This window comes from Chionomys nivalis, chromosome 23, assembly GCF_950005125.1.
Source record: "Chionomys nivalis chromosome 23, mChiNiv1.1, whole genome shotgun sequence".
NCBI lineage: Eukaryota > Metazoa > Chordata > Mammalia > Rodentia > Cricetidae > Chionomys > Chionomys nivalis.
In genome coordinates, this window is record NC_080108.1 from 22,499,984 (window position 1) to 22,560,511 (window position 60,528).

Sequence of the window (60,528 nt, forward strand, 5' to 3'; positions counted from 1 at the left end):
TCCTTCCTGGAGCTGTCTCACAATACCCCTCTCAGAAACAGCTCGGGAGTTGCGGGGAGGTTGGCTCAGTGCGTAAGAATGCCATCTGAGCAAGCAGGAGGTCCTCAGTTCAGATCCCAGGTATGACTTTTGCAGCCTGTAATCCTTGCCCAGGGCTGGGGGTTGAAGGGGCAGAAAGATCGCTGCAGCTTTAGAAGGAGAGTATAGAAGAGAAAACCTGACAACCACTTTCCCTGGCCTCTGGCTGAAGGGTATTCTATCTTTCCCCTTCTCTTCTTCTCCCTCCTTCCCCCTTTCTCCACCATCTCTTTGTTTCTTTCCATCTCCCTCCCTCCTTCCCCCTTTCTGTAAAGTTGCTAACCTTATCCATTCTGGCAGAATGACGTCAGAGAAGGGAAGGCAGCCTCCTAGCCTCCAGTCAGAAGAGCAGTCTTCCCCTGGTAAGTCCGTTAAGTCCACTGTTAGCCAACAACGTGAAGGTGGAGCAAGCAGCGCCGGTCCTAGGAGAAATGGAACCTGGTGAGACCAACACACAAATATTTTCCTGGGAGGTGTAAGAGGCACAGCCCTTGTGTGACCACAAGCCGCAGAGGGTGAAACCCGATGAGGCCTATCACCTGAGCTCCGAAGGGATAATCTGGAGAAGCGGTTGCTTTGTGCAGCTTTTCAAGGGCCGTCATTAATACCCGGCTTTGCAGGAAGGTGTCAGAGAAAGAAGAGAAAGCAAAAGCACTTTGATCTTTGGTGCTGAATTTATTGCCTGGAAAAGGAAGAAAGCTGGAGCATGGAGAAGTAGAAATCTTTTGACATCTGAAAAATCAAATAAATGGTTTCTCTCTCCTCTGTCCACCACCACCCTGCTACCGTGAGGCATGAACGCTCACACAAAGTTGGTGCAAAGCGTTGTTCTAGATGAAGCCCAGCCTTCCTGCTCATGGACAGACAATTCTGATTAGAAGCTCTTCCAGGTTGATATGGGTGACATAGTTCATTCGGTGGCTCCTTTAGGTCCATCACCATGAAGGAGTTGCCGAAAAGTCCTAAGTCCTAATTAGGTTTTTGTAGATGATGTGGTAAAGTCCCAGAATCAGGAGGCTGGCTAAGAGCTTGTGAGAATTAGTTACTCCGGCATTCTGTCCTGGCTCCCTCCACTGATCTCTTTACACCTACCAAAAAGTATGTCTGGAAGCATTGAACTTGGTCATGGTGGAAGGAAAAAGGATGCCTATGATTTGCTACCTAGGTAACCCTGTTCAAGTGCCATCTCTCTATCCCTCTGTACCCGATCCATTAACTAGAGATAGCAGCACCTACCTACCTACCACAGTTGTGCTGAGAGAAACCCAAAGTCCCCTCACAGGAGAAGGTATTTCTATCTATATGTGTATGCATTTACATATTTATCTGTACTGCGCCTTTCTTGAGATTGATTTCTCCTCTCCATCTTCATAGCACACAAGGCGATTTTTGAAAAAGTCCATCAAGAAAGGAAGGAAAGATACATATTTTCCTCTCCAACAAGTAAAAGCAATTAGACGTCAACTATTAACTGTTCCTGGGAGTGAATTTTTTTTAATGGGTTAAAGGCTCGGCCATTATAGACCTCCAATATGTAATTTCTAAGAAAGGACCAGGTAATATATTTTTTTAATTAAGTGGGAGATAAAATGGTAGAGCGATGTTTCCCTTCAGAAAGCACTTTTTTTTTTATCCATTTCCAGTGGTTTCCAATTGCATCATGCCTTTTAAGAGGACCAATTTGTTTAACATCACTTTATTTTTCAACCTTCACATGTGAGAAGCATTGATTTATGATTCTACTGATTAAAGAAATGGCGTCTGACGCAATAATGATTTCAATTAGGGAACTTCCACCAGTGTGCACTATTCTGATTTTCTCTCCATTCCCACCGCAGTTTTAGTCACTAAAGAAGTGGGCCCTGAGTAGATGATGGAATTTTGAAAAGCCACCAGACTAATTTAATATCAGAAAGGAATGTACGGGCAGATGGACTGATGTTCCATTTTGGATTATGGGGATGTATTGTATTTTAATATGCTCTGACAAACTCTCAAACAGCTCCCCGGTGAGCCCCTACCTGATATCATTAGGGTTATTTAGTGCTCGGAGCCTGCTCAATCCCCACTGGAGCCACAGGGAACTCGGAGGAATGAGCTCGCTCCATTCCCTCCACGTCTAGGGTCGTGCTTTCTCTTTGTGCTGGGCTGGAAGAGATGCTTAAGCTCGTGTTTAGATTTTTAGCTTGTCGAGATCAACGGAACACACCCAACACTGTCTTCAAATCCTGAGGGCCCCCATTACTCGGTGTTTCCCTACTCTAAAAACTTAATTTAATTAGTGAATATTTTAAATATTGAAAAATTAACTTTGGAGAAAGACCGGTTTCTTCTGGCTTACGGCAGCAGTGGCTTCTGTCCATCAGGATGGAATCTTGTTGTTCTGGGCTTTGGATGCCAGAGAACATCATGGTGGGAAGATGTGGTAGAGGAAAAACACACAAGGCACCCAAAAACAGAGAGACACGGGGTCCAAGTATCCCCTTCCAGCAATCCTCTCAATGACCTACCTTCCTTCTGGTACATTCCACCTCTTAACTGCCCCACGACGTCACGAAAACTACATCAGGTGAAGAAGAAACCCTCTACAACACGGGCTTTTGGAGGACACTCCAGATTCAAACAGTAGCACAGCATGGTCCCATAGATGAGGCGGGCAAGTAAGACCCTCATCTTGAACAAGGAACTATGCCCCCGAACATCAATGCAACTTGTGACCTAATGGAGGGGCTATGATGAAGACAAGCTAAGCACACCCTTGACATTTCTCTGGCTCTCACTATCTTGAGACAATGCATCACAAATAACTGAAACTTCTTCAGGAATCTCATGCAGGCTAGGAGCATGGCGTCACGCAGACAAGGAGCGTCTCCCCCTAAGAGGTTTTGCGTGTTTTGGATTATTTTGTAGACCACCTTATAGGAGAACCTGGAGCCAAAGTGATGATCACGGGCAGAGCCACATCTTGTCCAGGACCAGTCATGCACACCTTCTGCCTTCTATCTAAGTCTAAACCTCACGGCAGGAAGGACCTTAAAGATGGACTTGGGGAGATCATCTCTTTGTTATTCTCCACACATTTGTTCAATGTGTGACAAGGAGCAAATCTGCTTTTACTGCATTTCGCTACTAAATTGATTGTCTCTCTCATCGGCCTATTGAGGACAAATAGTTGGTCTTGGTTTAGGCTTTCTAGGACCTGGGATCTGACCTTAACCCCTGGAATAAAAATATTCTTTAAAGACAGATTCTTACTGTATAGCCCAGACTAGCCTCAAACTATTAACCCAGGATGTCCTCAACCTCTCAATCCTCCTGCCTCAGGCATCCTCGTGCTTAGGTTACAGGCATGCACCTTTATTCCTAGCTCACCTTTCACTCTTCCAAAGGTGTCAACCAGTGAAGAAACATCACGTCTGCTAAGAGCAGCTACTCTTGTGTCTCAGGCCATTGTTATCATGGGTATCTGTGAATCACAGGGCCACACCCTTACACAGCTCGAACAGAACAAGAAATTCACAGTGTGATGTCAAGTTAAAGGTTCTCCGTATCTCAGCATTAGCCTCACATTGGCCAAATGCATCCTGGCCCTGAAGGGCTTCCTTATTGGTGCACAAGCGGCCAGACCATCCAGTTATTAGAAGGATGTGCATAACAAAACATCACACCCTGTTCTAACTCTATCAAAAACTGACACCTTGAAGCTGGAGCAAGAGCTCAGTAAGGATGAGACTTGCTCCCCAAGCCTGAGGACCTGTAGCCCCAGGGCTGTGGGGGACAAAGAGGAAATGGATGGGGCTTGATGACTGTCAGCCTAGCCCTGTGTTCAGTGAGAGACCCTGTCTCAAAGGATAGAGCATGAGTCCAATGTCCTCCTTTGGCCTTTTCTCCAGCACACGCATGTGCACATATACCACACACACACACACACATATACACACACAGACACACTCTAACAAAGTATACTTAGTCTGCTGTTTCAAAAACAGTTAAGGATCTGTTACACACCAAGAAACAGGTGTTAGACACTGAGCATGTAAAATAAAATATGAAACCCATTTTTCACCTTCAAGGGGCTGGCATTCATATCTATATGAATTATGAACAATTTCAGGATTCAAAAAATTAGAAAGAAATGCCACCTAACATTGAAGCCCACTCTATCACATTTATTTTTAGGTAAGAACCTCCTTTGTTACCCTTCAAGTAAATTAGTTTGTTCCTATGCTCTGATTTGAAACTCCATTTTAATTTGAGAACTGGTCCTGTGACTTCAAAGTCTGTGTAGGACAAGCTCCCATTAATGTCTCCAACAACGACTGGAAAGTAAAATTCCAGTCGCACCATGATAGCTATTCTTCATCAAATCAATGCTACAGATTTCTTAATTAGGTACTGATATTACTAGGTATCCCCATGTTTTAAGCCTAGTTCTTAATCTCAGTGATTCTATGCTGCAATGGTTTTTACGAGAGCTGCCAGCCAATGCTGCACCCATCAATTTTTCTAGAAAATCATTTTTTAAGACAAGGTTTCTCTGTAGCTTTGGTGCCTGTCCTGAAACTAGCTCTTGTAGACCAGACTGGCCTCAAATTCACAGAGATCCACCTGCATCTGCCTCCCGAGTATTGGGATTAAAGGCGTGCGCCACCACTACCTACCTGGAAGATCATTTTAATAATTTTTACCATTGAAGGAAGAGAAGCCCAAAACACAAATACAAGCATTCCGAGTCTAGCCACTGAGTTTGTGGCTTAGCGTTTGAAGTAATGTATCCAAAATTGCTTCTTGAAAGAAAATATATCACAGTTAAGATTCCGTCTCGGTGAACTTGGATTGTTTCTCAAACTCTTCCTTGGAATATTTGAAAGGACTTCCTTTTTGTTTCATATGTGCTCCCTTTTCTCCCTTACAAATCTTTCTTTACCTCCTCTGAGGGTATTACCTAAAGGCAAAGCTCTCAAACATCACCACCATGTACAGAAGTTGGAAAGGGCCACTCTGGGTGGCATGCTCTGCTGGGCACATTTGAGCACAAACTTTCATTCATTGTCTCCCTTAACAACAGTCAATGGCCAAAGGTCTCATTTCCCTCCTCACATAACATTCCAGCCACACCTTGGCATGTATCTCCTTATCCTTCCTCTTCCTGCTACCCATCCCCATAGCAACCTTGATAGCTTCCCCCCAGGGACATTCATTCAGGCATCAGTTATATCCTCTACCTGTTCTGGATGCTGGAAACTGTAGAGCATCTGAATCTCTTAAGTTGATTTATCTGCTGATCACTTTCATGAGATCGCGGGCCTCCTTAGAAGTAAGTTTCTTTGGCAGATCTTCTCCAGGGCCTTCATGTGAATAAAGAAGAAAAAAAAAAGATTGAGAAAGGACTTACTTGCCAAGGTCTACAGCTCTTCCCTGTGATTTGTGGTACCCTGGTCCCTCTTTTGCTCTTGTAGCCATTACTTACAACAGTTCTAATATTGATTTGCTTTCTACTGCTGTGATAAAACACCAAGACCCAAAGCAACTTGGGAATGAAAACTTTTACTTGTTTCTCATGTCCTAGTCACAACCCATTACTGAGAGACAGGAACTTGGGGCAGGAACCTAGAGGTAGGAACTGAAGCCGAGGTCATTGAGGAGTACTGTTTACTGACTTGCTGCTTTACCTGCAGGTATGGACATACACCATGTCTGTGTCTGGTATCTCCGAAGGTCAGTAGAGCACACTGATTGCCCTGAGACTGCAGTTAAAGAGGACTGAGGCACCATATGAGTGACAGAAGTTGAACCTGGGTCTTCTGTAAGAGCAAGAATTCACTAAACAGATAGAGCACCTCTGCAGCCCCTCAGCTTTTATCTTTATACAGCCCGGGACCATTTGCCTAGAGGTGCCACTGCTGACAGTTGAGCTGGGCCCTCTCACATCAATCATTAATCAAGAAAATGCTCCACAGACTTGTCTACAAGCCCATATGATGGAAGCATTTTTCCAATTGAAGTTCATTCTTCACACATTGACCCTAGTTTGTGTCAAGTTAACAAATATGTAATCAGCATGGTTTTTCAATTAGAACTTGACTTCGGCTTTATCTTCAACCCAGGTTTACTTCATGTTAGATCGCTATAACTCAAAATCTAGAGTCTGTACTGCTCCAAAGCTCAAACCTTTCTGAGCAATGACATGATGCCACACGTGGAAAATGCTACGCTTAATTTCATGTGACAAGTCACAAACAAAATGCAGCTGCAGTAAATATTTATTGCAAAGTATACAGAAAACAAAGCTCCCCTTTAGACTTGAGTCCCAACCCCAAAGCAGCTCATTATGTGTGCACAAATGTTCTAAAATAAAAATAAAACATGGAACAGTTTTAGAACCCAGCAGATCACATAAAGACTGCTCAACCACTCAGAAGACTTAATGAAAGCTTGGTTTATGTAGATGCCTAACCATCTCCAGGGACTGAACAGTGAGCAAGTAGCATCTGATATAGATCCCATCGCCTGTCAAAGGTTTTTTCCCATGGACCACTACGCAGAGCAACCATAGTCAGATGTACTCATTTGAGCTCCGTGTGATCAGGAGAGTCAGTCCAGCTAGCTCCCACATTGGGTAGACCTAGAACCCATGGCATTAACTTCAGAGATGATTTATTTAATTCAGAATTCAAGTGATGGGGGGCCCGATCTACTGCTTACAGGACAAATATTTCCTGCGCTCTCCTTCAGACAAATTCATTGTCATTGTGGTCTTCTTTGATGCCCCATTTACATTTGAGGACTAGCCCTGTAAATACCAAAACTCATACAGGGTACCTTCCCATGAAAACTTCTAACAGCAGTGGACACTGGTGTCCTGGGTCCCAGAAATAAGACACATGTACATGTGGTTGAGTGACTTCAAGGAACTGATGTCATGCACTGACGTCACTGCAGCCATTAGGGTTTGCATTTGAGCTCTGTCATGCAACTAGAACATTCAGGTTTACCACAGATATATATTTAGATTATTAACTACAGTCTATCTGTATTTTCAATACCCTTGTAGACCAATGCCGTTCAATAATCTGAGCTGAAGCTATAAGTGGTAACCAAACCTGTCAAAGGAGAGGTTAGGCTTTTTTGGTGGGGGCGGGGAGTATTTTTTTTAAATGTGGTCTTCCAGGAAGCTGCCTCTGGACATAAATACAGAAAATTAACACAATAAGTAAGGCATTATACAACAGCTATTAACTGATTACACTAATAAAAACCAAATGGAGGCCCCCAGTCCACCCCTGTGGGAAAGGAGGACAGATAAAATAAACAAGGTAAAATACATATGTTAAAGGATAATTGATTTTAAACAATCATAATGCGGTTACCTCCTGCCATGTTTTTTAAAATATACAGATTTCAATCTGTGTGGGGAAAGATAGAAGAAAGTTGTGAGTATCCTTTCTCTTTAATATCCAAGTTTCGTACTAATACGGATGTTTTCCTGGGCTAGCAAATTGGCGAGATTAAGGAGTCTTCACAAGTTTCTTAAATGACAGGCACATGGGCACAGTGATTTAATATACAACATTTCCTGAGAAAAGCAGGGTCTCCGCACGCAAAAGGCTTGCCCCAACAGTGCGACAGCAAGTCAGGTCCAAGGAAAACCGATAGGCAGAAGAGGGGAAGGAAAAGTAACAGATCCCCCTGTGCTGGGCAGAAGTTTAAGTCCATCCCCACTACATCTCTTTCTGTTGCCTAAATCCTAAAACTCTTAAGTATATATGTGGGATTGGCTCTAGGGAGAGAAGGGTCTTTATTTTCCATTTGTTTTCTTACATAGTATCCACGTACTGCCTTCCAATCTGATAGTCGCTACAGTAACTACACTAAGGGTGTGCTAGGTGACATGTGTCAAACTAAACGCTTAATGCGAGTTGTCGCTAATTTTTGCATTATCTCACAATTTGTAGGTGAAGACATGCAGGCAGAGGGTGACAATGTGACAGGCTCAAGGCTCCACCATCATTAGCCCTAGCCTTCTCCAGAGGCATCTGCCAGTCTGCCTCAACAAAGGTACCCCAAACTTCATCAGAGATTGTTGGTGTAGGAATCTTTTACTGTTCCCCCTCAGTCTTTTCTCACTTATTGTTTTAACCAGGCTAAACCCATGGAACCAATTCTTTTCGCATGGCATATGCAGAACTCTGCGTTATTTTTACTTCCCACTGGCAAAAAGTCAGCAAATTCAAATGAAATGATAATTTCTATGTGAGAAAATAGTTTAGCATTTCCTTAAAAATGTGAAAAATATAAAAATCTTATGCAAGACACTAACTTTTCAGCTGGCAGAAAATAGCCTGGTTGTTTCACATAAAATAAAACAAGGGCAGCTTAGATCTTTACTGTCTGGGAATTAAAGGGGAGCTCTACTGCCAGGGAACAATGGGTAGTTGGGCATGAAAAGAAGAATCAGTGATATGTGCAAGAGGTGGTGGCATACACAGAGAACGCTCAAGCATAAAAAGGGTCACACTTATTCAATATTTGGAAAAATGGCCCAGGAGGCATCTGATGTGACAGCCAACAAACAGAAGGCTCAGGAAGGGAGATTTACAGTGAAAAGGAGGGCAGGAGGGACCCAAACACAAGAGCTGACCAAAGCATGATGTGTTGGGGTCTGCATTCTTGCTAGCAAAATCTTAGAGACACTTCCCAACGAGTAATACTTCAAATAACATGGAGGTTCTTGCCTTAAAGTAAAACAGAAAAGAAATATAGAAATTACATTTTCAGGCAGTCTGGGGTACAGAAAATTTCTTGTCTATGAGTGATGATCTCATCCGTCTAGATAACTCAAAAAGAACCAAAATTAGCTAATTATTTGCGTAAGAAACCAGTCAAACTGCAAATATGACAGAAAAAATGTATAAACAAATAACTTTTTCCAGAAAACATTAAGAAAATATCTTAGAAAAATTACATGCAGAAAAGCACTGAATGTGAGACTATAGAAGAAGAGGACGAGGAAGGAGAGGGAGAGGAAGAAAGAGAGGAAGCAGAAGTAGGATAAGGAGAGTGAGAGGAAGAAGAAGAGAAAAAGAGGAGGAGAAGGAGGAGGAGGAGGAGGAGGAGGAGGAGGAGGAAGAAGAAGAAGAAGAAGAAGAAGAAGAAGAAGAAGAAGAAGAAGAAGAAGAAGAAGAAGAAGAAGAAGAAGACTCCAAATGTAAAGAAGGTCATATAAAAAGATAAATGAGAATGCACGAGGTAACTCAAAATTAGAAACCTTAGGTTCCCAACATTAATTAATACAAATGTATGCTCTCATGTTTTGAATTTAGGAATGTCTTTTTTGTTTGTTTGTTTGTTTTTGGGTTTTTGGGGGTGGTTTTTTTTTTTGGTTTTTGGGGGTTTTTTTTGAGACAGGCTTTCTCTGTGTAGCCCTGGCTGTCTTGGAACCAGCTCCGTAGACCAGGTTGGCCTCGAACTCAAGAGGTCCACCTGCCTCTGCCTCCTAAGTGCTGGGATTAAAGAAGTGCACCCCCAACACCTGGAAAACTCAGTGAGGTGTAAGAGTAACTGCTCATTGAGGGAAAGCTTACCAGATATGGAAGACACTTAAAATGATGAAAAGGAAGGGATTGGGGCAAAGTGAAGAAGAAAAGATAAAGAAATAAAATATAGAGACACAGAAAGAAGGCCACTATCATAAAGCTCTTAGATCAGAATTGAGAAATAGTTTTATTAAGTGAATTCTCACTGCAAGGACCAAAACAGACTCCAGAGAACTGAGATACTTAAATGATCTCCAAGGTTACAAAAAAGAAGAAAAGGAAAAAAAGAAAAAGATATAGGGGGTCCATTATAAAAGCACTAGAAGAAAAAGCAGGTCCGCACGACCTCACCCTGCGACACACAGAGACTTGTCAGCCCCAACAGCAAAGACGAGAGAAGAGCAGTTGACATCTGCATTCACAAATGCACATAGACTTGTCAACAGCTAAAAAGCTTAAACAGAACAGTGTCCCAAATATTGGATAGTGAAGGGGTTAATAAATTCAAGATTGAGTGGTTGAAATGATCAGTTGGTTAGTTTTTTGAGACCTGGGCTGACTGTCTGCCAGGCTGGCCTTGAACCCTGAGCAACCTTCCTACCTCAGCCTTGGGAGCACTGAGATTACATATTAATGTCAGATATTAATAATAAATGTAATATTGCATTTTTTAAATGTGCAGTTTAAAATCAGCAAATCACTCCATAGAACTGGCAAGCAAAAGTTAAGTAAATAATAATGTTTTAGTGCATAAAAATCACTACGTACATATAAAACAAGTCAGATAACCAAGAAATATAAAAAAAGTTGGGCATGGCAGTCCACAATTGTAACTCCATCAATACAAGGCTGATGTAGGAGGGGTGCTGAAAGTTCAAGGTCAGCCTCAGCTACCTACTGATATCCAGCCAACCTGGGTTACCACCAGAATCTAGAGAATTCTGAATCCCTGTTAACTCTGAAATGATAAAATGGTATACGACTTCAGAGGGCAACTCTGCAAATATTAAGAAAAGAAGGAAGGGAGGAAAGGAGGAAGGAAGGGAGGGAGGGAGAGAGAGAGGGAGGAAGGGAGGGAGGGAGGGAGGGAGGGAGGGAGGGAGGGAGGGAGGGAGGGAGGAAGTTAAACTTTCACCCAAGAGTCTCACTTGCAGCAATGTACCCAAAAAAAACTGGAGACACAAAATTTTACAAAAACCACAACTACAAATGGCATGATAGGGCTGGGATGTAGCCTAGTGACAGAGTGCTTTCCTAACATCCATAAATCCCTGCCCAGATCCAGTCCCAGCATCACAGTCAAATGGCGTACCCAAAGAATTCCAGGACCTACCTGTAAGGATATAATAGCAGCATAAAACATGTTTAAAATAATTTTAACAATGTGGGCAAATATTTATTACAGCTTACAAAAAGAAAAAACATTTATACATCAATGGACTATTTAGTAGAGCCTCAATGATCTTATGTTTTAAAAACATTCAAATTTACTTTTACAAAAAGGAAACTAGATGTTGGTGGTGCACACTGATACTCCTAGAATTTGGGAAGTGGAGGTTGGAGGATCAGGAAGTTCAAGGTCACTCCCAGCTATATAGTGAGTTCAAGGCCATCCTGGCTTACTTGAGACCTGGTCTTAGGAAAAAATAAAAAGAAAGAAAAAAGCAGATGGAAAAGGTCAGGCTGTATATACCAACATGTTAGCAATAACTACACCAAAGAGGCAGAATCAGAGGTGACTTGGGGCTATTTCATCATGGTGTCTATCATTTCTAAACATTCTTCCCTAAATGCATATTCTTCGAGCAACCCAGAGCATAGTACTTTCTCCTCCTGGCTTGTCTGCAGTTATGAATAGTAGGTAACATCCTGGATAGGGTGCTGGAAAGAAAGAAAGAAAGGGGACCATGGACCACAGGGCATTTAAATGCTCTGAGTCTATGCTGCTCCTTACTCTGATTACCTTGTCCTTCCTCATCTCTTATCAGAATGTTTGCAGTCTCCAGTGCTATTTTATTGGCTCCTCCTGTGAGTGACAGGCCAAAGTGTCCCAAGAATCCTTAATGTATTTTGTGTCAGGGGCCTGTGGGTCAGTAAGGTTATTAATAAACAGTGCCTCTTGTTCTAATTTTGGTCCCTCCTCTCCGCCATGCTTCCCCTGCTGTCCCGCTTTTCCTTTCGTTTCTCTTGTCTGATCCCTTTCCCCTCCTCCCTGACATAAAGCATTCGGCCTTTTTCATTTTAGCTCAACCTTTGGCATTTTTCCCCATCATGCTTTTGGGATGCTGCCTGTCCTGCTACGTTTTCAGGGAGAACTTAATTTTTAAGAAAATGCTTGATGTCCTAAATCAATTTGCAGCAGCTAGCACACTCCTGTGATATTACAAGCCAGGGAGAATGAAGGGGCACCAAAAATTGGGGTAAAGCATGAACAAAAAGCAGGAGGGTACCTTGTTTTTCTCGAGGAGTTCTCTTAGGCTAGATGTACAGAAAAATCAGGCAGAATTTGAGAGTCTAAGTAAACATGTATGGATGTGAGGTAAGAAGCGGAGTAAAGATTTCTTCTTTAATATTTTTCTGCTTGGTTGATAAGATATAATTAACGAACTTAGCATCACTTGCGAACTTGGCATTGTTAGCATTGCATGGATAGTCTTAGATGTGGATATACGTTCGTCAACTTTATCTCTCATTTAGAGGTTGATCTCCTGAATTTATGGTCATAGTAAACCTGCTTTTTCTTTTTAAAAAAATATTAAGTACATTTTATTTATTTAGCTTGTGAGTGGGGTTGTGAGGGGCACTCGTGTCAAGCACATGCACGGGAAGGCTAAAGGACAATGTGCAGAAGTCACTTCTCTATTTCCGTTTTGTGGATCCTGGGGATTGGAATCCTGTCAATAGGTTTGGCGGCTTTACTTGCTGAACCATCATGCGTGCCCATGGGTTCTATTCTCTCTCTGTCTCTCTCTCTCACACACATACACACACTTAAAGTGCCTTCTGCAAACATACTAGTTTGAGTGATTACTTTTGTCTTTAAAAGAAATGCATGTCTGCATGGCTGTTAACCAACCAACTAAAGGACAAACGATGCAGCCAATTTTTTTGTCAACAGCTACAGTATCCACCCCCAGTCTTTTCAGACATACCGTTACCTATAGAACCAGCATCCTAAATCAACCATGGGGGGGGGGGGGCTATGAAATAAAATAGCCTATGAATGTGTACATGGATACCGTATATTCGAAGTAGAGAAGCTTAACCTTCCTAATCTCCCAGAGCCCTGTACTTCAAGGATTTCATTGAACTTTATGGGCCCTTCTCGGAACGATATTGTCAACATGCAAAGTAAAATGCATGACTTTTGTTTTAGAGAAACACATAACATCTTTAGCATTTAGAAATGTAAAGTGCCTTTGTCAAAATTTCAGACAACTGTGATAAAGTATATGTGCTTCTTATTTGTATATCTAATAATATAATAGTATATTTGATAACTCTTTTCATTTTGAGATAATGCTTTAAAGATTTGTTTCTATTTTATTTGTATGGGTGGGGGATAAATGCATATGTACTATGTATGTGCAGTGCCCATGGAGGTCAGGAAAGGGCATTGGAACCCCTGGAACTGGAGTAAAAGATGGTTGTGAGCTGCTGCTGGGAACCAAACCTGAGTCCTCTGCAAGAGCAGCTGGTATGCTAACCTCTGAGGCATCTCTGCAGCCTCTTGGAAATAGTTTGAATCACCACTGGAGTGTGGTATACGAGTCCAGATGATTTCTATCAGTGATGGAGTCCGGGGTACTAAAGTACAGCTCTATTGATTCCCTGTGATAACTGAGACAAATGTTTCGCTTTAGCCGTTTTGTGAAAATCAATGTGTGATTGTTTTAAAATCTGATTATTTAAAAAATAAATAAACCTGACCCACAGGGGGAAAAAAAAGGAAAGAAATACATGGTTGCATCTATGAAGAGAGCTCTCCAGGAGTTGCTTGTGCCGGTTTCCCTTAGCAATGATCAAGCAGAACTTTCCTACAGGAAACTATGCAAAATACCTGTGGTTTTATGTTGGATTATTCATTTCATTTTTTTGTTGTTGTTCAAATTAACCCATTGTCCTTTTTAGAGTCAAGAACCCAGCGTTTTTTAAAAATGTGACTGTTTCAGCTGTTTCCCTTCAAGGCCTGGGGTCCACAGGTGGCGGGACAAGGATAAAGAGGGTGGTGAGTATCCAACTACACTTCTTAACAGTCCAGGGAAAAGTTTGCTTATGAAAACTGGCAGCTTTTTTGTTCTCCTTCAGCCTTTTTAACACGCGGCCAGGTCTCTCTCTCTCTTTAGCCGGGCCTGCTGTGGTCGCGACTGAACTGGACTGAATGTATTCTGCCGAAAACTCCCACGGAAGCCCCTCCACGGCGGAGTCGGTGGGAGCTGGGTGTGTCTAAGCTCAGAAGATCTCGGCCTGCCGAGTGTAATAGCATCTCTGCCCTTGGAGATTATGGGTATGATATGGGTGAGTGTAATGGATAGGGCAGTCTGTGTACAAATTTCAAATGACTTGCTACACCCCTTTCAGGTGGCTGCTGTCAAAAGCATTAGCGCGTTCCACACACAACAACTGTGTATCGTGTTCCCTGTGGCCTCTGCTTCCACGGCAAAGCTCCTCCCAGTCCGCGCAGCAGGTGAGAACATGGGGGGGGGAGCTACTAAACACATACAAGGGGGTCTCATTCTTTGAGCTGCGCTGTATTAAGAGAGAAATACCCAACCTGTACCTAAATTAGCAAGGACGGGAGTTCAACGAGATCCGCCTGGGAAGGCTGTCTCCCACAGACCGAAATGTCTAGCCTGAAGAGAACTTGATTTAGCTCGCAGCTGTGACGCAAGGGAGCATTGTACTGCCATGGACTTGCTCAGGAACTCCCAGTGTCGCCGCTTCGCTGGTGGTGTTTATGGAGAGGACGGAGCAGAGCCGCCCAGGTGGTAGATGGCACTTTGAACTGTTTTCTTCCAAGAATTTTTTTTTTAAGTGAGTCTTCCTATGGCCTAGAAATGTACAACGTTTAAGCAAAATGAAGATCTGCAATAGACTAGCGTTCTCGTTCAGGTCTTTTTCATGTTAAAAATACCTAGCATTTTTGCTCAGCCTGCTACAGGCACAGACTGAGCGGAATGCGTTTCTCCCTCTCTGAATTCAGACTGGACTTGCAAGCAGGACTTTTCTGGTTTCGTTAGCCGAACAGAAACACAATAGTTTAGCCTTGATGAAGATGCTCCGTTTGGGGCTGGGAACATAGCTCAATGGTAGAGCACTTGTCTAGCTAGTACAGGCCCTACTGGTGCTATCTCACAGGGAAAAAAAAATTACCATGGAGGTGGCCCAATATTCAATATATACACTGCTCTTTCCATGGCCAAGATTAACTTTGTTATTACTTTTTTTAAAATTTTCTTTCGTGTGTGTGTGTGTGCATGTGTGTGAGTGTGCGTGTGTGTGTCCATGCACATGAGCCATAGTGCATGTGTGGATATCCAAAAATAACCCATGGGAGTCTGTTCTTTCCTTGCACCATGTTGGTCCCAAGCTGAGCTGGCCGTAAACACCATTACTTGCTGAGTTATCTCTCTGGCCCAAGAGTGATTGATTCATTGATTGATTGGTTGGTTGGTTTATTTGTTTGTTTATTAACACACTGAATATCTGTTAGCATTAGAAACTACTGAGCTGAGTAGATTACCTGCTGCTATCATTATGGAAATTATTTGCTCAAAAGCTCAGCGTATTGACGGCAAATACATTTCTTCAGCTTTCAGAAGATAGCTGTAAACAAGATGGTGACCTCACTCTTAGGATCCAGTCTCAGTTCATCTTACCTTTATAATAAATAATGCACATCATGCATGTACGTGCTTCGTATGTGTTAAATTCATTTGATTATTAAAATAACTGTAGACACTACTTCTACCAGTATCTCCATTATACAAACGAAGAAACTGAGTCACACATAAATTAAGATTTTCACACACATGGTGTATTGGCAAGGGCAGGATTTAGATCCAAGCAAATCTCACTTTGGAAAATATTCTGTTAAGCACTACTTAAGAGCAAACAGAATCAATGTGTACTTTTTTTTTTCCATAAAAGCACTGGAAATGCCAGAAATCCTGATAGGCTCCAAATTTAGTTCAGTAATTGAGCAAAACTATGGGGGAAAATCAGTGTTAGTCAGTCTGTAAAGCAGCAGAAGATGAGAGTGATAGATTCTAGAAGCTCTCAAAAGGCCAAAGCAAACCGAAATTTAATGGGGATAAACATGAAACATTCTTAAAAGCATTAAATCCCCTGTACATGCCCAAGTTGATTGGCATCTGACTCCAGGATGCGGGGATTCTTCCCCATGAGAGGTTCTGTTTAAAGCCAGTAATGGCACACTGTCTGTGACAGTCACGGAAGTTCTGAGCATTTTGTCTTTTTCATGAGCCCTCTTAGGGTACTCTGACAATCCAGGTCAACTCAGGGAAGACGGAGGTCTGGGTCTAGGGGAGTTAGGGAGTGGACCCAGTGAAACAAAAATAGTGGGGTGAGGTGTGTGTCTGTTATTCTTAAATATTGGAAATTTTCTCCTAGGGAGAAGCTACTCTGATGGCTCTGAGGATAGAATCCAACCCAGTGTGACTTCAGCTCCCATATACAATCAAAGCTTTCAAAACACAAGCTATTGTAAGAATGGGGACTATCGGACAGGAAACTTTTCCCTCTGCGTCACTAGTGGCCGTGGTCCAGGCCTTCACGTATGTATGTCACCTGCTTGGAATCTGCAATTCACAAAATCTACCTTCATTTCCTTGACCAGCCGTCCATCTCCAGAACTCTGGCTTCAGCAGGAACCTGAACAATGTCCTCCAAGCCTCAGCCCACAGGTAAGTGTCCACACCTTCTTCATTCTGTTATAGAACCTTAAATCCAAACAAAAACATTACTTCAAGATTGTCTGTCCTCCAGGTAAGGGAATATCAGCATGCCAACTAACCATGTAGAGCTATAGATGTTATCTCTAGTGTCAGACGGAATCCCTGCTGCCATCAGAGTAGGCACGTCGGCAGGGTCCACCTTAGCACTGCTCCACAGCAACTTGGTCCTAACCTTATTCTGGGAAATTGGTCTGGTCCCCAGTGGCCACCCTATCATTTAGCTGAGCGCTTACTATCATTTCTAAGCTAATTTGGGAGCTAATTGTGAATGTCAGAGGCTCTGACATTGTTGAAAACGGTACATGGTTGACATAAGCCAGAATCAGGGAAATTCAACATAGAAGAAGATGGGGTCTTTGTAGCCAGTTTTGTGTTAAAGTGTGAAGGAGTGGAGTGGCGCTGTCTCTAAGTTGCCTTCACAGTCACTGGATGATGGGACCAGAATGCCTCCAAGAGTCCATGCCACAGGGTCAATCTAAGTTCTTTATATTGGGATTAATTTTTATTAGATTTAATCATGTATGTGCATCTCTGAGAGGATATGCGCACCTGTGTGCACGTGCTTGCAGAGGGCAAAGGCTTTGGAGACCGCTCCCAGAGCTGGATTTACAGGCAGTTGTGAGCTACTATCCCACATGGGTGCTGGGTTCCCTCACAGAGCAAAAAGCTCTCTTCCTTGCTGTAACCCATCTCTCCAGGTCCTCGTCTAAGTCCTTTTAAAGGATTTCAGAGGACTGGGCAGGTGCCTCAGCAGATAGCACACTTGACTAATTCCCATGTAAAAAGGTGGGTGCACTCTTACAGGAAGATGGGCAGAAGAATCACCCAAACATCTAGCCAGCAGTACACCGTGTAGTACAGAAACAAGAGAGACCCTGTATCAATGAGGTAGAAAATAAGAATCTATCCCAAAAGTTTTTCCTATTTTCTCTGTCTCTGTCTCTGTCTCTCTCTCCTTTCTCATCTCCGCCCACACACACACACAATATCTGAGACAGAGTCACACTATGTAACAATGGCTAGCCTGGAACTTGCTGGGTAGACGAGATGTGCTGTGAAATCACTGAGATGTGCCTGCCTCTGCCCCCCGAATGCTGAGATTGAAGCTGTGCGCCACCATGCCTGGAACACAAAGTTGCTGGGAGAGAGAGAGAGAGAGAGAGAGAGAGAGAGAGAGAGAGAGAGAGAGAGAGAGAGAGAGAGAGAAAGAGCTTTAAAAAAAAAAAAGAGCCCAGCCCCTACCTGTGGTTATTTCCAATTTACCAGCCTACCAGTAGGATTTAGTGTGGTCTGGCTTAAACCATGCACACAGGCATTCTGACCACAGGTGAAACTGTGCCTGTCTCCTCAGTCCTGCTACAGTTATCAGGCTGGCTCTTGTGGGATGGGTACCCCTCATTCTTCACACTTCTTCACCTTTGTGGACATTTCAACAGGCAAGGGCAAGCCACTAGCCTCAGGATTAGGTCAAGGAAAGATAAGTAACTTCAAACGATTTTGAAACCACCAGAGTTCTGAAAGACAAGTACATTTTGTACTCTGAAGAGTTTAGACCAAATGTTCTAGAAGATTCTATTTTGGTCAAGATATCTATATTTGCTAAGCATAGTGGTGATCATGTTCTGAGCACTTGGGAGGCAAAGGCAGTCAGATCTCTGTGAGTTCAAAGTCTACCTGGTCTGCATAGCAATTTCCAGGCCAGCCAATACCACATAATGAGACCTTGTCTCAATAATAATAATAATAATATATCTAATTTGCTACCATTTCTTTCTAGGCACACTCTCTTTGGCACAGTCTTCATGCTGATAATATTACTATCTACCCTTGGCCACTGACTAACCTGTAACATATTCAAAAAATTCAAAAACAAAGTTAAACCCAAGTGTTGTAGTAATCAAGCAAAAGCTGGCAGGAGACTGCTGTACCTAATTTCTTTTGCCACAGTCAGTTTTGAGGAGCATCAAGCCAAAAATCCACACCCTGACACAATACTCACTGCGCTGAGTGATGAACCCATGTCATCACTGCAGGGAACCTCTGTGTTATCTCCTTTACCTGGAAGACAATAGTTTGTGACCTACTTGCTGGATATCTCAGGCAAGGGAAAAGAGGGCTTTTTCTACCTGCCTTTCTCTGGTCAGACACAGAGGTCAAGGGGGAAGACAACGTCAGTCTGGAGTTCCTGCCTGTTACACTCTCCAGCTTGTGGACCAGAGCCAGAGGGCCCTGGGCTACAAAGTGTAAACAGATTTCTGTGGCCTCCTATTCTAGGTAATTGGTCCCAAATGCTGTTACCCCTTTCCAGATAGAAGCTTTGCATGCTGTTTTAAAAAAATCCGGAACTTTTCTCAATTGACAGAGAACAGTTTGGAGTGTGAATTCAGTCTGTTCCTCAACTCTAAGGTCCCTGGAAAGAGCCAGGTAGATACACAGGAAACACAGAAGCCTCTTTGCAGAGTTCCACCATATTTTCTTTATGTTCATCCCCTTTCTCTTGGTTCCCCATCCTCACGAATGGACGCATGTTTAATCTACATGAACAGTTTTGGCTGAGTCTCGCAGAGCGAGCACCACCTGCAAGACAACAGGCAGGTTTTCGAGCAAGACAGAACTTCAACCCAGAATAATATATTGTTACCAGTGTGCACCATCATGATGCTAGCCTAAACCAGCTGTTCTCTGACGTCATTTTCAGGCTAAAATTATGCCTCTCATGTTCTGTGAGGACAGCAGTTCTGGCAAAAGATTGGGATGGTCTCTTTAGTGATTTAAGCTGTCTTGTAGAAGGCAGGCTACAGAACCTCACAGAGCCCTCTACAAAGCAGAGACAATTACATATACCTTGCCCATTCAGTGTAACATTAAAAGAGATAAAAAGTTATGGGCCATAAGAGATACAAGGACACTTCATATATTACCATATGATACAAAGCATTTACATAGCAGATTTGGTAGTGCAGCTACCTATGTAACTCAAGAAATGAAATTTTCTTTATGCTGGGAAATCTTTAGCTTAGAATTTAATAGGAAAAAGCAAAAATTAAATAAATAAATAAATAAATAAATAAAAAGCACAGCTTTCTTTGTATCTTTCAAGGCAGTAACAAAATCTCAGAATGCCTTTAATTTTTCTTTTTCTTTTTTTTCTTTCTTACTTTCTTTTTCTTTACCTCTCACGCCTTCCTTTTTGCTTCTTCAAAACTTCCCTTGTCACATTTTTCTGTTAACTATCTCCAGAACATGCAGTCAAAGTCTTTGCTAATCATTGACAAGGAGGAGACTGCTCTTTCTCTTCTCTTGATCTTTGATTCCAAGTCAATGTCTTGCCAAGACTTTTTCTTTAAATTCCATTCTATTTCTCAATCTCCCCCCCCCTCTTTCTTTCTCTCTCTCTCTCTCCCCCTATATCTAATTCAACTTGTCAGATAGAAGACCAGAATTCTGTGGGAGGACTGGGAAACCCCTACCTTCTGACCTGAGAGACCAGAATAAGAGACAGGACACACTCTTTCCTCTCTTCGTGTTTTTTCCCCCAGAAAATGCTATCGGTGTTTCCTATGGCCTTTAGTTGTCCAGAAACTGGAAGTTCACTCCCATGCATAGTCTACAGCCATTCATTTCTCCATCAGTATGATTCCGTTTTCTCTTGACAAGCAGTCTAGCACTAGACGTATTGTATCTAAGCACCGAGACACAAAATGGGACATGCTGGATCAGGTCATTTTTATAAACAGTGTGACCTTGAGCAGCCTGTATAGCATCCCTGAGCTTTATCATCGTCACCTGAAGAATGGAAGTCATAACACTTTCCTGACATCCGAGGTAAAAAGCCAAGTTACCTTGCACAGGGCCTGGGTCATGAAGTGTCCTTGAGATGTTAGCTGACAACTTTCCATTCACGTTCTCTTTGCTGAAAACTGCTCTGTAGACTGGAGGTTTTGCTCTATGGCAGAAAGATCACCTGAGGTGTGCAAAATCCTGGGTTCCAGTCCTCGTATCTCAGAAACAACAAAAAAGACAGGATTATTTACCAACTCAAAGGCTAGGACTTTCTCTCCTGTTCTTTCCTTTTGGCTGTTTCCATACACATCACTGAAAGTTCTCTTCATATACCGTCCTTCTCTTCATCTCCAGATGAATTTCAGGAAAGAAAAACTAAGACAACGACATTCCAAAAACACCTTTCAGTTCCGTCTAGCCTAAGCTCACTTCTATTCATCCTTGGCTCAAGGTTTCCTTGTGAACCCAAACAGGAACTGCAGCTTACCCCAATGGCAGTGAGTTGAGGCTTGGGTATTCCCATGCTTGTTTAAATTGTAATGCTTCCCTTTTCCATTTTCAAATGCTGGAAAGTTAAAGATTTGTGGTTTTCCTGGCTACCAATTGAGATCTGGTAAGTGAATCTGAATCTTGCTTTGAGTTTGTCATTTGAATGAACTCACATTTCATAACGCTAACCCTTGCATTTAGAGCATGTCTGCTATCTTCACCTCTGTTGATTAAAAAATATAATAGCTTAAGTAAAATGTGAGAGGCGCTTTATTTAAACAAACTACAGTGTGCAGAATGCTTTCATCCCCTTGTCTCAATGGTAAATATAATATCATTTTTACTATTAGGAAAATTTGTTTTATATCACGTGTTTCAGTGAGTAATGCTACCGAATATCTCTCATTATTTACAGTTGCATTTATTTGTCAAGACATTCCAAGTTGACTAGATGATAATTTGCAATTTACCTATTTCTCTCAACCTTTGACTTTCTTCAGTATGTCATTGCTTATCCCAGGTTCTGCTAAACTGTGACTGTAATATCAAACTTGCATAAGTTAATATTTCTTCCTCTTTCACTTCTTATTCCTCTAGAGAGCAGAAGCCCAGACTTTGAGCTAATTTTCTCCAATCATATGCTAGAGGTTTGGGAAGATCTAAAGAAAAATTGTTGACATCCAAATGATAGGTTCACCATTACTGATTGATAAGCTTCTGCACAAAGGTGATTACTGGCCATTAGAAAGAAATGGCTTCTGCCATAAACAATGAGCAAGAGCAAGCTTGGAGAAAAGGGTACCTCTTCTGTCTATAGGAAGAGGGAACACATACTTCCAATTTTTGTTGTATCATAAGACAAAATAATCTTAAATAACACATGTGCAGCTTAGTACATCAAAGATCTCTGAAAAGATTACTTCCTTAAAACTGCAAGTTTGATTAAACAGAAGCTTTGCTGTTATATTACACTGAAAATCTATTTCTTTATTTCACCAGACAAAGTTATTCTGGGATAATTCTTTTCTTAAGAAACATATACCATATAAAGATCCCGGCCACCAAAATGCTTCTGGTGCCTTTCTCAGAAACCGACTATATTTCTTACCATTTAAAAATTAAAATCTGAAAACACAGAAGTCACGGGTTCTTTCTTCTGCTCTATAGTCCCAAATTACTGTCCATAAAAATAAATTTTACGATGTCTTTGAGGATCCCAAAGAACTCAAGTCAAGATTCTTTTGGCTCAAAAAGAAAGCAGTTTTGATATTCAAAAATTTGGCCTCTCTTAGTCAATCCCCAGAAGGGGGAAAAAATAAGCTAATCTTAGTAAGATGGTAAATGGAAGGGACTTGCTCTTCTAACTTGATCCCCGGTCATGTTTTAAAATATGATCAAAACAGTAAAGACTGGGAAAAGACATTGAAAGTTTCAAAAATAACTCAAAATAGAAAAGTTGAGTCTTCCTTTAAGGAACTTTTCTGTGTCCACATTAGAGACCGACAAGGCTTTTGGTGGAAAATAGCTGCAGCATTTCCTCTGTCCTTGTCCTCTGTGTAGCAATCAAAAACATGCACTCAGCATGCTAACAGGGCTACAGGATCTTTTCACACAGGACTGAGCGTCAGGTTTTTTACTGGTCAAGTACTCCAGGTGTGATTCTGGAGGGCAAACCAGCTGAAAGCAGACATAGCTAACAGACACGGGCAAAAGACCCATGAAACATACAAGCCACATGCACTACCACGCATGTACAAAAGCGACAGGGCTCTGCTCTAGGTCCTTGATAACTCAGGCATATTGTGAGCTCTGGAAAGAATTTTAATCTACATGGCTTGAAAATCAAGGCCTTTTAAACATGCCGCATACAATGTGTGATGGTCATCGCTAAGATGCTGCTGCTCCATTATCCTTGTCCATTTGGAATGAATGAGGCTAATTAATTTCAGGCCATACTTGATGAGGTCAGCACCATACGAGGGGTGCGTGCTAGACATTGCTAATCTCTTTCAGCTGAGAGTGATGAATTAAAGATGAAGCATGCCTTTGCAGGCCTAATTTAGAATGTATATCAAAAAAAAACCTACAGCAAATAATACTATCCCCCGTAACAAAGGAAAACTTGTTCTCTCAGGCTCCTGGACTTGTGTTGATTTAAAGACATTTTCGGTCCTCTTTGGACTTCCAGCTGTGGATGGGTGAAGCCTCTCTAGAAAAATCAGGCCATCTCTCACACGCAGCCATTGGGACAAAAGGTGGGATTAAAGGGAAGAAAGAAAGAAAATAAAAACAAAATACAACAATCAGGTTTTGATCCCCTGTGTATTAAAATTCCACCTACATATTAGGCAGAGACCCTCTTTTTTTTCCCCAGAACTACCAGACAAACAAAGATTTCAAATTAGGATACCTGTATTCAAGTCCCGGCCACCCAGCTCTGCTGGGATGTTTCAAAGTAATGTGCTAAATGAGGCAGCCTGGGTTTTTTTTTTTTTTTTTTTTTTTTTTTTTGGTGGTGGTGGTTTTATGTATGTGAGTGAGTGTGTGTGTGTGTGCGTGCATATGTGTGTGTTGTGGGTTTTTTTGTTTTGTTTTGTTTTAAAGCAGATATCCTAATGAGGCTTATTAGGTTTTTTCATGTCTCAATTTTAAAAGCCAGTAGAGATTGGCCAGGTAGATAATGTGATACCTTTTATTAAGCCAGGGAAGAAATTGTAATACAGACGCCTCCAGGCCAAAATATTCTTATGAAAGTTAGTGCTGAGCGAACTTCCGGGGTTGTAAAATGGAAGGTGCTCCCTTCTATACATGCGCTAAAGAGAAGAAAGAATTAGTCACGATTTCTCAAAGGTGACTGTTATAAGTCCCGAAGCAGAGTAAGGAAGGAGTTTTAGCCCAGACATTGGCAAGAAAAAAAAAAGTGTCTGGGCATATCAGAAATGAGAACCGCTTACAGGTTACTATGAATGCTTGGGATTTCTAACTGGTGGCCAAGCCAGCTCCTGACTTTAGGTCCCAGTAGCTCTCATTAGAACAAGCCGCTTCAAATTACATCTAATCTACACGATGAATCAATCTTTCATCCCTTTAATTGCTTCTGAAAATATTTATATTTCTTAATAATGCACATTTTGTCTTGTAACTTCTGATTAAACCCAGACGGGCGTTCCCCAAGCAGGCAGTGACCAAGCAAAGACAATTTGGAACGGGGAAGGAAAGGGAAGTTTTAAGAGATAGACTTTTCTTGCTGGAAACCATCAGAAGAGAGATGAAATAAATAGCAATTGGGCAGAGTACTGCTGCGATCTAATAAAAATTAAAGATTTATTTTTACTTGTTTATTTTTGCACACAGAGTCTCCTGTAGCCCTGGCTAACTTGAAGCTTGCTATGCAGCTGAGCATGACCTTGAACTGCTGATCTGTCTGTCTTCACCTTCTGAGGACTGGGATTGCAGGTGTGTAGTACCAAATACATTCTTACTGTAGGATTGATTATTAGTTCTGGCTATCTAACTGATTAGCTTTATAAGTGTCGCAAGAAATAATTGTGATAGAGACTTAGAAAAATTTCTACATTACAATCAGTTAACAACTCACACAAAGTATCATATCATAAAAACAAAATCCCAGCACTCGGGAGCCAGAGGCAGAGGCAGGAAGGTCTCTGTGATTTCAAGGCCAGCCTGGTTTACAGAGTGAGTTCCAGGACAGCCAGGACTACACAGAGAAACCCTGTCTCAAATCCCACCACCATTCAAACAAAAAAAGCTATAATGCAGAAATAGCCAGAGGACCAAATAAATATACTGGTTGAACAAGAAGCATGGCGGGACAACAATACCATGTTGTCAAAGTGGTATTGATTCACGGTTTGGGGACCAAGAGAAAAGGTGTTCCATCTCAGTGGTGTCAGTCTCCCATGCTGCTACAGACTTTGAGTCCTCTTAATTTGCCTGGAAAACAGCCAGAATTTTCCACACAATTTTAAATTATATGATGCTCTAAGCAACCTTCCCTGCTTCAAGTCCAGTTAGCCCACTCTAGCAGAGAGTTCAAACAACTGAAGTTCAATATGTAATTTTACCATATTAAACCTGGTATCTTCAGGAGGCCCAGAGCGGAGGGTCATGAATTTGAGGCCGGTCTGAACATGAAAATCAAGATAGACAAGAAGGAAGAGGGGAATGAGAGGGAAGGAGAGGAGGGAGGGAAGAAAAGAAGGAAGGAAAAAAGAAAGGAAGGACATTGTCCCTTTACCAAATGGCTACAGCTTCTTGTTTATTTTCTAAACTATATATATATATACATACATATTTTCTATACTATATATATATACTATATATAGTGTAACTATATGTAGTAAACCTATCTACAGAGCATTTGAGTTGTATTAAGCATTATGAGGACTTTGGTGCTGATCTCAAATCATCAGATGCTGCGTATAAATTGAAGACAAATACGATGCTACTTGGGAGAAGAGACCTGAGCTTACGTGGGTCTTGGTCCAGGCCCATTAGAGATGACAGTTCCAGATTCTCTAGAGGCAAAGCAAATAAAATAATTTCTTATATTCTGAGCATTCTTATTGACAGCCTCTAGAAGGGGGGAGCTATCCCTCTTTGCCTATGAATGAGTCCTGTAGACCCTCAACCAGACATGACAATTACTTCTTGGTTTTGCTCCTCATTCTCAGAAGTGAGAAAAGCATCTCCAAACATCATAGTTCGGTACACTGAATCTAATCATCCCATTTTTGAGAGGAGGAAAATAAAGGCCAGTGGAATGGAAGTCATATACTTGGTAACCGGCAAAGCTGGAATTTACAGTCAGGGTGCAGGGCTGGGCAATGCAGCTCAGTGGTACATGACTTTCTCTGCCGGTGTGAGACCCTAGGGTTTGGTCACAAGCACTGCGAATTAGATACATAAATAATAAGTAAATACAGAGAAACTGAGCCATGAACTATTCCACGCTCCCTCCGAATCTGAAAATTTTTCATATTCAGAAAATAAGAGAGATGTCTTGGGCCCACTCAGTGCAATGCAAAACTTCTTGCAATTACATCTGGGACTTAGAATAAGCTACCATCATCCTGGCTTTTCATTCAAACTTCCTGAGTATCCCCAATTTCCCAGCAATGTGTGTTTTAGACAAGTCCCTAACATTTAGAAACCTGGTTTTGTTGTCTGATCTACTGAAGAGACGAACAGAGGTTAAGTAGCATGTTAGTGTTCACATTCTAGCACGTGTTAGATGCTAGCCGTAATCTATATTGCCACAGTCTTTTAGTCTCGATTTACGTCATGAATCAGGGTGTAAGAAAAAATCCCCCATGGAAAATACAAGACGTAGGAACACAGTTTCCAGTTCTGTCTATGTCTCTATTGACTCCCTGACTTCAGACATCCCAGCCTCAGTTTATTCATCAGCAAAATGGAAATTCAAAACAAAAATCTGCCTGAACAGAATTTCAGTAGAAGTCAAATGACTCCTGCATGCAAAAGGACTCCATGAGTAGGAAGGGCACTACAAAATACAGCAGTTGGTGGTTTTATTGAAACAAAATGAACCTAAGTTTGGAAAGATACTAGCTGCTCAGAGTTGGTTAATAAATAATAAAAGGAGATAAAGACTTCATCTTGCTTCTCAAATAAATCACCTTCAAAATGAGATATGAAGGCTGGGCATAGTGGTTCAGTCCCTTAAACATGGCATTGGAGGGACAGAGACCAGAGGCTCTCAAAGTTCCAGGTGAGTCAAGGCTCCATAGTGAGGTACTACTTTAAAAAAAAAAAGAGAGAGAGAGAGAGAGAGAACACAGCACTCAGGAGGCAGAGGCAGGTGGATCTCTGTGAGTTCGAGGCCAGCCTGGTCTACAGTGTGAGTTCCAGGACTGGCTCCATAACTACTGAGAAATCCTGTCTCAAAAACAAATAAATAAATATAAATAAAATTTTAAAAAGAGGAAACTGGGGGGGTGGGGGGGCTGAGTCTAACTCAGTCATCAACTAAATGCCTAGTCCAGTAGAAGTCTCAACACATCTCCAAAATGAGACATACGCAGCATCATTAAACCATTAAAAACCCCACATGGGTACCTTTCTCAATCATCCATTTAACTTTGTTCTTCTGTTCTCTACCTGAACTAAAAATTCTCATAATTTTATATTACCAGAGCATTAGATAACTGTGAGGTCCCAAAGTTAGGACAGCAAATCCACTCTCTCGTTTTGCTTTTCCATTAAGGGAATAGTGGATCTAAACGGAAAAAAAATGAATGCATTTGCTGAAATATTAAACGGTGACTTCCAAGAAGCTTTCATACTCATTAAAATACTGTCAAACTCCTCAGCCTGACCAGCTGTCCGTTTGCGTGTGAACTTTAAAAATATATTCATTATTGAGCTATAATTCGGCTTACGCCGAAGAAGCATCTAGGGCTAGGGATTGTTTTGTGAGCGGGATTATTAAGGAGTTTGGGCCTAAAGGTATATGTCTATTTTAAAAAGAAATTTTCTGATTGCAGATAACTTCTCAATTTGATTGAGTGTCGAACGATAGCGATGGGGTTGATAAGTGAGCATTCATCGGTAATTCATCTTGGGCTGGTGGAAAGTTACAGCCAAGCCGTGCTTTCCCAACAGTGACAAGCCCTATTAATCTTCTTCAGACACATTTCAATAGGTGTTCCCATCTGTGGCCAACATCTAAACGCTCTGGCATCACTGGCGACTCGAAGACACCTTCATTTCAAGTTACACTAGTGAAAATGTGATATTAGATTGTACTCTATTTTTTAACCTAATTCTCTCTTTCCATTCAATTAGCCTTTCTTGCCTAGATTTTCTGCTCACATGTAATACCATTTCCCAGGGAGAGCTCTTCAAGATTTCACTTTCTCAGAGATACACAGCACGCCCCCCCCCCGAGGTTAGCAACCAACAACTATTTTTTTTAACAAATTAAAATTGCATAGATTCAGTTCTGACAGCCATTGATTGGCCTCTGATTGTGTCTGTCCTTACAAACTGGAAGCTACACAAATAAAGAGAGGCCGAGCATTCAGAGGGCTGAGAGAAAGGGGGAAGGCTCTGCAAACTATTTGTATTCAGATTTCGAATGCAATTTATTATTCTGAACTATGATGCTAAATTTTCATTGGGGGGCGGTCCTGGAATAACGAGAGACCATTAGGAAAAAAGAGTGGAAACCATCATGTTTTCCCGAGGTGATCAGTACTTAGATTGGAATCCCTCTCCTATCTTTCTGAGACTGCTGAAGGAATGCCCTTTAAACTGGGAAATAAAAGAATCACTTTAGGATACACCATTTCACTTAAATTGCCCCTTTTCTCTCAGTAGCATCCTCTAGCTAGCTGTAAGTTTAGAGTAAGTGAGAAGAGTGGGGGGATAGGCGATGGGGAGGGAAATGCTTAATTTTGGATGGCACCTAAGTGCTTTCTCCTACCACGTTCTACCTCGTAATAGGTCTGGTCTCGCAGAGGAAGCGAATTTGAAAAGCATTTTTCTTTTTCTTGTGTACTTTAGAAATCCTTCAAAAGATGAAAACTGTATATTTTCATTTCTGGAAAGGTTAGATACACCTGCATAATGGATAGAATTGTTTTTAGCATCACTGAAGAATGTGGACATGGGAACTCAGGAGATGTGTGGATACAGGTAAAAACATGCACGGGTGGCTGTGTTGCTTGCATGTGTGCGTGGATGCATATGTGAAATGCGCATTCTCCCAAGGATCCCCTCCCTCATACAAACTCTTTTTGCACAGTGAGCATTTAAGGTTGTTAGAGATCTCAATCACCTCATGGTAGTGGTGAGTTTAAATGTGTTGTACTAATAACTTGTCCAAGAGAAATTAAATCCTTATATGTCAGAAGCACTCTACACTGGATTATCTACAAGACAAGTACTTATTGAATAAACGTTGGGACCAATTTCATTTTAATGTGACTGACTGTATGTTTCAGAGATAAAAAGACTCAAACCTGTAACTGTGTTGCCACAGTACACCCAACTTGTCTATTTCCATTACTGTCTCTCAACTTAAAATATGGAATCTCTCTCTCTCTCTCTCTCTCTCTCTCTCTCTCTCTTTCTCTCTCTCATTGTTGTTGTTCTGAAGAGCAAGGGGGGGAGATAGAAAACGCCTGGCATTCAGCCTAAAGAGAAATCATTGAAACAAATTAATCCTATGCCGTTTAAATTGACATGGTAATCCATCATCAGAGGAAGGAAACTCTGAAAGCAATCTCAGATCTGCCCTACTCTCTCCCTGGCCCTGGAGGCACAAAGACAGATAGAAAAAGAAGTGGGGGGGGGAGATAATCGTAAAAATTAGAAATGCCTTGGAAAAAAAAAATAAAATTGGTTCTATCAGCTTCTACTGTCCTGCCTCTTCAAATCTCCTTTGGAGACTTTCAACAGTTACTTTCCTAAGTCTGACTCTCAGTGATGGGTCCTTGCTTCCCTCTCTACCAGGCTGGCCATTGCCTGGTCCCCTTGAAAAGCTAGGTAACTCAGAGGGCTGAAAGCTTCTCAGTTAGTTCCGCAGAAACTCTTCCCCAGTGCTAGGGGCTGCTTTGGGAGGTAGGTGGGAAGTGCATTTTGCTTTGTTTATTGTTTGGGGTTGGAAGAGGCAAAGAATGGAAGAGAATCTTTTTGTTTTCCTCCCCGTGTCATTACACTTTTGCCCTCGGTGAAAAAGATGAAAATAGTAATTTTCAAAAAAAAACTTTTCTGACATCACGAAAAAGAGGGGCACGCCATCCTGCTCTGCCACTTGTCACCTTTTTTAGAGAGGGATTTAGCTTTCAAAGTTCTCCCCACTTTAGAAAGGCCTATGATGGCATGTTGTTAACATTTGATTTGAAAGTCATAAATTGTATAATACAGAAGTGTTCCATATTACTAGGTAGACGAGATGAAATAAAACCTTATTAAGAATTCAACAATAAAAACAATGTGCCTGTATTTCCAAGACATTGCATTCGAAGGGTTATTATTTGTTTGGCTAGGGAGGGGTTCTCTTTAGCTCACATATGTGGTATTGTTTTATTTGTTTGTTTAAAGGAAGGAGATGGTGGGGGGGGGCTATAAACTGCTCATTCCTGACTGGACATATAAATCTAAACAGAAATCTAAATGATATTTAATAATGTTTCTAGCTCTATAAGCAAGACTGTTGGAAACATTTTTAATTTTAAACATTTACCCTATTAACACCGAGACAGTAACTGAAGACAGAGACCGCTTACTTGACAGTCAGAGACTCTAGGGCAGAAGGACATAAACTCAAATGGTGGCTAAAAGATGCCCAGTTTTAATTTGTCTAGGATAGAATTGCTTCTAAGTTATTAGGAAAACACTTGGGTAACTGAAGCTTCAAAGTAAACATCACAGTGCTTGTCTAGAAATTTGATTCGCTGATCTTTAAAGGGGCTGGATAATTCTGACCCAAGATCATCCAAGTACTTAAGTATAACAGGAATTTCCAGAATAAATAGGGAGAGTCAAAGTCTTTTCTAGTATATGTTATATCACACTATAACAGTGTCAATTTTAAGACTTGTTAAGAAGTGGGATATGAGTGTGTGTGTGTGTGTGTGTGTGTGTGTGTGTGTAGAGAAAGAGAGAGAGAGAGAGAGAGAGAGAGAGAGAGAGAGAGAGAGAGGTCTCCATCCTTAAAAGCACTTGCTGCTCCTGCCAAGGACCAGAGTTTAATTCCCAGCACCCATGTTGGGTTGCTTACAACTTCCTGTAATTCTAGTTCCAGGGGACCAGACCCCTCTTATAGCCTCAGCAGGTACCTATAGGCATATACACGTAAATACAAAACAAAAAGTACAGATTTGGGAGTTCTTTTTTAAATAAAACCCTGAAGGTTGAAATAGTAGTTCTTCAGTAATTGAGGAACACTGAACTATCCATCCTTAAAAAAGATTAGACATCTTTTATTTGACTCCAATGTATATAGGAAAAATAGATTTTTGCAAGATAACACATGATTTTGAAAGCCATTAAATTAACAAAAATCACTTGGGAAAAAAATCAATGGGTAAATAAGCCGAGTCTTTACCACTCAGACAAGTCTATCAAAGAAAAAAAAATAACTTTTAAGACACCTCAGCGCTGAAATCTCATGACACTGAGTTCTTTTTAGTGTTTGAAAACATAACCAACAACGACAAGAAAATATGCAACAGAAAACTGTGCATGTTTGGGACTAAATAAGCTAACGCACAATAAGCAAAGACATAGTCTTCCTTAATTTTTAACTTCTTGTCTTTGACATTTGACATATGATGTGATGTGGTCCTGTCAAGAAATAGCCAGTGTGACATCTGTCACTGAAATCAATATTTCTTTCCTTTCATGGTTTCAGTTTTACTTTGAATGTTGAAAGGGCATCGTCTCAGTCAATTCGCCATAGTCGTGAATGTAGAATTCTCTTAGATAAAATTTATCAATGTGTAATAAATTCTAATAGATGGATAGGAAATTTACTGTTTTCTACCTTATCCTCAAAATAACAGGGTCAGTGTAATTTGTTTTCAAACGTACGGCTTGAATACCTTCAAGAAAATATTTTCTATTACCAAGAAATGAAACGTGATATTAAAAATCCTTCTTACATTCTGTATGGAATTTCTTTATTTTAAGTAAGTACCTGCACATTTCCAAAAAGCAGCCTTTGAAGAAGAGAAGAAAAGCTGACGATATAAGTATCTAAATGTTCTCTAGATTACTATAGAGTGTCCCTCTATGTGGCAGTATATTAATTTCTGGTCATCAACTTATTCTCAACTTTTATCTTTATATTGAAACTGGAACTCAGTAAATGTCCTAAAAGAAAAAGTGAATCCTTAAATTCTATTGTTCCCTCTGAAGTTTACTTGAGTGCGCAGTTCAAAGAATTTAAATCAAATGAACCCTCATTTGTTGTGCTGCTGGTGTTTGCCTGAAGTTCGTTCATGCAGCTAATTAACAATATTAATTTTCCTGGATATTTTCCTTCCTAATACCTTTACATGTAGCACTAGATACCATCAGTTAATATTTTCCCTTTTTTCTTACATTGTAAATATTAACTGTCATTTTTTTAAAGATTTCATTACAGGAGATTGATAATGAAAATATGTGGAGACCAACCATCATCCTTGACTTTGTCCAAGTCTGTTCATGCTGTTCACATAGTTTCAGATGACCTTGGGACTTCCTCAGCAGGAGGTAACTTGAAATGCAATGTTAATACTGAAATCATGGATAGCTCATACCAGGCTTGGTAAAAGGGGCAGAAAGTTTCCTGATGCCATCATCTATAGTCCAGTATTTAAGATTTAAATCACCAGTTGCTGGAAAGCACACACACACACACACACACACACAGAGAGAGAGAGAGAGAGAGAGAGAGAGAGAGAGAGAGAGTCTTGAATTTTTGAATAAATATATCAGGCAAAAGATGTTCACTGTGTGCTTAAATACCCTGCCAAAACTACCAACTGAAAGTCTGAAGCTGGCGCTTCGAGGTGCCTTTTTGTGGTTTTGCAAGTCATAAAGGTAGTAGTACCCTTGCTGGGCTGCTCCAGCTTGTCTCCTAGCACTGATGGTTCCAGTAGGCTCACTCAGAAGTCTTTCTGCACTGCCTTCTGCCAGCCTCCAGGACTGTACACATGTGTGGCAGCCTCTATCTAATGTTTGAGTGTATGAACCTTTAATCCATCAAGGTACTTCTAAAACTGAGAGAGAACCTCTACCATGGGCTTGCACCTTCCTGGACAAGCCCATCATCCTGGGACCCACAGAAATGCCACCACATCTGAAGCCAGCTGAATGGATGTTCCTAATCTCATTCAGATTTTATGGCTATAATTCGGCTGCTGACACGATTTTAAATTCTCTTTTACTTCAATGAGAGAAGGTAAACCATGTCTTGAGATTTGTTTTCTTTTTAAATCTCTTACAGGATAATCATGTGTGTGTGTGTGTGTGTGTGTGTGTGTGAGAGAGAGAGAGAGAGAGAGAGAGAGAGAGAGAGAGAGAGAGAGAGAGAGAGATTTAAAGTGATTTGGGTGGTCAGTTAAACAGGGGAGGGGAAATTCACTACATCCTATTTTCTTATTTCTAAAGTCCATTCCCCTGGAGTATGCCGCCTTGATGGATGGGATTGTCGTCTCTGAATGAAACCCCTGTTTGCAGGGGAGTAGGGTGGGGTGAAGATAGGGTGGGGCGTAAGGGAAGGGCAAAGTGTTCTAAAATCTTTCCAGCCAAAGTGGATAAAGTGTTCCCACTCCTCTCTTTCTCTCCCTTCTTCCCTCCCCTCCCTTTTTTTTCTTTATGTCCTTCCTTACATCCCTTTTAAAATCAATCTCTGGGCAGATAGTGTTGTTAACCCTGATTCTGTAGTAAGGACCAATAAGGGTTAATGGAGACCAAGCTGACTCTCCTCTAGGTCACTGGGGCTACTAGCTTCCAAAGCAGGAATCAGGATTACCAAGGAGGGAGTAGGAGGCTGATTGCCTCACACCTGAACACAGCATTCTAATCCAATGGGATTTATATTTAAAAAAAAAAAAAAAAAAAAAAAAAAAAAAAAAAAAAAAAACTCCCTTCTGGAAAGTGGTGAATTGAGTTTTCAGCTTGCTTCCTGTTGCACCGAAGCACACGCAGGGTAGCCTGACCTGAATAGTCCAAGCTGCTAAGCAAATCGAGCAATGGGAAAGACCGCCTTTCTACACATATGCACATGAAAACGTGTGTGCACGCATACACACAGTAGGCAGCTATCGGTTTCTTTTGAAAGACTTTTTTTTCTTGCCTTTTGAGGGAAAGATCAGAAGGAGGAAAAAGGCAAAGAATTGTTCTCTTTCCTCACCCTCTGCCCCAACCCTCCACCTCCAGAAATAAGCGCCTTCTAGGTTGTTTACAGCTGTCTCGAAGGTCTACGCTTGTTCACAGTAGCGAGACTCGCGCTTGAAGAAGTGAAAAATCCATTTTCGAGCCAGACATTGCTGGTGGCTTTGCGGAGGTTTTCTACTCCCTACCAGTAAAATTTACCCAACGCCTCATGAACCGCAAGACTTTATACCTCGGCCAGTTTAGCTCCCAGAATCCAATCTGGGGATCCCAGACAGGTCCTCAATGGCTGGGGTGGGGCCTGATCCTGCGAAATCTGATTTCCCTGTGACCCAGAGCAAGAGCCCACGGTTCTGCTGCTTCTCTAGGAGCTCCTGCCTTAATCCTCGCTAGCCTTACTCTTTCTCCCACCTGCCCAGAAGCGAACCTAGAATCCGCTGGTCTCGCAAATTCCTAGCGGCAGAGAGGGGAGGGGGTGTCTCGCCACCCGGTGGCCCTCCCGGCCATTGGGTGAGTAGCAGAGAAAGCAGTCGGTGAGACTGAGCTACTTTAGGGATGCTAAATAAGATGAAAGAGAGAGGCTGATCAAGGAGAAAGTTGGGGAAGCTTGGCGTGCTATCTAAAAGGCGTCCCCAAAATGCCAGAATAAGAATACAATCAACTGGGGCCACACCTTGGCGACCCAGGCTTCCTGGAGACATTGCAAGCGATGAAACGTGTCCGTGGTCCACGCTCCACGCGAGTCGTCAACTCCGGTGGCCACCTGGCCTCTGCCACTCCCAGTGTAGAGCTCGTGAGTCCCAAGACCTTGGCCCCCGCAGTGGCCCGCTCAGCCCTATCGGTGAAGCCGGGCTGCCCTACTCTTACCGTTGATGCGCTGTCACCTTTTCCGTCGAGGACAGAGGGACCAAGGCCTGCGCTGGAGCTCCTAGGCGGTGGTCCCGCCGATTCCCCTCGGGGCTGGCTTCCTCCCTCTCCACCCCGCCAAATCCCCGCAAGTCAGGTCCCCCTTCGTCACCCCGGGGGCTTCTAATCACTCTGTATCGATTTCCCTAACTCTTTTCATCCCGTTGAAGACACATCTTAAAACACTCCAGCCCGGAGTGTGCTCTGGGCTTTATCCACACTAATAAAATGATTTACCCTGCTCTCTGCGCTCTCCTCACAGAGGAAAATCGTTCGAGCCCTGGCTATTCGTGTGTGATCAGTAAATATTTAGTGCGGTGACATCCTCAGCTAGGCTTTGGATCGATGCGGGGCCCACCGGGAGGTGTGCGCTCTGCGGGCGGGGCCGCGTCGGGCCCGCCGCCGCCGAGGGAACTCCTGGTGTCCTGGCCTCCGGCGGTAGATTTACAGCCCGGGCGGGAGGCCCAAGTAAGAGAGAAGTGGGGGGGGACAAAGCACATCTGGAAAATTGCCTTTTCAACCTTTCTACTTTTGACATTCAGCCCCTTCCCGCAGGCTGCCACTGTCTCCTCCACTCCCCCCTTCCCTTCTCAGGGCGCTCTGTGCACCCCGAGAGCCCTTCCGGAGACCATGAGACGCGCGACGGTCCCCGTGGCCCAGGACCACCTATCAGAGAACTGCGTAGCCACGCAGGGAGGCCCCAGCCCCCTGCTTTGACAGTCGTCCCCTTTGGGACACGAGGCTCTTCGCCCGCCCATGCCTCCTAGGGCGGAAAAGAGGTGGAGGAGCTCAGAGCTGCAGCGACAGTTAGAGACCTGCTTCTCTGCCACCGTTTCTGTGACCCCCTGGCCTTTCTGCTCCTCCAACATCTTTTCCTTGTCTCCAGTCGGACCGCGCAGGTCGTCCGGTGGGAACTTTCCGTAGATGTCCCTTTCCGTAGGAGCAAAAAAGGCGCTTAGCTGTGAAGTGTTGAGGGGAGGGGGGCTACTCTTGGCAGCCAGAGGGCTGTGGTCCAGGTGGCTGCGGTGTCAGCGCCTACCCCGGGGCGTACCCACACAACTTCAGGGTTACATAGTCTCACTTTGACCCGGGGACCCCTGGAAGTGGGCCTGATGCAGAGTGGCCTCGTCTTGTACTGTGATTCCTGCCACCTGGGATTGCTAAATTGCGGGAGCTGTCGTCTGTGAGGAATAATCCTCCTCGGGAGGCTCCTCTCCTCTGACACCTGGACTTTCGGGTCTTCAAGCCTTCCACCACAACCCCGGCCACCTGTTGTTAACTGGCCTGATTTCCTCTCCCCTGAGGCCTGGGCCTTTGCAATTTCCCCTGGGGCCCAGAGAAGAAGGTGCGACCAGGCTGGATCCAGGCACTCCTCCCCACACCCCAATGCCCTTGCCTTTGTCATCACCATGGCTTTCTAAAACGCTATATCTGCACAGTCTATCTTTATACTAATGCATACTTAATTGGTCCGTCTTGACTGTCCAGCAAAAAAAAAAAAAAACAATTTAATTAGGGTGGGTTTTTTTTCTTTTCTTTTTTAGCTTTGGAGAGCAAAGAGAAGAAAATCTACCCGATGCTTATTGTATTTAGCACCAATACAGGCAGAAAATGTAGCACAAGTTTTTGGTTGAAAGAGCACCTCTGTGTCCATTGAAGGGCGTTGATCCGAAAAGGCAGAAAGGACAAGTAAAATCGATTGGAAGCGACCCTCTCTGTCCCTTTCACACCATTCAGAAACTCCATTCCTTCTAAGACAAAGACCAGAGCCTTGGGAATTCTCAGGGAAAAGGAGAACTCCAGTCCCACAAGCCTTGAACACTTCTTTTAAAATCTTCAATACTTCACTTTAAACGTGCACTTGGGGCTGGGCTCCTGCATGTGTGTTTCTCGCCCCTACCTCCTTAAGAGCCATGCAGGTTTTTCACCACCACCCCCATGCCACTGCCTGATTGGCCTCTCGGACACGGCGGGCCTGCCTTTTAGGGTTAGTGCATCTCTCACCTTTGACCCTCAGGATTGGAGTGGCTGCCAGTGTTCTAAATTTGGCTAAAGTTGAAAGAAAACGACCACAAAATAATTACTCCAAAGCCCAGTTCTGGTTCAGTGCCTAAGTCACCTTATGCCACGGCCACCTCAATCCCTATTTTTTTTTCCCCTTCTCTGGCAATGAAGTGCCCTAGCCACCTCTGAAGGAGGGAGCTGAAGTGGTCAGGACTGCATCTCTGGGTGGCGATGAGAGTTGCCAGGACTAATTGGTCTTTCATTAGGTTATCCGAGGCGCCCAGGCTGGGTAAGGTGGTCATCGATCAGACCTGGCATAAAAAGAAAAAGGAGGGGGGGAGAGAAGAAGAGAAGCGGGCACGAGAAGGAGAGGAGGCCGGACTGAGATCACCTTCACCTGCCCTGAGCCGGGCCTCCCTCTTGGAGATCACTGGACCTTCCGCTAGGATGAAGGGGGCGGGGCAGAAGGGAGGGGGCACTCCTGAGTCACACACGTGGCCTCCTTCTGAGAGACAGAGTTCACCTCCTCTCGGGAGGAGTCCCACCAGCCATCCACTCAGTGTAACTGATGAGACAAACCGCAAGAAAAAACTTCTGTAGCCCATATTTATGGTATTAATGAATAGTTAAAAAAAGATTTACACTTCTTATGATCAATATTCTGAGTTATTTCCCTCAAAGTATATAATTACAGTGTCTTCAGAGTTTTCATCATTGTTTGAGGTGGCAAAACCATTTGTAATTTTCATTAGCCAGTAAACATGTAATTAACATTCAGCACTGTGTTTAACTTAATTCCTGTTTAAGACAAGGACAAGAAGCAGTGAAGAGCGCTGGTTCCATTTGTCAAGTCTGACATTCATCTTACCATAACAGTTTCCTAAAATAAAAGATCCATGTTTCCCCATTATTCTTCTCTTAAAACAAAACAAAACAACAACAACAAAAATCCATTAGTTAAAACTGTACTAAACTGCAAGAAGGAGCTCGGTCTATTCTCAATTTTTGCTAGTTATTGTATCTCTGCTTCCTTTAGTCTTTGGAGGGGGGGGGCTGATAAAGGGAGGGAATGAATTAAGTATTCATTATTTGGAGGCATGAAATAGGGGACCCCTCCCCCAAAAGAAATAGATTTCCTCTTCAGGAAAGTTCTAGAATGGACAGTAGAAAGGGGAGGGAGGCACTAATCCACAGGGGAGAGGAAGAAAAATCAATTGGGTGGGGGCGACTTGAGTTAAAAGTAGAAAATGAAGATTCCAACTGATTCCTAAGAAAAAATGTTGGCCTCCTGTTTCAAGTTCTATCTTTGATCCAGGGTGAGAGAACCCTGTCTGCCAGTCTACTAGGCTGCAGCTTTTCCCCCTCCTCTCCCACCTCTGTTTTTTTTTTTTTTTTCCAACTTGCTTCAGGATTAGCCTCCATCCTTCTCGACCCCAAACAGTGGAATTTGGCTGTGCCTCCAGTTGTCTTGCTTTGCAATATTGCTTATAGTTGTTTGCGGTTTTCTGCGAAGGCTGAGCAGTTTGCTCCAGCCTCCGACTAAACTCATTAAGTTGGGAGATTTTTTTTTTTTTCCAATTGGAAGGGTGTTTTTAAAGTCTCCTCTTTCCAGCCCCAAACAAGGTGTAACAACGCACTCTTCCTTCTAAGGCATCAGATGAGAGACAAGGATCACTCCAGACATCTCCTACCTACGGTTTGGGGTTTTTTTTTCTTAAAGGCGAGGCTTGCATTCCTCAGCAGCTATGTACAAAGCTCCCTGAAGCCGCGTCTCTCTCTAAAGTTAGTGTGCAGGCTTTTCCAAAGGCTGAGAGCGCCTGGTACACAGGGAAGCACTTCCTTGAGGTGGAAGAGCTCTGCCTTCACCTTCCCTCTTTTTTTCCCTGCAGACTAATGCCTACTTTTTTATCAGTTTGCACAATCGCTTAGATAAACACCGTGGAGGAGAGTCTCTTTAATTATCAAAGACACATCTTTTCAGGGGGCCAACAAAGCGTTTATTTCACCCGCCAAACTAAAGGAGAGTTATTCCAGTTTAGAAGGAAGATGCAAGCCGTTTGGGACCTTGAACAAGGCAAATATGGTTTTGGTATGTTTGCTTACTGTATTTCTCTTTCTCTTTCTCCTCTTTCTCACTTTTCTCCTTGTGCTATGTGGGTTTGGGGATGACTTGGGGCTTTCCAGAAAATCGGTTTGCTAACGTGTATGCATTGCCTTGGACTGTGGTTGAAGGGGTGGGGGGGCAGTCAATTCAGTGCGTTGCCATATTTTATTACATGTGTGTGGTAGCAGAGGTGGGAGAGGGGGGGAAATACAATTGCAAAGCTGCCAAAATATGATTAAACCGAAGCATAGAGACTGCGGTTGCCTCCCATCTCCTCATCCTGTCTTCTCAAACTCATTTCCTTCCATAGAATTGACCGAAAACCAGTCCTAGAAGCCTGGTTGTCCAAGCAGCAAATGACTGGGTTTGTTAGCAAAGGGGCTGCTGCTATGCTGGCTTTAGGTAACAGAATTTCCTGTTCGAATTGCCTCTGCGCTTCATTTTGCAACCTTGTGCAGCTGACAGACAGGCAGGCAGGCGGGCGGGCGGGCGGGCGGGCAGGGACCAAAGCCCTTGCCCGGCGCCCTCGGCTGCGGTTCCTGAAGGCGAGCTCTGTTAGGCTAGGAGAATCGCAAGGAGAAGGGTACTCACCATCGGGCGGGGTGGTGGTGCTGGCGTGCTGAATTCAGGCAAACGGTTTACCTTTTTGCTGTCTATTGCAACCGCGCCGGGCTGACTTAAGAAGCAATTCTGTGCTGTGTGCAAAATGATCATGGAACGGTTCTTCATTTTTAAAAAGCCAGCGAGAGAGACGACAGAGGCAGAAAGAAAAAGAGAGGAGGGGTGAGGGGGACGCACATAAACCCAGTTCAAAAAAAAAAAAATCATCCCTTCACCAGTGACTCGAGAAACGTAGAGCCGGCGAGATCCGAGTGCAGTCCAACCAAGCCACAGACAAATAATTTTAAATCCTGAAGAATTATTCAGATTAAAATGTGCAGAAGTTTCAGTCTCCTATGCCTACATGAGCCCCAAGTCGTTTCCCTTTAAGGGCTCCTTTTCTTATAAAGTTGGGTTTTAGGCAGCGAGGACTCTTACACTAGGGGGCAGACAGATACTGTACTTGCTCCAATCTTAAGCAATTTTTCCCTCCCAGCATATGCTCTGATTTAGCACTGTAAATTTTTCAGAGGACCCAACTCTGACAGCCCCTGGTGATTTTCAAAGTACCACAAGCCAGTGGTTAAAAATTGCATTGACTTGGAAGTTCAGAGGGACACAATGGAAGCCCCTTCCCTATTCACGGAGCTCCAGTGTGGTGGAAGAGAAAAACACACACGACTAGATTGAGGGAAAGGAGAAATTCAATGGATTCTGGATTCTACTGAGCTCAGAGTTAAACTCGGCATTGCTGGGGTCTGTATTCATATTGTGATTTAATCTGTAAAGAATTACAGACCAGCCAACCACTTTCTGCAAGGAAACCATATTCCTGGGAGTTAGGGACTTTTTTTTTTTCAGATTAAGACAAATGGTTTTTTCCCTAACTTTGACCAGTCAAATAAAGCTTGCCACAATTCTCATTAAAATAAATTTACATTAGTAGTAAAAGGCTTGGTTAAGATTTTTAAAAATAATAATATGTAGATACGTATCTTTTAGTCAGGATCTTTAAATCTTAGAGCTAAGACAACTGAGCATCTTTGAAAAGGGCATTTAAAAATATTTTTGCTTTTTTTTTTAAATTCCTCAGTCTGACTGTCCTGTCTCTTCGTCCACTCATTAAATTAACTACAATTCATATGGTGATTTTTTCTTCCCCTTCTAAATAGCATTTCTATAGCTAAATGAGTTCAAAAATACAAAGTGAAGCACCCCTGACTTGATGTGGCCGTGTGTCTAGCTAGCTACAGTTCTGTAAAAGGGAAAAATCTTGATTTTTCTACCTAATAAAATTATAGCCTTATATATATATATATATATATAAATACATGTATGTAATTTCTCCTCCTCAAAAATCATCTCCGTGTGTGTGTGCAAAAAGTAATCTTGCCATGAAAATGGCTGCACTGGAGAGGCAAGATTAACATTTCTCTATAATCAATTATGCTCATCTATTAAGTTGAGATGAGAATATCTATTAGATTTCCTGTGTCAACCTCAGGCTCACTATATGCTGAGCTCGCCTCTATAATCTGATGTTTTTTTTAGCATCAGATAATTCCCTAAATCAGAAAAATTAAAAGAAAAAAAAACAGACGTCTCTTATTTATTTTCCCTCTTCCTTTCTTGTTCTCTGTAGGAGAGTTATGTGGTATCTCTAACCAGCCAGAAACGCTCAGCCTGGCCTTACTGTGTGGCCACCTTATTGAACACACCAGGTTTATGATAGTCTAGTACCTGCTATAGCTTGTTATTTCTTAAAACATTCAAATAATTACAGCACCTGCCACTTAAGTGTAACATGTGATTTCAGTAGAAAAAAAAAGAGAGAGAAGGCTAAGAAGGACTTTTTTAAAAAATAGGATTTTTTTCTCCTTGCCGAAAAGCCAGCTTCTGTCTGCCCACATCTTCATGTGCTCCTCATCTCACACTGCCTGTGTGTGTAAAAGAAACTGCCCGAAAGTGCAGTCTATCCATGGCAATTACACGACAGGTTTATTTTTATTGAAGTAACTTTATATTGCCAAATTTCCATGCTGTCAAGGGTGCTCTTGTGAAGTTCTCAATTTACTCTTTGTGGTGTCCTCTTTTTCCCCCCCAGTAGCTCAGCATCTTTTATGAGAAAATAATTTCATTGCTGATAAACCATTTTGACTTATGGATTAAGTTCTGGCTTGGTGCAGGGGACTCCCTATTAAACACAAATTTCTCATACAAATGTGGAATCCTCACAGTCAACTAACTGGTCCTAATCTAACAGCAAGTTTAGTTAGTGGAATCAAATGTGTCCTGGGGGTGGTTCCATATATTTGATGTCTAAAACTCAGGCACACTTTCAAAGACACAGCGATGTCAATGGCGTGAGCATCCAGAGCAGGGTGAGATAGGCTGTGGTACTGTTTTTTTCTACCGTGACTCTCTGGAGGAAGACTATGGTTTGTGTGTGGTTCTTGTGAGTTCTGTTGGTGATATTTCCAACTGGGAGCAAGCTCTCTTGCTGTGTTTTGATGACTATATGGATGTTTAAAGAGAATTTGAAAAATGAAGTACGTATTCAACTGTTCTATGACCTAGAAGCATCGTCTTGGACGTCTTTGTCTGTTTACATTGACAAATGTGCATCTGATATATGTGCGTTTACATGTGTGTACGGAGGGTGTGCACAGGCGAAGCTGAGCGGCTGCCTGTGCCTGTCCATCAGCGGACAGAAAGGTCTTTTGCTCTCTTTTCATGACCGGGTGTGTGACAGGTCACTGGCTGGCCAGTTAGCTAAAACCAATGAGAGAGGATAAAGTTGAAGGGAATTTATTTTAATTGCGTCATGACAATGAAGTGAAGTCTACTTGTGCTTCTCAGCATCCGAGATGCTCCATTTGAGCAATTAAAATGTCAGGCCACAAATCTATAAAATATTAACCCTCCAAAGAAAAAGGCAGATATTGAACGGCTTCTTTCCCCTATAAAACAAACAAGCAAAAAGGAGCTCCTAAACTGAGCAAGTGATGAGAGTTCATTAAGCAAAGGATTTGCCACCACACGGATCTAGCCAAATATTTCTTTAGCAAGCTCAGATCCCGGCACCTTGCCACCTCCGTTGCGTACCCCTCTACAAAGAAGAAGGAAGCGCTCTCTGTCTTTGGTATCGTGGGCTCTACATAATGCGCCGGGAGTCCCGGGTGGAGAGCGAGCCGCGCATTTAGTTGCAAAGCCAAGTTGCGAGAGACTAAGTCTTCGCTCCATCCTCAACCTCTCGCGGAGCCTTTAAGAGGCGTAGTGTGTGCGCTGCGCGCTGGCCTAGCCGCCGGGGCGGTAACCTCGGGTGCCGGGTGCGGGGCGAGCGGGGTCCGCGCTCTCGGGACCCGCCCGGGCCCATCCCCCCGCTCGGTGGCTTGGGCGGCGCGGCCACCCGTCCCCGCCCCCTCCGTCCCCGCGCGCCCCGCGCGGCGCTGGCGACGCCGCTCGCACTAGGACCGAGCTGCTCCCTCTGCCGCCATGGCGGGGCCGCCGCGCTCCGGCCAATGACGGCGAGGGGGCGGCGCGCGCGCGCCGGGCCAGGCCAACCCCGGCGGCTGCCTTATAAGGCGCGCCGTCGCCATGGTAACGTGCGCTAAGTTGCAGCAGTCGTGTCAAAGTTCACTATATAGAGAGCTCAGTGAGCTGATCGCGGAGAAGCCACTTCTGCCAGCCCCGGCGCCTATAAATCGCATTCCCTCCCGCGCCCCCCTTTTTAGCATATTTGATCACTTTGATTCTGCTCTTTTCTCTCCGCGGTGTGTGCGTGCGTGCGCGCGTGTGTGTTTTCTTCTCCTCCTCCTCTGCCGGAGTTGCCTCCTTTCTCCGGGTGCCGCGCAGCTCTTCCCTCTTTCATTCTTTCTCTCCGTTTCTCCCCCCTCTGCGCACGAAGGATGCGCTTCTAGGTGCTGATCTGCCCTCCTTTCTCTCTTATCATCTCTCCCCCGCCGCCGGCGAGTTGACTCTTTCCCTATGTGTGTGAGGCGGCGGCGGCAGCAGCAGCAGCAGCAGCTCCGGCGGCGGCAGCAGCAGCAGCAGCGACTCCACCGGCGGCGGCGGCGCTAGACGCGGCGGCTCCGGGCCCGACCCGGAGGCTTCGGCGGCGGCGGCGGCGGCCCGGGCGGCCCACGGGGAGCAGCGAGCGGCCTCCAAGAGCGGCGGCGGCGGCGGCGTCCGGAGCGAGCGCGGCGCGCGCCAGGCGCCCGGGGCAGGAGGCGGCGGCGGCCCAGCGCCAGGACGACGCCGCGCAGCGCCGGACGCGGACCACTTTCATGCTGATTCCCCCGGACCCGGGCAGAGCTCCGGCCACTTCGCGGGCCGCCGGTCTCCGCCCCGGCCTGCCTGGCCCCCAGGGCGCGCCCGCGCCCGGCGCCTCCGCACTCCCAGTCCTCCTGATTTCGATGGCTTTCCTGAATGGCTGACTGTGGGCTGCCCTGGACTTGGCCCCCGGACAGTCGCCTCTCCTTCTCCTCTTCCTCCTCCTCCTCTTCCTCCTCCTCCAACTCCTCCGCTGCACACTAGATCTGAGAGCGAGAGAGTGAACGAGAGAGGGAGAGAGGGAGGGAGAGTGAGAGCGAGCGAGATCTTTGGAGAGATTTTTTTTTTTTTTTTGGCCTCCTACTTCTGTCTTGAAGCCAGACAATCGACTTGCAGCTCTCCCTCCCCTCCCTCTCTCCACGTTCTGCTCCCACTCGCTCTCCCCTGTCCTCTTGCCCTCCCCTCTTGACGGAAAGCCCCCCGAAACCAACAAAGCTGAGCCGAGGGAAACAAACAAAACAAACACACCGGGCCAGACAAGCAATCGACAAAACTTTGCAAAAGCAAAAACAAAAAAGGAAAAACTAACCAACCTCAATCAACTAGCCCTGAGCCACCCCGGGCGCCCTCCCGCGCCCTCTCGCACCCTCGCACACACAAAAGGCGGCGCGCAGGAGCCCGAGACCCGGGAGCCGCCGCCACCCCGCCGCCGCCCGCAGCCAGGGGAGCAGAAGTCCGGACGCGGCCCCCATAGATATGGCAATGGTAGTCAGCACGTGGCGCGACCCCCAGGACGAGGTGCCCGGCTCTCAGGGCAGCCAGGCCTCGCAGGCGCCGCCCGTGCCGGGCCCGCCGCCTGGCGCCCCGCACACGCCACAGACGCCGGGCCAAGGGGGCCCGGCCAGCACGCCGGCCCAGACAGCGGCTGGCGGCCAGGGCGGCCCTGGCGGCCCCGGCAGCGACAAGCAGCAGCAGCAGCAGCACATCGAGTGTGTGGTGTGCGGGGACAAGTCGAGCGGCAAGCACTACGGCCAGTTCACGTGCGAGGGCTGCAAGAGCTTCTTCAAGCGCAGCGTGCGGAGGAACCTGAGCTACACGTGCCGCGCCAACCGGAACTGTCCCATCGACCAGCACCACCGCAACCAGTGCCAGTACTGCCGCCTCAAAAAGTGCCTCAAAGTGGGCATGAGACGGGAAGGTATCGGCCTCTCATTTCTCCCCCCTTCGCCCGCGGTCCCGGGGCCCTGGGTGCGTTTGGCTAGCCTGCTCTGGGTAAGGACACAGAAGCCCCAAGCCCTCCGTGTTGCAGCCAGAGGGGATTTGGTACTAGGAGCAGGGTCTGCACAGCAACCCTGACCACCCCCAGCCCCCACCCTCCAGTCCGCACGCTTTAGCAGACTTTCCTTCTCCACTCTCTCTTCAGGCTGCATTTCCTTTCCTGTGCATTGATTGAGAGTTCATTGAGTTCACCTTTCTGCAAGGGATGGATTGTTGTTTGTTGTTGTTTTAAAGTCCTCTCTCTCTCTCTCTCTCTCTCTCTCTCTCTCTCTCTCTCTCTCTCTCTCTCTCCTTGCTTTTCCTGCATGTTCAACATATGTCCCTCCTCCTTACCCCTCTCCCCAACCCCCACCTTCTCAAAAAAAAAAAAAACCAACCTGAGATTGTACTTTTGTACAGAAGGTTCAAATTACAAATGGCAATTTTATGCACTTCGCCGTATTAACGCTGCCTCCTGGGCAGCACTCATGTGACCCTTCTATGGATTAACATTCTGCTTTTAAAAAAATACCTCTTGCTTTTCTTTTTTTTTCCTTTCACTTTTGAAACGAAGAGAGAGCACTGTAGGGAGTAGGAAAGTGTGAACAAGGGGCCTTGGGCCGCTGCTTTCGCTCTGCACCAGCTGGGTCTTTGTGACATAAAATTCGCCCAGAGCCGGGAACAGTGCTCTACCAATGGCGCGCTCCGCGCAGGGCGCGGGCTCCGGGTTGGGGCGAGCCAAAGCCGGGGTTTCTTTGTGTTTCTGCGAGAGCGACTCTCTCGGTTCAGAGTCAGATAACAGCAGGAGCCTCAGCCTCTCTGGCTTTCCCGGGCCGTCACGGGCCTTGCCCGGGCTCCGCCAGCGCCCGCCGCCGGCTCCCTGCCTCTCTCCGGCTTCCTCTCGTCTCTGCCGGCCTCTCTTTCTCTCTCCGCCCTCTTCTCCCTTGTCTCCCCTCCTCCGAGCTCACTGATCAGGCAAAGACGCGGGACTTAGACTCTGTCTCTCGCCGGGGTTTTTCTCCTGGACTGGGGTGGAGGTTATATGGTTTGGGGACAGTCGTTCGGGGTTGGCCACTGGCCATCTGGGGTAAAACCTTGATGTCTTGTGCAAAAAGCGTCTCGCCCTCCCCCTATGCTCCGCTCCCGTTCCTTCTCCAATCAATAAGAAATATCAGCTGTTTAGCTGGAAAAAGGGGGAGGAAAAGAAAGAAAGGTGCCCCCAGAATGCTACATCACGCTCCGGGGACCCCCAGGCAAAGTGACCAATTCTGGGTCCTCGGCAGACCAGCTCCCAGAAGGGCCTCGCAGGCAAGTGTTGAGCTCTGGCGGTCAGAGCCGGCCTGGGAGGTGATTTGTGAGGAGTGGTTGCCGGGCGCCCGGCTGTAGCAGGCCTGCCTGGTTCTTGGCGCTGTTCTAAGGCCTGGGACCGGTTGGGGTCTTGTAGAAAGATGTAAAGATGCAGGACCAAGGCTGATCATTAACTGTGGAGTGTCCTCTTTCCTCCCTGCAGCTGTACAGAGGGGCAGGATGCCGCCCACCCAGCCTACCCACGGGCAGTTCGCGCTGACCAACGGGGACCCCCTCAACTGCCACTCGTACCTGTCCGGATATATTTCCCTGCTGCTGCGCGCGGAACCCTACCCCACGTCTCGCTTCGGCAGCCAGTGCATGCAGCCTAACAACATCATGGGCATCGAGAACATTTGCGAACTGGCCGCGCGGATGCTGTTCAGCGCCGTGGAGTGGGCCCGGAACATCCCCTTCTTCCCTGACCTGCAGATCACGGACCAGGTGGCCCTTCTTCGCCTCACCTGGAGCGAGCTGTTCGTGTTGAATGCTGCGCAGTGCTCCATGCCCCTCCATGTCGCCCCGCTCCTTGCCGCTGCTGGCCTGCACGCTTCACCCATGTCGGCCGACCGGGTGGTCGCCTTTATGGACCACATACGGATCTTCCAAGAGCAAGTGGAGAAGCTCAAGGCACTGCACGTCGATTCAGCCGAGTACAGCTGCCTCAAGGCCATAGTCCTGTTCACCTCAGGTAGGATAGAGACTTGTTCCCAGGTACCCAAGAACTCCCAGGACAGAGTTAGGGCCTGGAAAAGTGGCCAGCCCTATTTCCTTTTTAAAAGGTCAAACTGCAGAGTGTATGTTGAAGTGGGAACTTATCATAACTGCAGGCTGGTCCTGGTATACAGAAGGATGCTGCACACACTGACTCCCAGAGGGACCTTAGGTCTCTCAGGCCCCTTCCTCTCTCAGTATCCAACCTGGTAGGCACTCTCCTGCTTCCTCCCTAAGCCCAGGCCCTCTGGGCCTAGTTGGCCCCCAGGGAATCTCAAGCTCCTGCTTCTTTTTCTTCTTCTTCTTCTTTTTTTTTTTCTTTTTTGGCACCCTGTCTGAGACCTCAAGGAGATGCCCCTGGGCACATTGCTGCCCTGGCATCATCCTTGTGGGAGAAAGTTTGTCCCTGCAGGGGGAAAGTTTGTTTGTGAACTCAGTAGGAGTTGGGGCTCTGGGCAACCCTAACCTGAGAGCAGCAGCTTTCAAAAATCGCCTTCTCATGAAAATAATGCAGACTGCCCGGAGAAGGGCTGTGCTGTCAGGAAGGGTAGGAGGGGCAGAAGGACTACCAATATCCAAGAATGTCTGCAGGGGGCTGAATGCTGGCCTCTGGCTTCCCCTGTTCAGGCAAACACTTAAGGCAATTTTCAAGCAACCCACAGTGTAGTGTGTGCCAACTTGGGCTGGATATGAATGTTGCTGGAGATATGAAACCGTCATTGACTGCATTAGGAAATCTAATTAGTTTGCATGTAGTTTAACCTGTGTGAGTAATAGATCTGATATTCATTAACTCTTGAGGCCAAATGATTTTTGAAAGTGTCTGGCTTTCCATTTCGGGCCACACCTGAGCCTTTTGGCTGCCTCCAGGCTCACTCAGTTCAGCCATAGCCCAGGTGGGTGGAAATCACCCCCACCCTTCACATTCTTGCACTAAGTTGTCAGCTGATTCCTTTGTCACGGCTGAGAAGGGACTGGGGTTCCTGACTAAGAGTAACAAACCGTTTGGACTTTGGCAGGGGCCTGGGACCTAGTCAGCCCACTCCTGATCTTTAAGTGAGGAAGCTAGAAGAAATGTGTAAGTTTAGAGAACAGACAGATGAGAAGACCACAGTTTCTTCTTTGTTGTTCAAAGAAATCTGGGAACCAGATCATTAGCTGAGCCCCTTGCAGGCTCATTCTCACTGTGCTGTCTTGGATGAGTTACTGTTTCTCACATAGAACACCACCCCAGTCACCCTAAACCCTACCTTCCAAAGTCCTTAGATAATCAATCAGAGGGCAGCACTCTGGCCAAACCAGAGCTGTATAGAGGGGGTTTCTTCTCCTCATGGGCTTCCCATGTCTACTTTGCCTGGCACAAATGTCATGGCACCCTAGTCCTGCCCCATAGCTGCCCTCCCCATAACCTCAGATGATGGAGGTGGCTGTTAATTTCTTGATGCCATTGTTGGTTCTTTGCCTTTACCCCCTGGTCTTTCAAGGAAAGAAATGCCTGGTACTGTCGAAACAGTTTAATTTATCACTGTTTGAAGATGTGGAGGCCTGTATGGAGAATGCAGACAGCCTCACAAAGAGATAAAGCTTCCTGTTATCTGATGCAGAGGGAGAGACACACAGTACCAGTGAGGAGGGAAGGAGTCCTAGACAAACAGATCTTTTCATTCCTGACCACAGACACCTAGGCATCTGTAGACACACGGAGTCCTGGACAGAGTGGAGGAGGGCGCATGTGTGTTCTGGTGGTAGGAGTGGAGGCGGTGGTGAAAACTGTTTTAATGATTCACAATATGCATGTGTTAACCCCAGTCTTGTCTGGGGAGCCCTGAAAGGTCAGGTCACAACCTGAGCCGCGTTCACCAAGAAGCCTCTCATTTCAAAGGCACTTATTGTAATTTCACGTATCAGAAAAAAAAAAAAAAAGAAAAAGAAAAGTGTTTTCCTGAAGATAACGGGGGGGGGGGGATGCTTCTTGGAGAGACCTGGGCTTTAAAAAAAATAAATAAAGGGGGGTGGAAGAAAAGGGAGAGAGAAGAAAAGGAGGGGAAAGAAACAGCTCAAATGAACAGAGAGATCACAGTTTGCATGGCTGCCCTTCAATAGGCTAAACTGACAAGATCAGTTTTAAAGGGCCACTTAAATCAGTTTCAAAGACTGGAGAAAAATGAGTCCCTCTCTTTGGGGAGAATCTGAGGCTGGGTCTTGGACGCCATTACTGCAAGCTGGGCCAGGTTGTCACCCCTCCTCCCTATACACACTATATAATAAGCCAAATTCAGGGGATGGGGGAAGAAGCATTGGTGGTTCTGGTTTTGTCTGTCTGTGTGTACTAAATAGGGCCAGATACACCAATGTACTTTTTTCTTGGGCCTCCCAGTGACCCAGCCTGAGGACCCGGGGCAATGAAAGCCTGTAGCACCCCAAGAGTGTTTTATTTTAAAGTAAACACTCCAGGACCATCTCAAGTTTTGTCACCTCGTTCTCCCCCTTGAAGTTTTCAGTGTCTAGGCATTTGCTCCAAGTCTGGATGGGGCACTTTGACAGAGCACTGTGTACGCACCTCAGGTGACCCATTTCAGGCCTCTTAATCTGATGGATTCTCTCTCTTCCTCTTTCCCCACTTTTTTTTTTTTTAACTTTCTTCCAGATGCCTGTGGTCTGTCTGATGTAGCCCATGTGGAAAGCCTGCAGGAAAAGTCCCAGTGTGCTTTGGAAGAGTACGTCAGGAGCCAGTACCCCAACCAGCCAACGCGGTTCGGAAAGCTTTTGCTTCGCCTCCCTTCCCTCCGCACGGTCTCCTCCTCAGTCATAGAGCAATTGTTTTTCGTCCGTTTGGTAGGTAAAACCCCCATCGAAACCCTCATCCGGGATATGTTACTGTCCGGCAGCAGTTTTAACTGGCCGTATATGGCAATTCAATAAATAAATCAATCAAAATAAGAAGGGGGAGAGAAGCAGAGAAAGAAAAGGCAAAAGACTGGTTTTTTTGCTTAATTTCCTTCTGTTAAGAAAGGATGTTACAAGTTTGCTAAAAGAAGAGGGGAAGAATTTAATGGACTGTGAATTTCAGAGAGAGAGAGACTGTCAAATGAACTTTTACAGAATGCATTAAAAAAGAAAACTCCTGTGTTGGGCAGAACAACTTGCTACTTATCATTTTTTTTGTATAAAAAGGAAATTAGTCTTTTTTCTTTTTGGTAAATTTTTGAAAAATGTTGCTAAAAGTGCATTTAAGGCGATTGGGAGAAAATGAGCAGAGTGGACAAAGTAAGTCTTTTTTTTTCCAAATTATTAATTGTCCTATGTCTGTGTACCTCTAGTTGGTTTTTTTTTTTTTTTTTTGTACTTTTCTGGTTCCAAACCAGTTTTTCTGTGGTTCTATAATGAGTTTTGATATAATCTTGGCTTCTTAAAAAAAACTGTGTATCATTAAAATATATGTTCTGCAAGAATTAAAACTGAGTCCATGAAAATATCATAGGAAGACATAAAACTTTAGAAGGCAACTCAGAGATGACGGAAATGCACTTACAAGTGGTGGCCAAATTTTTTTAGGTGAAGTTGAGCACTCCAATTAGCGAGCTGGAGGGGATCACATGCAACACAGCTTCCCCTACCCCCTCCCCAGACCAAGACAAACCTAGCTTTTTAAACATATTTTAAGAAAGAGAAGGAACTGTGGAATTTATTGGCAGCCAAGGAATGTGTCCAAGACACAACCTGAGGTTTTGAATAAAAAGTGAACTTTTGTAATTTGAATTGGGTCCCCCCCCCTTAGTTCTTGAATTGTTATGAATCCTATATCTGTTTGTATATTTGCAAGCCCTTTGTATTATAATTGTTGATATTTCCCCTTTTTAAAAAATACCATTGAAATCAGCATGACAAAATAACACTGTTGGCACTTATAGGTAACGTGATTGATTCAGTATCTTAGAGTTTACAGTTTGTGTTTTTAAAAAAACTGAAGGTTTTTTTTTTAAGTGCAACATTTCTGTATACTGTAAAAGTTATAATAACTGAACTGTTTGGTCGAGTCTTTGTGTGTTATATTCCAAGGAAAATTGAAAGTATTCAGAAATTAAAATATTATTTGATATCTGAAACCTGCTTGGCTGTCCCCACTCACTGTCTTTCCATCAAGTTGAGCCCCTGTGAGTCCTCGCTGAGCCAGCGGGGCCCCATTTGTTTACTCCCCTCAATCAGTTTGTTCAAAGGTAGACTAGTGTATTTGCCTGTTTAATTTGGGTGTGTGTGGGGGGAGCCGAAGTTAATGGTTTATCTATGGTTTAGGAAGTGCCACACTGATATAGTAAGCCACCCCCATTCACCTAATCCTCCTTTTAATTAAAAATGGATTTTCCAGGAAAAAAAAAGAGGCCCTTATATTTGTCACACTTAAGTGCCTGCTTAGGGAAGGTATTGTGAGAAGTATTAGAAATCTTGAGATCAGTATCTATTTTATGATCAGAAAAAAAATGCTCTTTTGTACATTTCTGACAGTTATGCAGAGGATTGTTCAAGCAAGCTAATCACAGCACTGTAAATAGAGGGCAGTTGTTCTCAGTGAGTTTTTCCTTTAGTAAGTGTGATTTTTTAAAAAAAATATTCTGTGGTTCTCATCTAGCGTGGCTGTTGAGAGGATTTTGAATACAGTGATGTAGCTGCTAGCGATGAAGGGTCTGTTTTTCATGTATATATGATAACTTGCAGTTGGCCTGTTTTCCCCTCCCCCTCCCTCTTCAGTCGGTGAGAGCATGACCACAGGTCAAGGGAATCTTTTCCATTGGAGTTCTGTACATAAAAACCCATGGACATTTGGACATTTCAGATTGTATAAGTACAATCTGCACTGCTCTTGGGATCCTTCATTCTTGGAAGCCAGTTTTTTAAAGGAGAGAGAGAGGGAGAGAGAGAGAGAGAGAGAGAGAGAGAGAGAGAGAGAGAGAGAGAGAGAGAGAGAGAGAGAGAATATAAAAAAAAACTTTACAGGGTGTGCTGACTGATCTGGAAAGTCTACTATATGTTTCAGTCCCTTATTCTCCTTTCCTGGTTTGGAAAAACTCAGTGCTGGGAGCCTACAATTTGTTCTTATTTAGACTTTCCGAGCTCCCCTCCCTGACAATGCTTTTACCATGTTGTGGTTTAATCTGAAAATGAGGGAGGGGCTGATGAAAGAGGTGGAAGGAAAGGGATCATTTTGCAAAGTGCATGAAACTTTGATGCTCAGTTCTGGTTCATACACACAGACCTGAAAACTCCGCCTCATTTAGGCAGATCTCTCCCTCTGACCCTCACCTTCATCTCTCTGTACATATCTATAAATATGAAGTATGTTTTACAGCACAGCATCTGACCTTTAGAAGGAGGTTTTGTTGGTGGTTTTATTTCCCCCCCCTTGCAAGTGCTATCCATGTGAGTGTGAAGTTTTCTCTACTAAGTAAAACATAGGCCCTTTTCCTTGTTTGTTTTGTGTTAGTTTATTGTAAACAGCCATTTGTTGTAAATTATTATTGGCATTAAATTATAATTTATGATTTTCAAAGCAAAAGACAGTCCCTGTTTTATTATGCTTTTAAGTATGTGTTCTAGGCGTTTAAAAAAAATCTCTCTCTTGCTCTCTCTAAATTTCAGCAATGAGCTTGGGGGTCTTCGAGGCAGGAAAAACAGGACTCAGAAAATTTCAACGGGTTAAAACAAAACCCCTTGTATACGTTTTGGAGTGGCTGGAGGAGGATCTGTTTAGAGTCTTGAGTTCGGTTTAAGTTTATTGCATTTAAAGAAAGTTTTTCTTTTCACGCTGAGTTAGAACAAAAGATCTTTGCTGCGACTGAATTAGACAAAAGACGAGGGCTGGGACCCAGCGAGTGCGTTCTGTGTGAAATTGACGAGATCTTTAAAAAAAAAAAAAAAAAGCAAAAAAAAAAAAAAAGGCTGCTAAACATGGCGACTCTTTCCCTTTAAGTGTCTCTTTTTCCTTGCTGTTTTTTTCCCTCCTCCATCTGATCTGAGCTCGCTTTATTTCTTTTCCCAACCCCACTCCCCCTCCTCCTGGCGCTCGGTGGTGTGAGAGAACCCAGTTAGAGGCGAAATGCAACAATGGTCCGAGGAGAGAGAGGGGCGATCGCTCCTTCTTGCCACTTTCAAACAAACCTGGGAGAAGATTGAGCTTCGGGGGAGGAGGGGGGTTGGTTCTAGCCAGTTCGCTCGGCTCGCGGTCGCCCTGCCTCGGCCTTTCACGGAGAGCTTGGCCCGGACGGCTGGGGAAGGGGGGTGGGGGTGTTGGTGGCGGGGATCAGGGCCTGGGACTCAAAGTTAGCGGGCGGCGTCCGGGGCTGGGTCCCTGGCGACGGCCTGGTGGTAGCGTCGGCAGGCGGCTGGGACCGGGTCGGAGTTGGCAGCGGCTACGGAAAAGTGCTTGGCCCCCCGCCCCCGCCCCCACCGCCAGTACCGCAGTGTTCGGCCCGAGCCCGGGAAAGTCCGGGGTGCCGAGATCGCCCAGCTGCTCTCCCGGGACGTGCACCGAGAGGCGACGGGCGGGGGGCGGGGGCGGGGGACGGTCAGGGGGAGCTCGAGCGTGTGAAAACTCTGCCTGCAAGCTCGCTTTTGACTTGGTCCTATGAGCTGAGCCAACATGGCGTCTCCCATTGCACCGCGAGCGCCGGCTGCCAGGCACCGCACGGCCGGGTAATAGAAAACACATTGGTTACCAAAAAGAAGGAAGAAAAAAGGGGTGTGTGTGTGTGGGGGGGGAGGACTAAGGGCCATTCGGTCTACAGGCAGAAATCCCTCTTTTAAACTCTGCCTGGCAAGTGAAAGCAGTCCTCGATTATTCTGTAATTAAAGCAATAGCGTTTGTAGGGAAAATGTTGGTAACCCAGGAACCTAACCTCTGTTTTTGGCACCCCCACATATATTCAGGAGAGTTGATTTCATGTCCCCCTCTCCTCCCAGAACCAAACAAAAAGAATAAAAATTGGTATCCACAAACGATCATAAGTGTTTGAATGGTATAGGGGGAGGGGGAGAAGCCAGTATTTACAGACCTAGGTCAGTTCCCCGCGCTCATTAAAGCGGAGCCTGCTCTGGGCTTGCAGCGGGCCTGGGACATGCTAAGAGGAGGAGGGGGGAGAGCTGCGAACCCTGTCTGCTTTGTACAACTTGCTGCTTGCTCATCAAAGTTCAGGGAAAGGTGGCTTTGCAGACAGAGATTTAACTGGGGAGTAGAACGGAGAAGGGCCTAGGGCCGCTTCCAGGAGGGTGGTCGCAAGGCCCAATTATGTGAGAACCCTCGTGGACTGCACCACTGGCTGACGCTCATCTTCAGAGGAAGAATGTCTTCCGCTAGTAGGTTTTAAGAGCAGGCAAGGGCGGCCAGGAGACAGACGGGCCTCCCAGCAAGTCTTTCCAGTCCTCTTCAGAGACCCTAAATTGGGACCCATCCGTTCTGGTTCGATGGGGGAAGTTGTCTTCTCGGTCCAGTTCCAAACCTAGCCTGGGCCTGGGGAACCCTATCAACCACCTGGGAGGGAAGGGAGGACTTCTGAATTCCAGGCCCCGTCAAGATTTATTGAAGTTGGGTTTTCAAAAACGTGCTTCAGATGATTTTTCCCATTTTCTCAGATTTCAAAGGCTCCCTGCAGTGAGACTGCCTAATTAATGGTGAAATTCAACTAAATCTAATTATGCAGTAATTTTAAAGTAGTTAGTGCTGGGCGTTGGTTTGTAATAGGACCCTGGTTTTTTAAAGTTTGTTGACTGTATTGGTTTAGGGGAAAGGTATCTTTTGTATGGTATAGAAAGTGGAGAAGAGTTCGCCTGCTCAGAAGGAGAGGGCTCAGGACTGTGTGCCACCGTACCCTCATCCCCACGTCCTGTTCTGTCTCTTTTCTCTCTTGTTTTCTCTTTCACGCTTCGGGTTAAAAAAGCTGAGCGAGGTGCTAAGCCCACAAGCAGAGCCAGTTTCCTGGTGAAGGGGGAAAGGTAGAATCTTCCCCTCTGGAGACACAAAGGGCCAGGCTGGTATGGGTCCTCTTGGAAACCCCGGAAAGGAACTCCTAGCTCCTCTAATCCAGAACAGATTTCCTCCCCGAGCATCCATTGTCATTAAGGCGCAAAGCTGACTCTCCGAGTTATAAATCTTATCGTCCTTCTGATAACACACTTGTAATAAGTTAGCATCCTATTCATTGTGAATTGTAAAACCGCCTCATTTAATATGGCATCTGTGTCATTAAAACTTTTTCCCCCCTTGCCTGGTGACTTGCTGGTCTGGCTTTGGGGTAGCCGGAGGTCTTTACTACTGGGCCTCTGGGGTTGGGCAAATGAGAAGAAAGGTGTGAAAGATAGGCTGCTTGGATTAGGCCAGAGTGAGAGACCCCCCAAGCAAAAAAAAAAAAAAAAGAAAAAGGACTTATGGGGGTGGTGTCCCTCTCTCCAGCCCCCACCCCAGTAGCTCCTGAAAATGACATTCCTTGAAAGAAACATGCTTGTGATTAGTTAGGCAAACACATGTGCTTTCGGAGTTGGGCCTTCGTTAATTAGCCGAACAAAGGGCCGTTTTGCTTTTTACCTTTTGCTAGGAAGAATGTGTTATTTCAGGAGTGTCGCGGGTTCTCCTCTTTTCAATTGCAGCCACGACGTTAATTTTATTGGGATTACTGATGGGAAATGAGGTGGCGCAGGCTTCCGAGAGGAAAAGCTTGATCATTACTCCCTTTGGAACTATATTTTTCCACCCAACCTCCTGCTCGTGAGGAGGGGGTGGGGGGCGAACTGCGCAGCAAGTTCGGAGCAATTGGAATCAGGCTCGCGGTACGTTGATCTCGGGTGACAGAGCGTGTGTTGAAGCTGAACTCTATAATTTGCGCTTCTGTTCCTTTATTAGGCCTGGACAACGAACTAATGAGCTTTGGCCCAGTACAATGTCACTTGTATTTATTTTCTTATGGCAACTTTGAGATAGCGGAAGTGCTCCTTACCAGGAGCCAGAGAGGGCCAAGAGATCGGTGCGCTGCTATCTGGGGTGGGGTCGGCAGCTGTGTCCCCAAGGACTAAGGACAAGCTGAGAGCCACCGCAAGGATGTTCAAGTAGAGGCATTGAGCCATTAGGGCAAGGCCTTTGGGCTTTCTGGGTAGCGTGAGGCCCTTTAATGGCCTAGGCACCCATTCAGGCTCAACTCTCAGAGTGTGAGTGTGTGTTTGTAGGTCGGAGAGCTACCCCAGGACAAGTTTCCAATTAAGAGATGGTCCAGTGCTCAAAGTGGGCATCGGAGTCCTTTCTGGTGCTGGCCAGAAGAGAGATCCTGCTGCACAACTTGCCAGGCCAAAGAGCCCTCTAAGCCAGCGGGGATACCCTGCTAGGTGGCAGAGACATTTGCTTATATTGCTGAAGGTCTGGCTTGGTGTGAGGCAGAAGATGCCCTAAAGGAGTTCCTAGGACTCTGAAGTTCAGAATAGCCCTTCTATTTCTTTCTAGATTAGCTGGAGAGACCTGAAATAAAGTGAAGAAGGGCGCAGAGATATCGCAGGTGCCCCTTATGCTCTGACAGGGAGAACAAGAGACCCCCATGCAGGAATTGATGGGGCAAGGGAAGGGAAGCCCCGAGCTGCTAGAGAAGTGGATGCTTCCCTCCACAGCCTGAGACTTCCCGTGGCTCTCGCCTTGTGCCTCGCCTCGGCAGGCAAGCCTTGTTAATAACGCCCAGACTCAATGGCCCCCCGCCCTCCCCATCTCTCCACGCTTCATCCCTCTGCCTTACCACCCCTCCCCACCTCTTCCTTCCTTCCTGCAAATGGGTGTTAACGTGGGTCTTTATGTTCTGTCTATAACTAGGATGTAATCAGGCGCCCCATGCCTCTCTCTAAAAGCATTTAATAAATGTCTATTAAAGCGCTACAAATGTAAGATGAATTTAGTGGCGCGGCTGCCTCCCTGAATCCAAACGGTAATGATGGATTTATCAACGGGGATTCGCCTTCAGCACAGCGAGGGAGGTTTACTCAGCAAATATGTCGGCGAGCACCCACCCAAATACAATCATTTGACCCCCTGCGGGTGTTAGCTGCTGTGCCCCCTTCACAAGCTAGGCAGGCAGGTCGGGTCGCTGGGGCTAACTCCCAACTGGGAGGACCAGAAGGGGGGGTCTCATCCATCTCCTGGTGTCTCTCCCCTCCTTCCTCTGTCAAAGACCTTTGATCTTTCTCTCTTGGAGAGTATGGGGGTGCCTGGCTTACAGACCTGCAGGTGGGAAATGGGGAGGAGAGATTCCACAGGCAGGACAAAGTGTCTTGACTTTGCCCTAAGGCATCAGTAAGTGCCCAGCATCCTTCTTGGTTTTTCTAGAGATCGAAATTATTCCCGAGTCTGCAGTTGGTGGAGCTTAAATGTCCTGGCTTTGACCAGATTTTACAGGCCTGGGATCCTGGTTGGACACTGTGGGCACCATTCTAGAAAGCCACAGTTCTAAGATGAGTCTGATCTTCAGGTCCCATTCACCTCACCTCGGAAGCCCCCCCCCCACCCATCCCACCGAAACCAACCAGAGGCAGCCTTCATGAGTTGGGCAAAACTTCTAGCCCTCTTCCCCTAAACTGGCCTTGTTTCAATCCCACCGGACTCTGTCTTGTTCACCTGGCCATTTTAAATTTCTCAGGACCATGGATTTTCAGAATTCGGTTTGGGTTGTGGTCGTTAACACCCACAGCCCCATGGACTACCACATCTTTCCTTCTTTTCTTTTCTCTCTCTCTTTTTTTTTTTTTTTTTGTCGTCTTTTCTCTTTCTCCTTTCTTTCTGAGGCGGAGGAAAGTGCTGGCCTGTTCCATCCAGAGCAGTTCGCATTTGCTTTGGCCTCTGATTTCTTTCTTCTTTGGAAATTTCATTGAGATGTCTCTGTACTTCGCTTGTCAGTTATCTTTGTTCCTCTTAAATAAAGGGCTTTTAAATGGACTTATTGCTCCCAGCGTGGGTTCCTCTCTCTAAATGTTAGAAAATTGTGCCATCTACCCGCTATGCTGAGTACTGTCACACTCGGAGACCTTGGGGACCTCCGGACCGGCTTCAATGCTGCAGTGTCAGGGGCCGCTGCGGGCAGCAGGAGGAGGGGCAGTTCACGTGGATTTTTACAGCTCTCCGCCTGCAGCCCTCGTGGCCGCGACAGGGCACGGCCGCGACGCGTAGAACCTCCTGTTTGATGGCGGCCAGGAACTTGGCTGCAGCGCTTGATCCTGGACCAGATCGCAGGCGTGGCGCTGGGGCTCTTCCCTTCTTCACGATGCAGCTGCCCGAGGGGGCACCTGGGCTGACTTTAGACTGAAACAGCCACTCTGGGTCACCGATAACAGAGGACAATGGGGAGGACAGGGACTGCCCGGGAGGGGCAGAAGAAGGACGTCGCCGCTCCGTGCACGATTTAGAAGCTCCCTGCCGCGTCTGCAACCCAGTCGCTGCACGGAGACGGGTTGAGGCTGGAGGAGAGAGAGCAAGGGCGGCTCAGTGGCTTCGGTGGCTCTTGGCCGGAGAACTCCCGCCCCGGTAGTTAGGATGCAACTTTCAGATTTGTGCCTGTCCTGTTTGAAAACGCAGAACTTCATTCTTTAAGTGGAATGTGGTTTAGACGGAATGCATCTGAACAAGTCAGGTGTGTGGTGTGGGGTCTCCTCACCATGACCCCTCTGGAATAAAACACCACCCACAACCGCAGGTTATTTTGAATGAGTTAAAATGGATTAACAGTTTAAATTTTATTATGTAGTTACCCCTTTCAGATGCCCCCTCCTTTTTTTTAACTCATTAGGAGCTTCAGCTAAGTTTTTTTTTCAAGTGTCAGTTGAGTATTTATGCTTTTGTGTGTGTGGGGGGGGGGAGAATCTTCGATACGGCTTGTGGCTTTTATTACATGTTTCACACTGTTCCAGAAATGGAGTTTTAAGCAACATACAATTAAATCTATATTGCTGTTTGGAGGAGGGCCAAGGAACTCGGCAATCAATTAGTTTAGATCTTTTGATACTTGTTGCTAAAATACAAATATAAAACTACCACCTCCCGGGCTAGCTGCTCCCCTCCTTTATTAAAAGAAGATGGGCTAGCTCATACTGCATAAAGAACGACAATTGCTCTGTCCCCCAGATTTTCCTCGGAATTCTTTTTCAGTTCTCAGACCCACCCCCGCCCCAGCCTGTCTTCACAGCAGGATCTTGTCTCCTGTTTTTACCTGCCTGTTTTAGGTTTCTCTTAATAAATTTACTTGTTAATGTGTATCATTTGCAAATGAATTTTTCATTTATTGCTTTCTCCCCCCTCTACCCCCAGCCTAACACCAAGGAGGGAAACTGTTTAATATCTACCATAGGACACTGGCTTCCTAACAAAGACAAAATTTATTCTTTACAACCATTGCAAAGGGAGGGTCTCTTTATTGGCTCTTCCTCTCCTTCTCTCTTATGACAGCAGTTCATGGGTAATCACCTACCCTGAGCAGAAACTGCTGTTTCTGTCCAAGTGCCACCCCTTCCATTGCCCTGGCTGTCTCTGGGGCAGTCCCTTTGGCCATTGGTAGTCTCTTTGCCCTTGAGGTATGCCTATTTAGCCCAGAGGACAAAGAGGGGGAGGTTATGGTGTCTCCACGATCCCTAGAAGGCTGCAGAGGCTGGCAGATAGCAAATTCTGAAAAGAAAGGTTGTGTGTGTGTGTGTGTGTGTGTGTGTGTGTGTGTGTGTGTGTATATATAATTTCCCTTCCGCTCAGCATCTTCTCCCTATTGCTCCCTGAGGCTTGAAAAGCACTGCCCCCTTCACAAGCCTCACCACTAATTAAAAAGCCCCTTGGCTTCAGGACAAGCCAGCCAGTGGCTGAAGTGTCACCTCCTCCAGGGTGAGGTGTCTAGAACATCTTTCTCCCCAAAAAGGTTCAGAACCAAGTAAAGGCAGAGTGGAGTGTCCCTAATTGCCTTCAGAAGTGTCCTCTTTCTTCCCAGGGAGTAAAGACTCCATGGTAGGTGGGGCCTTAGCTTGGACCTAGGGCGCTGGCCTGGCAGGCCACAGCTCTTCCCCTCCAGTAGACTCCCCAGTACTCTGGCCAGGCAAAGCTTCTGCCCTAATTGCTAGAAGGTCTGGGAAACATTTTCTCTGCGCTAATTTTATATTTCCCCTTTCCCCCTTCCAACATTAAACATAATTTTGCGCTGTCATTGTCACTAAGATTGCGGTTTGCTGATGTCTCTACTTGGAAACACGACCTCTTTGCCTCCAAAGTCGTCCCTGCTTTAGCCAGCCACCTCTTCTCTCTCCATCAGGAACTTCTGGGATGTGGTGACGCTGCAGAGAAAGGGGGAGGGAGAAGTGGAGGGAGGGAGGAAAGGAGAGAATGCTCTGAGCAGGGTGGTAAAGAAAGGCAGAGGCCCAGGAGTCCAACCCCCTTTGGTCTATTACAGAAGTAGAAATGTGTTTAGTTGCTGGCATATTTGTCTAATAACCCCCTCTCCGTGTGTGTGTGTGCGCGCGCGCGCGTGTGCAAAAGAGGGAACCACTTTTAAGAATTTTAGTTTGTTTCTGTGTCCCTTTTCTTCACGGCCTCTTTTTACCA

At 45.0% G+C, this 60,528-nt stretch overlaps 1 protein-coding gene and 1 long non-coding RNA gene across 3 annotated transcripts; one reads left to right on the forward strand and one right to left on the reverse strand.

Annotated features, from left to right (window-relative positions):
• Positions 1 to 368: 368 nt before the first annotated feature.
• On the reverse strand, positions 369 to 20,580 carry LOC130865244 (uncharacterized). The gene is made up of 4 exons (XR_009056089.1): positions 20,434 to 20,580; positions 16,456 to 16,576; positions 5,304 to 5,426; positions 369 to 500 (listed from the first exon to the last, which is right to left on the reverse strand). It is a non-coding gene; the product is annotated as an uncharacterized LOC130865244 (long non-coding RNA).
• A 17,521-nt stretch (positions 20,581 to 38,101) lies between these two features.
• Positions 38,102 to 52,451, forward strand: Nr2f2 (nuclear receptor subfamily 2 group F member 2). Of its 2 annotated transcripts, none has more exons than XM_057756182.1 (3): positions 38,102 to 38,735; positions 46,390 to 46,917; positions 49,588 to 52,451. In XM_057756182.1, the coding sequence occupies exons 1-3, from the start codon at positions 38,693 to 38,695 to the stop codon at positions 49,860 to 49,862; spliced, it is 846 nt and encodes a 281-aa protein (XP_057612165.1). In that variant the 5' UTR covers positions 38,102 to 38,692; the 3' UTR covers positions 49,863 to 52,451. The 2 variants fall into 2 exon arrangements, with proteins under 2 accessions (XP_057612165.1, XP_057612164.1); XM_057756181.1 differs by lacking the exon at positions 38,102 to 38,735 and adding an exon at positions 42,985 to 44,820.
• Positions 52,452 to 60,528: the final 8,077 nt, after the last annotated feature.

Coding starts and splice junctions, on each gene's coding strand:
- Nr2f2 (XM_057756181.1), top strand. CDS start 44,379: ATGGCAATGGTAGTCAGCACGTGGCGCGACCCCCAGGACGAGGTGCCC. Junction 44,821..46,389: donor AGTGGGCATGAGACGGGAAG/GTATCGGCCTCT, acceptor TCCTCCCTGCAG/CTGTACAGAGGGGCAGGATG. Junction 46,918..49,587: donor CATAGTCCTGTTCACCTCAG/GTAGGATAGAGA, acceptor ACTTTCTTCCAG/ATGCCTGTGGTCTGTCTGAT.